The sequence below is a fragment of the Schistocerca gregaria genome, unplaced genomic scaffold (genome assembly GCF_023897955.1).
Source record: "Schistocerca gregaria isolate iqSchGreg1 unplaced genomic scaffold, iqSchGreg1.2 ptg001007l, whole genome shotgun sequence".
NCBI lineage: Eukaryota > Metazoa > Arthropoda > Insecta > Orthoptera > Acrididae > Schistocerca > Schistocerca gregaria.
In genome coordinates, this window is record NW_026062356.1 from 1 (window position 1) to 72,089 (window position 72,089).

Here is a 72,089-nt window from a genome sequence, read left to right on the forward strand (position 1 = left end):
ACACACGCGAGACAGATGGGAGCAGAAGGCAAGGGGGGAGCAGAAGGCAAGGGGGGAGCAGAAGGCAAGGGGGGAGCAGAAGGCAAGGGGGGAGCAGAAGGCAAGGGGGGAGCAGAAGGCAAGGGGGGAGCAGAAGGCAAGGGGGGAGCAGAAGGCAAGGGGGGAGGAGAAGGCAAGGGGGGAGGCAGAAGGCAAGGGGGGAGCAGAAGGCAAGGGGGGAGCAGAAGGCAAGGGGGGAGCAGAAGGCAAGGGGGGAGCAGAAGGCAAGGGGGGAGCAGAAGGCAAGGGGGGGAGCAGAAGGCAAGGGGGGGAGCAGAAGGCAAGGGGGGAGCAGAAGGCAAGGGGGGAGCAGAAGGCAAGGGGGGAGCAGAAGGCAAGGGGGGAGCAGAAGGCAAGGGGGGAGCAGAAGGCAAGGGGGGAGCAGAAGGCAAGGGGGGAGCAGAAGGCAAGGGGGGAGCAGAAGGCAAGGGGGGAGCAGAAGGCAAGGGGGGAGCAGAAGGCAAGGGGGGAGCAGAAGGCAAGGGGGGGAGCAGAAGGCAAGGGGGGAGCAGAAGGCAAGGGGGGAGCAGAAGGCAAGGGGGGAGCAGAAGGCAAGGGGGGAGCAGAAGGCAAGGGGGGGAGCAGAAGGCAAGGGGGGAGCAGAAGGCAAGGGGGGAGCAGAAGGCAAGGGGGGAGCAGAAGGCAAGGGGGGAGCAGAAGGCAAGGGGGGAGCAGAAGGCAAGGGGGGAGCAGAAGGCAAGGGGGGAGCAGAAGGCAAGGGGGGGAGCAGAAGGCAAGGGGGGAGCAGAAGGCAAGGGGGGAGCAGAAGGCAAGGGGGGAGCAGAAGGCAAGGGGGGAGCAGAAGGCAAGGGGGGAGCAGAAGGCAAGGGGGGAGCAGAAGGCAAGGGGGGAGCAGAAGGCAAGGGGGGAGCAGAAGGCAAGGGGGGAGCAGAAGGCAAGGGGGGAGCAGAAGGCAAGGGGGGAGCAGAAGGCAAGGGGGGAGCAGAAGGCAAGGGGGGAGCAGAAGGCAAGGGGGGAGCAGAAGGCAAGGGGGGGAGCAGAAGGCAAGGGGGGAGCAGAAGGCAAGGGGGGAGCAGAAGGCAAGGGGGGAGCAGAAGGCAAGGGGGGAGCAGAAGGCAAGGGGGGAGCAGAAGGCAAGGGGGGAGCAGAAGGCAAGGGGGGAGCAGAAGGCAAGGGGGGAGCAGAAGGCAAGGGGGGAGCAGAAGGCAAGGGGGGGAGCAGAAGGCAAGGGGGGGAGCAGAAGGCAAGGGGGGGAGCAGAAGGCAAGGGGGGAGCAGAAGGCAAGGGGGGAGCAGAAGGCAAGGGGGGAGCAGAAGGCAAGGGGGGAGCAGAAGGCAAGGGGGGAGCAGAAGGCAAGGGGGGGAGCAGAAGGCAAGGGGGGAGCAGAAGGCAAGGGGGGAGCAGAAGGCAAGGGGGGAGCAGAAGGCAAGGGGGGAGGCAGAAGGCAAGGGGGGAGGAGAAGGCAAGGGGGGAGGAGAAGGCAAGGGGGGAGGAGAAGGCAAGGGGGGAGGAGAAGGCAAGGGGGGAGGAGAAGGCAAGGGGGGGAGGAGAAGGCAAGGGGGAGGAGAAGGCAAGGGGGGAGGAGAAGGCAAGGGGGGAGGAGAAGGCAAGGGGGGAGGAGAAGGCAAGGGGGGAGGAGAAGGCAAGGGGGGAGGAGAAGGCAAGGGGGAGGAGAAGGCAAGGGGGGAGGAGAAGGCAAGGGGGGAGGAGAAGGCAAGGGGGGAGGAGAAGGCAAGGGGGGAGGAGAAGGCAAGGGGGGAGGAGAAGGCAAGGGGGGAGGAGAAGGCAAGGGGGGAGGAGAAGGCAAGGGGGGAGGAGAAGGCAAGGGGGGAGGAGAAGGCAAGGGGGGAGGAGAAGGCAAGGGGGGAGGAGAAGGCAAGGGGGGAGGAGAAGGCAAGGGGGGAGGAGAAGGCAAGGGGGGAGGAGAAGGCAAGGGGGGAGGAGAAGGCAAGGGGGGAGGAGAAGGCAAGGGGGGAGGAGAAGGCAAGGGGGGAGGAGAAGGCAAGGGGGGAGGAGAAGGCAAGGGGGGGAGGAGAAGGCAAGGGGGGAGGAGAAGGCAAGGGGGGAGGAGAAGGCAAGGGGGGAGGAGAAGGCAAGGGGGGGAGGAGAAGGCAAGGGGGGGAGGAGAAGGCAAGGGGGGGAGGAGAAGGCAAGGGGGGGAGGAGAAGGCAAGGGGGGGAGGAGAAGGCAAGGGGGGGAGGAGAAGGCAAGGGGGGGAGGAGAAGGCAAGGGGGGGAGGAGAAGGCAAGGGGGGGAGGAGAAGGCAAGGGGGGGAGGAGAAGGCAAGGGGGGGAGGAGAAGGCAAGGGGGGGAGGAGAAGGCAAGGGGGGGAGGAGAAGGCAAGGGGGGGAGGAGAAGGCAAGGGGGGGAGGAGAAGGCAAGGGGGGGAGGAGAAGGCAAGGGGGGGAGGAGAAGGCAAGGGGGGGAGGAGAAGGCAAGGGGGGGAGGAGAAGGCAAGGGGGGAGGAGAAGGCAAGGGGGGAGGAGAAGGCAAGGGGGGAGGAGAAGGCAAGGGGGGAGGAGAAGGCAAGGGGGGGAGGAGAAGGCAAGGGGGGGAGGAGAAGGCAAGGGGGGGAGGAGAAGGCAAGGGGGGGAGGAGAAGGCAAGGGGGGAGGAGAAGGCAAGGGGGGAGGAGAAGGCAAGGGGGGAGGAGAAGGCAAGGGGGGAGGAGAAGGCAAGGGGGGAGGAGAAGGCAAGGGGGGAGGAGAAGGCAAGGGGGGAGGAGAAGGCAAGGGGGGAGGAGAAGGCAAGGGGGGAGGAGAAGGCAAGGGGGGAGGAGAAGGCAAGGGGGGAGGAGAAGGCAAGGGGGGAGGAGAAGGCAAGGGGGGAGGAGAAGGCAAGGGGGGAGGAGAAGGCAAGGGGGGAGGAGAAGGCAAGGGGGGAGGAGAAGGCAAGGGGGGAGGAGAAGGCAAGGGGGAGGAGAAGGCAAGGGGGGAGGAGAAGGCAAGGGGGGAGGAGAAGGCATGGGGGGGAGGAGAAGGCAAGGGGGGAGGAGAAGGCAAGGGGGGGAGGAGAAGGCAAGGGGGGAGGAGAAGGCATGGGGGGAGGAGAAGGCATGGGGGGAGGAGAAGGCAAGGGGGGGAGGAGAAGGCAAGGGGGGGAGGAGAAGGCAAGGGGGGGAGGAGAAGGCAAGGGGGGAGGAGAAGGCAAGGGGGGAGGAGAAGGCAAGGGGGGAGGAGAAGGCAAGGGGGGAGGAGAAGGCAAGGGGGGAGGAGAAGGCAAGGGGGGAGGAGAAGGCAAGGGGGGTGGAGAAGGCAAGGGGGGTGGAGAAGGCAAGGGGGGTGGAGAAGGCAAGGGGGGTGGAGAAGGCAAGGGGGGTGGAGAAGGCAAGGGGGGTGGAGAAGGCAAGGGGGGTGGAGAAGGCAAGGGGGGTGGAGAAGGCAAGGGGGGTGGAGAAGGCAAGGGGGGTGGAGAAGGCAAGGGGGGTGGAGAAGGCAAGGGGGGTGGAGAAGGCAAGGGGGGTGGAGAAGGCAAGGGGGGTGGAGAAGGCAAGGGGGGTGGAGAAGGCAAGGGGGGTGGAGAAGGCAAGGGGGGTGGAGAAGGCAAGGGGGGGGGAGAAGGCAAGGGGGGGGGAGAAGGCAAGGGGGGGGGAGAAGGCAAGGGGGGGGGAGAAGGCAAGGGGGGGGGAGAAGGCAAGGGGGGGGGAGAAGGCAAGGGGGGGGAGAAGGCAAGGGGGGGGGAGAAGGCAAGGGGGGGGGAGAAGGCAAGGGGGGAGAAGGCAAGGGGGGAGAAGGCAAGGGGGGAGAAGGCAAGGGGGGAGAAGGCAAGGGGGGAGAAGGCAAGGGGGGAGAAGGCAAGGGGGGAGAAGGCAAGGGGGGAGAAGGCAAGGGGGGAGAAGGCAAGGGGGGAGAAGGCAAGGGGGGAGAAGGCAAGGGGGGAGAAGGCAAGGGGGGAGAAGGCAAGGGGGGAGAAGGCAAGGGGGGAGAAGGCAAGGGGGGAGAAGGCAAGGGGGGAGAAGGCAAGGGGGGAGAAGGCAAGGGGGGAGAAGGCAAGGGGGGAGAAGGCAAGGGGGGAGAAGGCAAGGAGAAGGCAAGGAGAAGAGTAAGTAAGACAGTGAGATGGAGAAAAAAAAAAAGGAACCAACCAAAGGAAGGAAGAGACCACAAGAAGTGAAAAACCAAAATGAATGCAAATTTAGGTCGTGAATCCGTCCGTCTCCTGACGCAAGCAAACAGGAGGAATGGTGCTTGCTGGAACTGATGCAAATGGGAGGAGGATCAAAAGGAAACTTCACTTGTGATGGACGTCCACAGTCCGAACATCCCAACATGTGGGGCTGGCATTACATCAAGGGGACATGTGCCCAAATTTCCAGAATTTAAAGTACTGCATAGGGAGAGGGACATACGGTTTAATATCACACCAGTAGACTATCACTTTGACTTTCAGGCAATGTGTCATCCTCAAAGGCCATGGCTGGTAGCAACTACATTATCCTTAAACACCTAACTAAGTGAACACCTTGTCGCTGTAGGCTGGTGTGCAACTAATCATTGGACTGCAAGAGGAGACATCTGTGGAATATTTAGGCTCGCATGGGGGATGGGGGAGACCAGTATATCACCCAGCTTGCCACAGACCACCAATGCAAGTGACTGGGTAAGGGATGCTGTTTTTATCAGGATTGACCTATTTGACATTTTGGATATTCCCACCACTTCCAAACTGATCATCTAAGTGCTCGACAAAAAGCAAAGACCTTATGACAACAAAGGATTCCCCAATCTGATTGTGCACAAACTAAGTATTGAGGAGAATATACCTCTACTTGATCTTTAGCCCTGTGTTCTTCCCATGGTGTAGCCAGGGAAGGAAACAATTGGGGGTCATATCTCTACACATTATATTGCACCATACCTCTCAGAGAATACTGGAGCTATTCAACCACCACTATAAGACACCTTCATCTGCTTCACTGCGGGTCATCCACCCTGATGTCACCCATTCCAGTCAGGAGCTCTCCCTACTGGCCCCACACAGTCACAGCAAAGGACATCTGGTGCGAGCAACATAGACGGGTGTCCTGATGCCCCAAGAAGACTGACATCTACTCCTTGATGCACATGGGGAGTTTGAAGCTCAGGTATCAACGGTGTGATCCCTGTATTGTCAGGGGAGTTATGAACAAGAAGGTACACGATTACCCCTCCATGATGGACTGGCCACTTTGGTGGATATCTGGTGCCAAAAGAGTGTGTGTGTTTGAGGTTTACGGGCGCTAAACAACGTGGTCATCAGCGCCCAAGCTCATAAAAACAGGAACACATGCAGTGAAGGGACTAAGACGAACAGCGATCAAGAATGGCCAAAAGACGCAGACCTGACGCAGTTCCAAATCCCCACATACAGAGGCAAAACAAGAGGAGAAGGAACACACTAAAAAAGGGAACACAAGGAAAAGAGAACAGAAACCTAAGGGAAACAAGGAGGTAATCGTGACTGGGGGACCTCTTACCTAAAACCTGGGTGAGCCAGTCACCCAGCAGCACATTAAAACCCTCTCCCTAAAATCCGAGGCAACAGATTGGACAGGACACAAAACTGTAAGACCTTAACCACAGTCTCTGCGTCGTCTTGCAAAATAGAGGGCAAATCCGGTGGCAAATAAACCACCGCCCTCTGGTCAGAGAATAAAGGACAGTCAAGTAAAATGTGGCGGACAGTAATCTGGACGCCACAAGCACTGCAGATTGGGGGGTCTTCCCGCCGGAGTAAAAAACCATGCGTTAAGGGACTGTACCCGATGCGGAGGCGAGTGAAGAGAACCTCATCCCACCTGTAAGACTGGTAGGATGTACGCCATGGTCGCGTTGTGGCCTTTACCAGACGCAGCTTATTGTCAGAAACTGCCAGCCACTCCTCTTCCCATTTATGCATAACACGAAAACGCAAAAGGAAGGTTACAGCATGGAGGGGGACGACACATTCAACAACGTGAGGGAGGGAACATGCATCTTTGGCAGCCACATCCGCCAGTTCATTTCCCCCAATACCCACGTGCCCCGGCACCCAGCAGAAAGAATCCGCCTTCCCCTGCCGTTGCAGGTGGAGGAGGGCATCATGGATGTTCTGGACGACCGTATCCGCTGGGTATAGGTGTTGCATGGTCTGAAGAGCACTCAGGGAGTCAGAACAGATGAGGAACTTAAGACTGGGAACATATCTCATCTGCTCCAATGCCCGCAAGATTGCAGACAATTCGGCATCAAGGATGGTAAACGCCGCAGGAAGCCGTAACTTGACGACTCGATCAGGGAAAACAACAGCACAACCACAGAGCCCCCTGTTTAGATCCATCTGTGAATACAGGTACATGGTCCGGATGCTGGTTTAAAATATCGTAAAATAAGGAGGTAAAAACAAACGCTGGAGTGCAGTTCCTCCGGTTCTCTGACAAGTCTAGAAGGATGCTGGGCCTCTGGAGCAACCAGGGAGGCAGGCGAGTAAAACCTTGTCGTTGGGGGGCCACACGCTCCACACCAAGGGACTCAAGCAAATGCTTGGCACGAATCCCAAATGGTCTCGTTGCCCTGGGACGACTGGAAAAGAGACGTTCCATAGGCAGTCGGGCAATGGTAGGGTACGCAGGGGAGGTAGGACAGGCAAGGAAATGACACACCCGTCACACCATGAGGAGTTTCCACCGGATGGCGAGCGGCGGTCCCCCTGCCTCAGCACACAGGCAGGGGATGGGACTGGTACGGAAGGCACCAGTGGCCAGCCCGATACCCTCATGGTGTACTGCGTCAAGGATCTTCAGATACGAAGGTCTTGCTGACCCATACACGGTGCAAGCATAGTCAATACGCGATCGGATGAAAGCCCTATAAAACTGCAGCAGACGCGCCCGATCTGCTCCCCAGGACCGATGGCTCAGAAACTTCAAAATATTCAGTGCCTTCAGGGCCCGCACCTTGAGGTCTTTAAGGTGAGGCAACCACGACAACTTGGAATCAAAAGTGAGGCCCAGGAACCTCACAGTGTCTCTAAAAGGAAGAACGGTGTCCCTCAGACGCAATTCAGGGGAGGTAAAAAGACGCCGAGAACGATTAAAATGAACACACACAGATTTGTCTGCAGAAAAGATAAAACCAGTCTTTGCAGTCCACGCCTCTAAGCGCTTTATCGTAAGCTGCAACTGCCGACTAACAGTGACAAGACTGGAGGAAAAACAGAAAACAGTAAAATCGTCCACAAACAAGGAGCATTGGGCAGGACTCCGGATAGTGGACGTGATACTGTTAATAGTGACGGCAAAGAGGGTGACACTTAAAACGCTGCACTGCGGAACACCATTCTCCTGCACGTACAAATCAGATAGCACATTACCAACCCGATACCGAAAGAGGCGGTGAGAAAGAAAGGACCAAATGAAGATGGGGAGACGGCCACGAAAGCCCCACTCATGGAGTTGATTGAGGATAAGGTGGTGCCAAGTAGTGTCATACGCCTTATTAATGTCAAAGAAGACCCCTAGACAATGCTGGTTACGTAGGAAGGCCTGCTGGATGGCGGCCTCAAGCAGGGTCAAGTTGTCTATAGTGGAACGACATCTCCGAAAGCCACACTGAGAGGGGCTAAGGAGCTGCCTGGTCTCGAGCAGCCTAACCAGGCGGCAGTTGACCATGCGTTCTAACGTCTTCCCAACACAGCTCGTCAAAGCAATACTCTGATAACTACTAGGATGCGTTCGCTCCTTCCCTGGTTTGAGGAGGGGAATCAAAATCGCCTACCTCCACGAGTCAGGGTACGTGCCGGATAAACATATCATATTAAAACAGTTCAGGAGAACTTCCTTGGATGGCAGCAACAAGTGCCGCAGCATGCTGTACCAGATTTGATCATGACCAGGCGCAGTATCATGAGCCACAGACAGCGCAGAATGCAGTTCCCACATTGTGAAGGGGCAGTTATAGGGTTCAGAATTGAGAGACCAGAAGTCCAAGTGACCCCTCTCGATGGCAGTGCAGTAGCGGCAGAAATCTGGATCACGGTTAATAGTGGCGGTAGAGTCCGCAAAATGCATGGCCAGTGTCTGGGCAATGTCTCTCGGAGACATCCGAGGAGACATCCCCTGATGCAACAATGCCGTGACAGGTAGCTGGCTGAGTTTTCCGGAAATCCTCCTGATGGCTTCAAATACTTTCGTAGAACTAGTGGAGCGAGAGATGGAGTTCAAGAACGATTGCCATGACCGTCGTTTGCTCTCTCTAATCACTCGCCGCACTCTGGCCCTTGCCACCCGAAAGGCCGCAAGATTGTCAGCCGAGGGACGGCACTTGAAGCGGCGCAGAGCTGCACGGCGGGCTCGGATGGCTAAGCGGCACTCAGTGGTCCACCAAGGGACAGGACGCCTCTTGGGATGACCGGATGACCGTGGGATCGACAATTCAGCAGCATGGGAGATCACGGTCTACCCATTCCTGGACGCTGGCACGGTATTCCAAAACAGCCAGTTGGCTGAAAAGTGTCCGGTCACCCTGCAGAGGTGCCACCGTGGTGGCACTGGGAATGCCACAGCCTCATCCAGGAGGCGAATCCAAAAGGGTAAGTGGTAATTAGAATTGAGGTCAGCAGCAGCCTCCCACAGAGCAGAATCCGCAAGTGCTGGAGAGCAAAGGGAAAGGTGAATAGCTGGTGACGACACAGAAGCAGTACAGAAATGAGTGGGAGCACCAGAGTTCAGGAGGCACAGTTCTTCAGACATCATGAGGCTTTCCAGAATGCGACCCCTGGGGCAAGTAGTCGGAGAGCCCCATAAGACATTATGAGCGTTGAAGTCCCCCAGAAGAAGAAATGGGCGGGGGAGTTGTCTAATAAGGTACGTGAGAGCCTCAGGGTCTATCGCATCCTGAGGGGGTAAATAAACTGAACAGACTGTGAGCCTCCAACCCACAAGAATGTCAACTGCAACTGTTTGCAAGTCGGTGACGAGAGGGAGCTCAGATGAGGGGTGCATGTCACGGACAAAAACCGCAACACCACCCTTTGCCCTTTCCCCCGTCAGATCAACTTATCGAAATACGGTATAGCCCTGTAAAGAAGGAGAATCAGTGGCCCGAAAATGTGTCTCTTGGAGACATAAGCACAAGGGGCACTCTCGTATAAGGAGTTGTAATTCGGCCGCATGCGTCCTGAACCCATTCAGGATCCACTCTAATATGGGAGCCAGCGATCAGAGTGGCTGAACTTTCACCCTGCCTCTGTGCTTTGGAGGTGAGCCCGTACTGGCCTGAGATTTATTCCTGGGGCGAGAAGATCGTCCCCGGTCGACATCAATGTCCATAAGCTCTGATGACGACCCATGGGAGATGTCAGACAGTACAATGGCCTCGTCATTGGACCAATGCTGACTAGTCTCCTGAGGTGACAAAACCTTCACCTTCTGAGGCTTTGTCTTTGGGGGCTTAGAATGCAGAGCCTTGTCAACATTTGGAGCTTCACTCGCCTGGGCAGAAGGCGCCATATGGGGAGAGGCAGGAAGTACCCCAGTGTCAGCAACCACGGCCTTGTCTGACGTAGCGGGGAGAGCCGCAGGTTGCAAAACAACTGCAGCAGCGCAAGTGCACAGGCAAGTGCAGGTATTAGTGCTAACACTAGCAACCTCCGTTTGCGTAGCAACAGTGGCCAGTTGTACCGGTTTTTTGAGAGCGGAAGCGAAATATGTTGAAAATACAGGAGGTTGCATGGCCTTAAAGAGCTTCTTGGCCTCACCATAGGGGATGCACTTAGATGTTTTAATCTCCTGTACCTTCCGTTCTTCGAGATAGATGGGGCAAGTCCAGAGCAATTCACACAATTCACAGGCGATGAACAATTGGCTCCATCATGGGCAGGCTGACCACATTTACCACAAGTGGCTATCCCATTGCACCCCAACGTAGTATGCCCAAAGCACTGACATTTAAAACAGCGCATTGGGTTGGGGAAATATGGCCGTACTGGCAAACGTAAGAACCCCGCTTTAACATGCTCTGGGAGTCTCGGGCAACTGAACGTGAGAATAAACGAGTCGGATTCGACTAGGTCCCCATCGACTCATTTCATAATATGCTGTACGTCAACAATACCTTCTTCAGCCCACTTAGATTTTAACTCATCTGTGGGAATATATCCACCAAGTCCCTACATGTCACAACACCCTTACTGTAGTTCAACGTGGAGTGGAGCTCGGTCTCGATAGCGTACTCTCCGAGACAGGTTGCTTTCTGAAGAGAAGCGACTTGACGGGAACTAGAAGTCTCAACTAACAGAGTACCATTGCGCAGTCGCTTAACAGATTTCAGTGTTCCTGCAATTCCCTCAAGACCCTTGTGGATGCAAAAGGGAAAAACCCTCTCAAAGCTACCCTCCTTCCTTTTAATAATCAAAAACACATTCTGATTATCAGCATGTGCTCCGTTACTACAGTCTGTTAAATCTCTAGCAACACCAGGCGCTGGAGGACTCTCAGCACATAGCCGCTTTTTCGATGGGGTGTGTTTTCCTACCAGTGGCCCACCCAAGCCACTGGTAGGGGGAAATGTAGAGGTCGAAGGGTCCATTGCGGTCCCACGAGCAGCTAGGGAACTAAAGGTCTGCTCAGACAGAGCCGCGAGTGGCTGAGTAAGCCTTATACAACTGGGGTTTGGCAGGTGCCCCAGAGGTTGCCCGCTTACGACTGTTCCACCCCAACAGCTATGCATCTTCTAGGCACGGAGCACACTGAAAGATCGAGGGGTTTTTATAGAGGTTGGCCTTCCTCCCAATCCAGGCGGTCAAGCCAAGATTACCATTCCCCGCAGCACACAACATTTCACCGCCGTGCCGTATGGTGGTCGCTGAAGCATGTCGGGGGGGTTACGGTGACAGGAGACTGGCAGCGCAGACCAGTCCCCAGCTCAGGACCCCAGGGTCGCGAAGCCTGTACTCAGCAAGTGAATGCTGAGCCCCTGGGGGATGGTGCCAAAAGAGCCATCATGATCATGGGTGCAGTAGATGACAGCGGACAATGGGTGTACGTGATGCCCCTGTAAGTTGTCCTTGCCCAAATAGCTGGATTACAGGTGGAATTCCAAGCCCATGACAATAATAGCTGCAGAAGATTCCACACCTGATGGGTATATGATGCACCATGTAAAGTGTCCTTCCCCAAATAGCCTGCACTTCTGTAAAATTTGGAAAGGTGGAGGCCAGATCCTGCAAGGGGACCATAAATTAGAAAGCCAAAAAATGAAAGAATAAAAATGAAAACTACATCCACAGCTTGCACTGAAATTTATTGCTCATGTAGCCAAATTGGTGCTTGTAAGCCAACAACCACATGAATACTGTGGATACAGTGGTTATTTCTATGCAAGCTGATTGCTGGTATCGTGCTGTTTAATTTTAAATTGTCCCCACCACTCCTGCAACTACATTGAAACTGGAGACATTAATACTAAAGTTCTGACTTCCTTTCACTGTGGATTTCAGGCACAGATGAAGACTTGAACGGGTTGCTGCTGATTGCACCAAAGCTGCACATTTGTACTGAACCAGTTGCTGTAACAGAGGTTAAGATGCATTTATTAAGCCTCATACTAAAATGGGAAGGGATTTGGTGAACTTCTTATAGGCATGTTAGTGGTGTCAACATCATGTACCTGTGAGAATCTCAGTAAGAGGGGCTGTTTTGTTAAGTATAGGTCATATGTCCAGCAAGAAAGTGCAAAATAATTTTGTAAGTGTAACACTTCCTGGAGTTGTTGAGGAGGTTCATTACATCAGAATATAAGTAGTTTGATAAATAATGTATAGTTTTCTTCCTTTTAAATTAGCCAGTTGTTCTGATGATGCAAATATTCTGTACCATTTCATATTTAGTAACTAGTCAGACAGTAATTAAATGTGCTATGTAGTTATATAGTGTTATGTGATTTATAGAGTGAATATTGGAAAAGAGCAGTTTCTTTTACTTCTAACTGTAAATATGTTGCTGGAAAACTGTAGTGTTAAAAACGGATTTTGTTTCATTCTTTTGTTTCCTGTTGAACAAGAAGAAATGACTGATGGTTTGTTAAGTTTGAATGTCAGTTACCTAAAATGATTGACAAGTAGAACACAGAAACATCACCTGTGTGCTTCAATCTCATTTACACAAATTTTCTATCCTGTGTGAAGTAAGACGGAACAACTTGAACAAAGTCTGAGATCAGAAAAGGTGATAAAATGTATATTCTGCTGTCGAAGTACTGTCTAAACAAGATGGAAATCAATAAGAAGAAACAACTTACTATAGCTGAAGAACATTCATGCAGGAAACTGACTACTAGTATCAGTTGCTGCAAGAAGTAAATACAGAATGTTTAAGTATAACCAACTACTAATGTGAAATTTAATGTACTTGCTTAATGAGTGGCAATGTACGACAAGATTTCCTTCAGAAATAAGAAGATATTTGAAAAAAGCAATTAAAGTCCATGAGAACCTTATGAGACTAAAATAACTTATACATGAATAAAGTGAAATTGTTTCCATCCCAGAGGGTAATTTAATGACCCTGTGATAGTTTCAAATTACAAAAATCACTGTAGTGAATTAAGTTGTTTTAACATGTAAAAGCATGTACTTCAACATTCATATAAGTATATCATAATTTGAGTTACATAAATAAGAGTAACAGTTATACATTTACTCATTAAATGATGCAAGCCTTAAATAACACTAACTCCAAGTGATATTTTTGTGATCTAATTAACATTAAAAAACCAAAGGAATTAATGGTGTTACATATTACTGGCTTCTGTCACACTTAGCAAAAAAAGTAAAATGCAGTGTTGTTCAATTTTTCAACTGAAAAATTGGAGAACATCTGTAAGGGTAGGAAAGAGTCTTGCTGTATTTACCCTCAGATTCATTATTGTTGCCTGTACATGTGAATGGAGTATCATTCAGCAAGAGTTTTTAAACCTTCTGAAATTGGAACAGAAAGAAGGGTCAATTGTTTTCAAGGAATGAAGCAGATATCTAAAAATGTACTTTCCCACAACTTTGAAAAAAGTGTACTCCTACCTATACCAACAACTATGTTATTAAACAAATACTGTGCATAATCTAAGTTATTAAATAAGGCAGAATAGACATGACTAAGAAACATACTGATAAGAATTAGCTTCTGAACATAATTCAAAGTAAAAATACCTATTCTTCATCCATCATTATATTTGTAGGCTCCTCTTCAAGGATTCAGCCATTTTATATCAATAAATTTATGCATGGAGTGGGTGGGAGATAGTGTTTCATTATAAAGTTGTACTGAAATATTTTCATGATATTAAGCTGCTCATAGATCATAGGTTCATTTGATTCTGCATGATAAATTTCATCACATTCAACACAGCTTTGATTTAGAATCTTTTCTATGGTTTATAGAAATTCACTTGTGACAACATCACTGATAGAATTTCCTTTCATGTTGGAGAAGCTGGACACACAGCTATAAATATTAACACACAAACTGTTGCAACTTCCTAGGCGTTTCTGCTCATAGGCATATGTGAAGAGTGGTATGTATCATTTACCACAAAGTCTCTTCACCATTACCATTTTCCCCAAAGAATTCCTTATCCTTACCAGAACAGTAACTATTTAGTGTACAGGGAGCAGATGGTTGAAATACTGCTCCTGCTACTCTTGAGACAGATGGAAGTGAGTGACACTTTTCTTTGTTTCTGGAAAAGAAAGACAGTTATTCTTGCCATAGGTTAAAATTTCACGAAGTGCTAAGTAGAAAAAAAAAAGAAGCAGCTTAAATCAGTTTTACCTAACATAATCTTAAATCATTTGAAAAATCTTTGGAATAAACTCAATCATCTAATGCAAAAATATTGTCACTGTGTTGACATATTAACAGAGACCAATGTCGTCCCAGGTATCAACTTCTGTTTTCATGCAGAAAGAAAACTATTGGAATAATGTATCCTATCTCTACATCCAACTGAGCAACATCTCAGTAGGCATCAGCATGTGCTAGTGGAAAGGTTACGCTGTCAGTCATTAGCACATAAACTGTTTCAAAATGTGTGCTAAAAGGAAAGTCCAGGAACTAATGTGGTGGTGATTGTTGGCAAATAATCATGTGGAATCTGAAATTCATTATGGTATTTGTGTTGCAGTGATGAGTGAACATGTCGTATCAGGTGTCACTTGCTCAAATGGAAGGGTTAACATCTAAGGCAATTAACTACATGACCAGCTATCTGTAGTCAGTGAATAATCTACTCAGAAAATTCATGGAAGTTTATGAAAATGATTTCTTTTTCCAATTTATTAAATTTGGTGGTGGGAGAGGGGAGGGGGGAGGTGGGGACAGGGATATTGCTGAAAACTAAGGTTATGTTAATTTCAGAACTACTTTCTGAGAACAAAAGATGACTAGATAATCTCTTCCTTGCACTTACATTTGTATAATAATGAAAAGGTGAGTGAGTGGGTTGGTTGGTTGTTAGGTTGGTCAGTTGGTTGGTTAATTAGTTCATGTTCCATAGATCATCTGAATGTTTCTTTTATTGAAATAATGTGGAATGAGTCAGTTTATAGGATATGTATACATGATTAGTGTTAACATTAATAAACACACAATTATGTTTAGTCCTACTCATGCAACTACACTTCCTTTTTTACATGCTACCAATTTTTAAGTAGAAATTGGTCAATGGAATAGAGGGAACTGTCTAAGAGAAATGATTTTAAATTAGATTTAAAATTTGCATTGCTCCCTGCCAGACACTTTAAGATATTAGGCAAATGATCAAAAATTTTTGTTGCTGCACGTTAATCACTTTTCTGAACCAACGGCAACTTCAACAATGGCTAGTACAGGTAATTTTTCCCTCTCTATAATTGTAGGTATGGGCATCAATTTTGTTCTCAAACTCTGAGGGATTCCTTATGAGAGATCATTAGCAATTGTATGTATTGTGATGCTGCAGTTAAAATGCATAGATCCTTAAAGAGGTTCCTACAGGACATCAGTGGGTGAACACCACATGTTTCTTATTACTCACTGCTCTGGAACCAATACTTTTTTTCTAAGTTATGAGTTACTACTGAAAATTATTCTGCAAGTCATTATTGAGTAAAAGTGTTCAAAATAAGTCTGGAAGTTCAAAATCAGCTGAAAATAATTGTTTGAGAAGCTGAGCAATATGCTGCTTCCAGTTTGAGGGTTGGCAGTATGTACACCCAAAAATTTGGAACATCCTACCTTATTTACTCACTTCTTCCCATGTGCCACATCAATTTTTGGTGTGACTATTTGTTGCAAAGAACTGATTGTAGTGAGTTTTTTAAATATTTAGGGGGAGTCTATTTTCAGAGAACCAGTTAAGAATTATTTGGAAACTATCATTTACCAACCATTCTGTTGCTGTCTGTGAAACAGTATTTATTACAAAATAGTATTTTCTACAAAGAATACCAATTTTGCTTGTTGAATGTTAAGTGGAATGTCATTCACATATAAAAGAACAGGAGTGAACCCAAAATTGAACCCAATGAGATTTTTTTTCCCCAGTCGCTAAAATGTTCTGTATTTCCAATACTGTCTGAATTATTCTGCACAACCCTCACATTCCACTTGTTAAGTAGGATTAAAACAAGCTGTGTGTAAAGCCATCAACTTCATACAACTTGAGTTTTTCTGAGAGAGCAACATGATCTACACATTCAGATGCCTTGGAAAGATCAAGCTGTAAATAATAATATGTTGTCAGTTGATATTTTTGTGAACTATTTGATAAGCAAATGTTTAAATAGCGCTCTCAGATGAGCTACACTTCTGGAATTCAAACTGATATGCTAAATAAATTTTTTCCACTGAAGTGTGCAACTACACTTGGGTACATTACTTTTATAACTAATTTGGAACAAAATGTCAAGAAAGAAATTAGATAAGTGAGTCTGTCTTGCCACCTTTCTTATGAAGTTGTTTAACAATTATTGCAGATTTTAACTTGTCTGGAAAAATTCCCTGCGCCAGTGATGCATTGCATATATCGCTAAGGAATTTACTTATTAAGTCAGTACAACTTTTCAGAATTCTGTTTGAAATTCCATCAAACCCACATTAACTTTTTTTTACAGTTCTTATAACTATATTACGAGGGTCGGTCAAAAAGTAATGCCTCCCATTTTTTTTTCTACTTAAAAAAATTAAGGTAAGTGAAAAATTTGAATTTGGTGCCATTCCTCAAACCTTCTGCAATCCACTGCAGTAGTAACTTTCTGTGTCAACAGGTGGCAGCACAGCAGAAGTTTGTAAGATGGCCGACATCGATGTTCGTTTGAGACAGCATTGTGTGATTGAATTCTTGAATGCAGAAGGTGAAACGCCCATACGCATTCATGAAAGACTGAAGAAGGTGTATGGTGTTGTGACAGTGGATGTCAGCACTGTTAGACGATGGGTTCGTCATCGTAAGGAAGCTGAAGGGCAAACACCGTTGACTGACGAAAAGCGGAGCGGCAGGCCGGTGAGTGCAGTGACTCCACACAACATTCAGCAAGTTGATGACATCATTCGTGGTGACCGTCGGGTGACTGCAGATGAAGTGTGTCGCATTATTTCTCTTAGTAAAGGCAGTGTGATCATGATTATTAAACAATTGGGGTACTCAAAAGTTTGTGCACGGTGGGTTCCAAGAATGTTAACCGATCAGAATAAAGAGGCAAGGAAAACAATAGCCTCCGTTTGGAGGGAGATGAGTTTCTGAAAAAAATTGTGACCGGGGACGAAACATGGGTGCATTTTTTTGAACCCGAATCAAAGAGGCAGTCAATGGAGTGGCGTCACACAAGCTCGCCAAGGAAGAAAAAATTCAAAACTGTGCGATCGGCAGGGAAAGTTATGGCAACAGTTTTCTGGGATACAGAGGGTGTGATTCTGGTTGATTTTTTGGAGCAGGGATGCACAATAAATTCTGTTCAATACGTCACAACCCTCAAAAAACTTAAAGCACGTCTTCAGCGAGTTCGCCCAACAAAATCAATGGCAGATGTTCTTCTTTTGCATGACAATGCAAGACCACACACCAGTCGTCACACCTCTGACGAGATTGTCAAAATTGGATGGGAAGTTTTGCCTCATCCCCCATACAGCCCTGACCTGGCACCATCAGACTTCCATCTGTTCGGGCCGCTAAAAGAAGCTCATCGTGGGATTCATTTTGAAGATGAGAAGGCCGTCAAAACATCCGTGCGTCAATGGCTTAGGAAGCAGAGCTGTGATTTTTACCGTGCTGGGATACATGCCCTTGTTCAAAGATGGACCAAAACTGTAGAGATGGGCGGAGATTACATTGAAAAATGACAAAATGATCCTCAATGTTGTGGTTTTCAACCTATGTAATTGCATTTAAATTTCCTGACAATTAAACGTAGAAAAAAAAATAGGAGGCATTACTTTTTGACTGACCCTCGTAATTTCAGTGAAGAATGTTTGTGCTACTTATAGTTGACTTTTTGAATGACTTTTTTAATATATTCCCTTGCTTCTTGAACTGGATCATTTAATCTTATGTTTGGTGCTAAGTTTAGAAAGTAATTATTAAAAATACGTGCAACTTGTGAATTATCAGTCACAACACTATCATATAGCTGAACTGTTATGGGAACCTTTACAATGACTGGCTGTCCTGTCTCCCATTTGACAATGACCCATATTTAATCTCCATTACTTAGTTCTGTCATGACATGCTAACTTTTGGACATATTACAGCATTTCTATATTAGGCTGGCAATAACACATCTTGACTTACCCTGTCCCTTACATAAGTGTCCCCTCTTCCTCTTACACATGTTTTTAATTCCCTTAATTATACACTGCTTACTTTTTTACAGATCTTGCGTATAATTTTTTAGGAAAGTAACCTTCAAATACTCTCACAAATTTACTATGGAATAGATTGAACTCAATATTAGCATCTCTTTCAACATACTGTCGCAAAAGAAGTTGAGTAGCAACATGGTGTAGTGGTTATGATACTAAACTGTTGCATGGAGGGTCATGAGTTCGAAACTCACCTGGCTGTACAATTTTAATTTCTATATTCAGTTCAAGTACATTCTATAAGTATCCACAGATGTCAAGAATCATTGTACTGGAATGTTCTTTAACTGTACATATACCATATGTGTTCTGGCTGGAGGCAGTTTGTTCCACACTCTTGTATGGGCAAGTGCTGAATAAACCACCTCCCACATGACATTACTCTGGTGGTGAAACTGGTTATTGCAACTTGTGATAGCACAAATTATCGATGACACAGTGGCTCCCATCAGGCCACAACTGAGCTGCAGCTTACATGGGGAGATACCCGAGTTCTAGCCATATTCAACAGATCTCAATCTATCGGAGACAGAAGAAGGAGAGAATATTATGATCACAGCAACTGTGTGCCACCACATGAGACATCCTTCCGGGTTCTCTGGTGGTGATGACCAAGATCCAAACAAGTGGCTAAAGGTATATGAGCATACAGCCAAATTTAACAAATCATTTTAGCCGATGCCAACTCCAGGACAATGAAGACGAACAAGAAGATGTGGGTGCAGAACGATGTAGGTCACTATCACTGCAAGGTAGCTGCTGGGGAGGATGCTCCACAACATGCTGATCAAGGTCTCCATTGCCATTTAGAAGCTCCAGCACCTAGCTGCTGCAACCTGGAAAACTAAAGGGTGTGACCTTCCTTGGAAATGAAGCTGCCGAAGAGAGAAATCCTCCGCCGTTGATCACTACAAAAATGATAGGAAACTACACTCCTGGAAGTGGAAAAAAGAACACATTGACACCGGTGTGTCAGACCCACCATACTTGCTCTGGACACTGCGAGACGGCTGTACAAGGAATGATCACACGCACGGCATAGCGGACACACCAGGAACCGCGGAGTTGGCCGTCGAATGGCGCTAGCTGCGCAGCATTTGTGCACCGCCGCCGTCAGTATCAGCCAGTTTGCCGTGGCATACAGAGCTCCATCGCAGTCTTTAACACTGGTAGCATGACGCGACAGCGTGGACGTGAACCGTATGTGCAGTTGACGGACTTTGAGCGAGGGCGTATAGTGGGCATGCGGGAGGCCGGGTGGACGTACCGCCGAATTGCTCAACACGTGGGGCATGAGGTCTCCACAGTACATCTATGTTGTCGCCAGTGGTCGGTGGAAGGTGCACGTGCCCGTGGACCTGGGACCGGACCGCAGCGACGCACGGATGCACGCCAAGACCGTAGGGTCCTACGCAGTGCCATAGGGGACCGCACCACCACTTCCCAGCAAATTAGGGACACTGTTGCTCCTGGGGTATCGGCGAGGACCATTCGCAACCATCTCCATGAAGCTGGGCTACGGTCCCGCACACCGTTAGACCATCTTCCACTCACGCCCCAACATTGTGCAGCCTGCCTCAAGTGGTGTCGCGACAGGTGTGAATGGAGGGACGAATGGAGACATGTCGTCTTCAGCGATGAGAGTCACTTCTGCCTTGGTGCCAATGATGGTCGTATACGTGTTTGGCACCGTGCAGGTGAGCACCACAATCAGGACTGCATACGACTGAGGCACACAGGGCCAACACCCGGCATCATGGTGTGGGCAGCGATCTCCTACACTGGCCGTACACCTCTGGTGATCGTCGAGGGGACACTGAATAGTGTATGGTACATCCAAACCGTCATCGAACCCATTGTTCTACCATTCCTAGACCGGCAAGGGAACTTGCTGTTCCAACAGGATAATGCACGTCCGCATGTATCCCGTGCCACCCAACGTGCTCTAGAAGGTGAAAGTCAACTAACCTGGCCAGCAAGATCTCCGGATCTGTCCCCCATTGAGCATGTTTGGGATTGGATGAAGCGTCGTCTCACGCGGTCTGCACGTCCAGCACGAACGCTGGTCCAACTGAGGCGCCAGGTGGAAATGGCATGGCAAGCCGTTCCATGCAGCATCTCTATGATCGTCTCCATGGGAGAATAGTAGCCTGCATTGCTGCGAAAGGTGGATATACACTGTACTAGTGCCGACATTGTGCATGCTCTGTTGCCTGTGTCTCTGTGCCTGTGGTTCTGTCAGTGTGATCATGTGATGTATCTGACCCCAGGAATGTGTCAATAAAGTTTCCCCTTCCTGGGACAATGAATTCACGGTGTTCTTATTTCAATTTCCAGGAGTGTATTATTAAGCTTCCTGTAATCAACACAAAAGCACCAACTGCCACCCTTCTTCCTGACGAGGATGATGGGAGATGACCATGGGCTCTGCAAAGGCTGAATAATGTCATTCTTCATCATTTTCTCTATGTTATCATGAATTATTCAACATCCCGTTGATGACACATGGTATGATATCTCGTTTATTGGCTGATGTTCTCCGGTGCTAATCTGGTGCTTCACTGTTGATTTGTCTAATTTGCCCTTCACCTGTGGATTGAAGAATTTGGAGAACTCTTGAAGAATGTCAAGTAGCTTCCTTTGTTGTTCCTTAGTGAGATCTGTTGATAGTGTTGCTAGAAGATCTTGTCTCATAGTGGTAGTGCTAATTTCGCCTACAGACTTGGCATGGGAGGTTTCTATGATGTTCAGCTGTTCTTCAACTAATGCCTCAGCATTTGCTGTACACGTGTCTTTGAAGGATCTGCAGTTCTTGGCGATAGTTAACTATCCATAATTCACTGAATCCATTGTGCTGGACGTGCAGACCGCGTGAGACGACGCTTCATCCAGTCCCAAACATGCTCAATGGGGGACAGATCCGGAGATCTTGCTGGCCAGGGTAGTTGACTTACACCTTCTAGAGCACGTTGGGTGGCACAGGATACATGCGGACGTGCATTGTCCTATTGGAACAGCAAGTTCCCTTGCCGGTCTAGGAATGGTGGAACAATGGGTTCGATGATGGTTTGGATGTACCATACACTATTCAGTGTCCCCTCAACGATCACCAGAGGTGTACAGCCAGCGTAGGAGATCGCTCCCCACACCATTATGCCAGGTGTTGGCTCTGTGTGCCTCGGTCGTATGCAGTCCTGATTGTGACGCTCACCTGCACGGCGCCAGACACGCATACGACCATCATTGGCACCAAGGCAGAAGCGACTCTCATCGCTGAAGACGACACGTCTCCATTCGTCCCTCCATTCACGCCTGTTGTGACACCACTGGAGGCGGGCTGCACGATGTTGGGGCGTGAGCAGAAGACGGCCTAACTGTGTGCGGGACTGTAGCCCAGCTTCATGGAGACGGTTGCGAATGGTCCTAGCCGATGCCACAGCAGCAACAGTGTCCCTAATTTGCTGGGAAGTGGCGGTGCGGTCCCCTATGGCACTGCGTAGGTTCCTACGGTCTTGGCGTGCATCCGTGCGTCGCAGCGGTCCGGTCCCAGGTTGACGGGCACGTGCACCTTCCGCCGACCACTGGCGACAACATCGATGTACTGTGGAGACCTCACGCCCCACGTGTTGAGCAATTCGGCGGTACGTCCACCCGGCCTCCAGCATGCCCACTATACGCCCTCGCTCAAAGTCCGTCAACTGCACATACAGTTCACGCCCACGCTGTCGCGGCATGCTACCTGTGTTAAAGACTGCGATGGAGCTCTGTATGCCACGGCAAACTGGCTGACACTGACGGCGGCGGTGCACAAATGCTGCGCAGCTAGCGCCATTCGACGGCCAACACCGCGGTTCCTGGTGTGTCCGCTGAGCCATGCGTATGATCATTGCTTGTACAGCCCTCTCGCAGTGTCCGGAGCAAGTATGGTGGGTCTGACACACCGGTGTCAATGTGTACTTTTTTCCATTTCCAGGAGTGTATAACTTACAAGGATAACTTAAAAGGACATTTACCCCCTTCCACAAATTGATGATACACTAGACTGTCTGAAGTGGGATAAGTTTTTCTCAACCTTGGACCGTATAAGGTTGGAAGACAGTTGTCTGACGTTACTTATGAAGTTGATTTCGACACCGACACAAGATGACACAAGATCAGAGATACGGTCCATGTCTTTCAAATATATCCCTATATGGACCCTGCAGCCCAGGGTAAATTCGAAGCTCCAGCGACAGGCAAAAAGTGGAAAGGTGATGAAGAGCATAGTGGCAAAAGAAATTCTAAGTAGTTCACTGCCAGGGGGAAAATCAGTCATCAAGAGTTGGAGTATGCACGACCGATGACTCGTTCCTTGACTAGGAGGACGTAACACCGAGCTGCTGTTCTCTTAAGGAGGGAACAACATTGCAGAAGAAGGTGAGTATCACCGTGATGCAGTGGTTATGATACTAAACCGTTGCATGGATGGTTGCAAGTTCAAAACTCACCTGGACTGTACAATTTTAATTTCTATATACGTTTCAAGTATGTTCTAGAAGTATCAGCGAATATCAAGAATCATTGTACGGGAATGTTCTGTAGCTGTATATATACTGTATGTGTTTTGGCCGGAGGCAGTTCACTCCCCACTCTTGTGCAAGTGCTGAATAAACTTCCTTATATGTGACATTATAGTTCATCCTATACCAGCCCTTTTACTTACTTTTAAAACATTTTAATCTGTTCTCATTAATAAGCCTCACTGCTTTTATGGGCCCACCTCAAGGTAGTAAGTTTCCATGTTGTTTATTTCCAATAATTGTGCATCATGTTCAGATACTCCATTAGCAATTGGGTACACATTAATTGTTTTAAGCCTGGACACTGTCCATTATCATTGTCTTACTACTTTGCTGCACACAATCTGGGAAACTGCCTATTGAAATGTGATTGAAAGATCCAAATAATAATTCTAGTTAATTTTTCTTGTCTGTATATTTTAATAAATCTACAATTAAATCTCAGCTAACTACTAACACTTTTTTCTTGTCTGACAAGTAGCTCAGTAGTGCATCTAGATTTCTCATAAATAACTGAAAAGTTTCCTAGAAGGGATCTGTAAATTGTTACAATTATCAAACAAGTATTCTGCAGTAACAACTCACAAGCACATGCATCAATGAAGAAAAAAAAAAGAAAAAAAAGAAAAAAAACTACTTGTTTCAATATTTTTGATTTTGTGTCCAACTTTAACTCATGTTCCAACTTCTCATTTTTCCATATTAACTTTATACAAAAATGATAGAAGTCTATAACCCCTGATATTTAACTTCTTCCCTGTTGTTAATGGTGTTCAGATAGGTGCTGAATCTATATCAATTATTTCTTGTTTTTCAACCCCCTAATATTCTAATGACACTTTAATTTATTTTTCCAATGGTGAGACAAAACATGAATGGTTAGTTGTCACAGCACACCATCAAACAAATCAAACAATGACCAAGGAATTATCTGTTGTACAGGAAACGGTACAGCTCTGTGGGATGTGAAAAAAATTGAATACATGTATTTTATGGAATATGGTAAAACTATCACTTTGAGAGTATACTGACATTAAGAAAATTCAGAAGAGTCATCAAAATAAAGTTAATTGGCTACTGACATCTGTGGGTTTTTTCCCCAACCAAAAATCCTGCTCTTTCTCTGGTAAAGAGGTAAGAAAAGTTCTGTCATTCTGAATCTTAATTTTTTAAATCCATTACCTATAGAATCCAGATTTAATTACAAATTATTATGTTCTATACCCATAAATGACTGATTACAAACATTTTGAGGCCAAATCAAATTTTAGACACCAAAATATGGCTGACTACAATCTTAGCTGGCAAAATTTTGAAAATAGTAATTTTTAAATGTGTAGTGGGGCAGGGCAGTGTTGGTCGTTTGTGTTTTGTTAACGCTATCATTCAGTCCACCTACCTTGATAGGATTCTTGCCAATGTCCCTTCACTTTGTGGTAACAGCTACTTGTTAGGCACTGTAAAGCAGCATTGATGAAACCACTACCTAATACGTACCACACAAAGGCCACGTAACTCTAGTTAAAAGTCAGTTTATGAAAGTTCATTGGGCATTTGGCATATTCAGTCCACTTCCAGAAAATCATTTAAAATTAGATTAACTCTGTTTTTTATTTATATTGAAACACATGAAATGGCTATCAAGTCTGTAGGATGTAGTCCATCATGAGACAGGCACCACACAGACACTGGGATAGATCCTCACACTGGATGATGCATGGGTCAGCCAAGTGTGGCCAATGCAAAGCCAACAGTGGATAGTAAATGGTTGTAGTCTCCTTTATGGTTTGCAATTTATTTGGAGAAATCAGGGGACACCAATCCACACTCAGAACTTCCAGCAACTGTCAGCATAGAGTTGATGAAGTCCACTTCTGGTAACCCCCCCCCCCCCCTCCCCCAATCTCCAAAGCCAGTACCCTGGTAGGCAGCTTGGCCAACCAGTTAGCATGGCTGTTCCCTGGGATGACAACACGATCAGAGGTCCTTACAAAGAGAACCAACCATGCAGCATAGTGGAGGTCACACAGGAGACCCTGGATGGTAATGATCAGGGGGTGTCAAGGGTAGCACAGGTCAATAGCCTGAAGACTACTCAGACAGTCACTGTAAACTGAAAACATTTCACTGGTGAAAAAATTAACATGACAGAGGACTCCAGCAATGGCTTTCAATGCTATAGTAAATACACTTCAACTGTTCAGCAGGAGTGTACTTAATGGCACCTAGCATACAATCATAGAGCCATCATTGTATACCACATCTGAGCCCAGAAATGCATCAAGGACATCCAAGGACAGACAGAAAAAAACCATAGGGTCTATTGATTCTGTTGGTCCAAAGGGGAGGTTGAGGCAGATCTCAGTATGGGGTGCACCCCATGTGGACACAAGTGACAAGAGGTGACAGTGGAGAAAGATGTATTTCAGTGTAGAGACTCCATATGCAAACTGCAGATTTGACTCCAAATTTTGGTCTCTGTTGTAGGAGGTGCATCTTCTTACCAGGAAGGACGACACAGTAGTTATGACATTAAGGGAAGCAGTGAACATGGGATGCACAGTTGAGCAGCAGTTTTTGGCATACAATTTGTAGGGGATGCCAGGTACTATGAGTAGGATGTTTACAGGGCTGGTACAAAAGCTATCTGTCTCACATCAGACCTTATGATGGTGCATCAGGTCCAGCACCCACAATCCTGAAGGCAATGCTGAGCCGTACATATGGCTCCCATAATCAAGGTGCAACAGAACCAGAGCTTTATAGAACCATTAAAGTCTAGAGCAGTCTGCACCCTAGTTGGTGTTACTGAGACAGCAAAGAGCGTCTAGGTGTGACCAGTACGTTCGCTTAAGGTGGTGAATATGGGGAAGCCATGTCAACTGGGCACTAAATACAAATCCCAAAAACAGATTTGCATCCACCCCATTGAACATTTTGTCATTAAGGTAGAGTTCTGGTTGGGAATGGAAAGTACACTGGAGACAGAGGCACATGACAGATGCCTTGGCAGTGGAAGACCAGAAGCAATGGGTGAGATTTCAAGACTGTGCCATTTGTATGGCAACCTGCAGCCAGCGTTCAGAAATTCCCACAGTTGAGAAGCAGTAGTAACTGCAAAAATGTCAGCAGACAGGGGAGGTGACACTGTAGCCCCACAGTTGCAGCTGGACCATTGATAGCCACTAGAAAAAGGGGCACACACAATAAAGAGCCCTGTGGGACCCAATTATCTTGTATATGAGGAGTACTGTGGGAAGCACCAACTTGAACCTGGAAAATAGCTGAGACAAGAATTTCTGGGCAAAAATCAAGAGTTGGCCGTAGACATCCCACTCATGGAGGGTAACCAGTGTGTGGTGTTATCAGCTGAATGCAAGTCGAAAAAGACAGCAATAAGATGTTGATACCAGGCACAAGCTGACTGAACAGTGGATCCTATCCAGACCAAATGGTCAACAGTAGAATGGCCTTGCCAAGTACTGCCCCAGGACAGAAAAAATAGACCCTGAGACTCAAGGTACCAACACAGCCATTAGCTCACTGTATATTTGAGCAACTTGCAGGGAACATTAGTGAGGCTAATTAGGTAATAGCTGTCCATCTCAAGGGGGTGTTTACCTGGTTTCAGTACAATGAGATGGAAACTCGCCCTTGCTCTGGATATAGTCAGAAATGGCATGGATGTGATACTGGTAATCCACTGACAAGTGTTTGAGCTAGGGACTAGAGTCTAGGGTCTAGACCACCCACTCACTGAATGCAGCATCATCAGGTTCCAGGTGACATGTAATACATAGTAAAGAAGTCATTCTACAAGCTATTTGGGGAAACGAATTGCTGGATAATGATTCCCAGATGCAGAGGCTCAAGTATAATGAAAAGCAAAATGTTCAGCAACAGCATCTGAATCATTGTAGATATCACCATTCACAGAGATAGCAGATACAGCCACAAGATACTGGTTGCCATAGAAGCTTCAGATCTTCACTCAGGCCTGTGGAGGAGGGGTAAGTAGTCCAATGGTAGCAACACACTGCTCCCAGGATCCTCCTTTCTGTCAGAAATGGTCACAGAGTCATTTGAAGGCAATGAGATGCACCATTAAAAGATGTTGCATATAGTGTTGGAGAGCCCACGTGCAATCTCTAATGGCTACAACTATTTCAGGGATACACCAAGGTACCATCTTCCAATGGGTGGATCCCATGGAGAATGGGATCACTGAGTCAGCTCCCAATAGAATATGGCTGCAGTTGTGCTCTGGATAACAGCATCAATACCTCCAAGTGGCAAGGTGCAAAGAGCAATGACAGTGGTGAAAGCACCCCTGTCAGCTTTGCAGCGAGCCATTTGGGTGGACACCTGATTGATTGATTGATGTTGAGGGGTGTGTGCCAAAACAATCAGGGCATGATCACTGTCCCACAGGTCATCATCGAGACTAGTGGATGGATGGGAGAAGACATGGGTAGCAAATGGAGAGATCAATGGCTGAGTAAGACCCATATGCCTCACTGAAGTTTGTGAGAATGCCAGTATTACAAAGGCAAAGATCAGGTTTTGTGAGGAAGGTTTTTGACAGCTTTATCATGGCCAGTGGTTGTTGTTACACCCCACACAGTTTTGCAAGCATTGAATTCACCCAGTATTAGAAAGGTTGGGGACGCTGAGGAAAAAGTGTAGGTAATGCATTCTGCACCATTCATAAATGGGAGTGAGATACACATTGCAGATAGTAAATTCCAGAGATGTCTTCACACCTAAATCCACAGCCTCCATTGGATGGCACATATTTGCTGTAGACAAAGCCCAGCACATACATGCAAATACCACCCGATGATTTTTAATAGTCAGTGTGATGCTTAAAATAGCCCTGACAGCCACAGAAGGTAGAGGTCTTCATTGCTGGGAAACAAGGTTCCTGGGGAGTGATGCAAAAAACAGGGGAAATACACAGAAGACATCATAGCTCAGCCAAGTGGTGGGAAAACCACTGTAGTTCTATTCGAGGATCATGCTATCAGTACTGTGGAGACATAAAAGGGACCAAGGAGGCATGTCACATCTCAGGTGTGAGGCAGTCTGGGGCAATAGGGACCACCAGGAATGCTCGATCAGATATGGAGGCACAACATGATCAGTCTGGTGGTGCAAGTCTCATCATAATCACCATCTTTTTGGAGGACTACTTTTTGTTCTCCTTCTCCTTAGATGATTTAAATATCTGCAAAGGGCTTGTCTGCCCCAGATGCTGGGGCAGGAGGAGGAATCTGAAGTCTTATAACAGGCAATCTTTGACTCCTTCAGCCATCAGCTGGCATCCAGTTGTAGGTCAGCAGAGTCCTGAGAAGGGAGCACCCCAAGAGACTTCTTCTTGGAAAGTGATATCAGGAGAAGGAATTGCTTCTTTGGCTGTCAGTTGAGGATTGACATCCCTGGTGGATAGGGGATTGATGCTCCCAAAATGGATGTTATGGAACAGTAGGAGGAAGACCCACAACCACCAGAAGAGCAGGTTTAGTCAAGTAGCCCTGAATGAAAGACGGAAGATACAGAGAATGATAGCGCATTGACTATAGAGGATATCATCATTATAGCAGTAACATGAGCCATCATCATACATATAGGATGTATCCAATCATATGTCTTCATTTCTTCTTGGCCTGTTGACATGTGAGGCAGTCAGGGATCTTTCTCATTTGAAAGTGATTCAGTCTGGTGAACAGGAGGAATGGTTCTCCCCACAGTTGACTCACATGGGGGATGGGTAAAAGCAGCATTTGTGTGCAACTGATGGCCACAGCTCCTACAGATGGGGCTGGCATTTCAGCACACAGACACACATCCAAACCATACACATCTGTAGCACTGCATGGGAGACGGAATATACAGCCTAACATCACAGCAATACAGTATCAGCTTGACCACCTAAGGCAATGAGTAAACTTCAAAGGCTAGGATGAAAGCTCCAGTATCCACTCTTGTGTTGTTTGGTCCCTGATGGACATGATGGACATGATGGACAAAATGCACATGTCATGAATACAAATTAGGACACACCTCGCCATCAGTTTGTAAAAGGAGATCTCAGGGGAAAATGATACCCTGTACCATATTCGTACTCTTATGGTGGGTTATAGTGACAGAAATGTCACCCAGTTTGTTGCTGGCAAGCAGTGCATGTGACTGAGTGGAGGTGACTATTTTAAACACAACAGAGCCAAGTTTTGAAACTGCTGCCACTTCCTGAAACCTGTCTTCAAACTTTTCAGTGAAGAACAACAATATCTTTGTAATTAAAAATAAATGCCAGTCCATCCTAGAACACACCAAGTATTTAGATGAGTATTTCTCACCTTGACCGAGTGCTATGTTCTTCCCATAGTATAGCCAGGAAAGGGAACATTTAGTCATATCTCTCTGCATTATAATGTCTTGTTTCAAAAGAGACTGCTGGTTCCATGCAACCAACAGTAGAAGAAAGTTTAGTTTGCCTTACGAGTGAATCTTCTGCCACGGTGCCACCCACTGCCAACGGGGCTCTCCTTATGGGTGACACCCAGCCACAGTAATGGTTATCTGGCCAGAAAACATTGTCCAGAGTCCCTGCGACCTGGTCATAATGGGCACATACTTCTTAGTTTGCACAGTAAGTTTCCAGGTGAGGTACCAACAGTGTGATGCCTGTGTGGTCAAGGAAGGGGGCTACCACCCTGCAGATACTTGACCACCCTCTCAACAATTCAACTGTACTGGATTTTGGGTGTAGTACAATTACAATAAAGGAGGCCGCAAATGCAGGAAAGGTGGTATATATGCGATGGTGGGTGACCTTTCCTGTACGATCTGCACTTCCGTAAAGTTTAGAACAAAATTAGTAAATCAAACCCATTAAGGGGACCATATAATCAATATTGAAGATCTGTATAAAGTTAGAGGGTAAGAAAACAAGTACCCAAAGCACAAACCAGATCCAAGCACAATTGGCACATTGAAGACCATCCAATGGAATAGCAGAGAGGAGAAAACAAATAGGAGAAAGATAGACTTGCAGCATGGAAAGGGAAGTAATGCTACATGGGCTAGAGTCCTGTGGTGGCTGAAAATGTACTAAAAAAATTGAGCCCCCTGAGGAACCAAAAGAAAATCTAAGATTTTCACAGCAAATAAAAATGAAGAACAGTCATAAATATCAATCCTCATCCGCATCAATTGTTCAAGTTAAATATACAAAAGCAAAATTCGTTTTGTGCCCTAAAACTTGAGACATTGCAATAATCATATTTCATTAATTAAGAATGTTGCAAATTATAATTAAAATTTTGTTTCAATATTAACAACAGGATGGTTACAGATTATAGGTATCCCTGCCATCAACTTATATGGTGGAAATGGTTGATGAACATTCAATGAAACAGTGCACAGTTCTGTATGCTGTAGACAATGTCTGAATGGTTTGAGGAAAATTCCACAGATAAATGTAAAAATGTGCCATCACTATGCAAATCCCTTCTTTCCATTGCCTGGCCACATTAATGCTGAATATATCTGGAATGCCATCCAGAGTGTTGGGTGGATCTTGGACCTACACCTAACCAATGATTGTGAATTGATGGGTCATCAATCATTATGACTGTTCAATGCTGGTGACTCATGCAGTCCATTCCACAACCTGGTGCCATCATTGGTGAAAACTGAAATGCTATCTGCTACTAGATACATGTACGTAGCTCGAATGCTTTTGAGTATATAGTTCTCTCTATATACTGTAATAGTGTTTGCAAGAGCAAGACATGAAAGCTGTACCAGTCATCTGGCAAATAACCTTATACCATACTAAAAATTAAGGACAAAGGCAATGGTGTGGAAGTAGCATTAAGCTCTGCATCTCTTTACATGCAAGAACTTTTAATTAATTAACATTGTCACTCTGACTGTACCTATTTCTAGCAGCAACCAAGCTTCTATTTGATACTACTGATATGCTAATTTTTAAAGCACAATTTCAAGAGTGTAAATGTAGTTTTTTCCACTTTAGCCTTGAGGCTTTAAGACATTGAAGATCAGATGAAAAATTTAAAACAAATACCTCAACATCTATACTACCATAAAAACAGAGACAAGTTAAGAAGTTTCATATTGTCAATGCACAATTGATGGAACACTAGGGGGCAATGTATTGTACTTGCTAGTTACCATCTTGTTCCATTCTTGTGTTTACCATTTTTTTGTGAACGTTTCCATCTCCTATACTGTTCACTTTCAAACAGTGATAGTTACAGCCCAATAGTCACAAAAATAATGTTATAAATGTGTTTTGTTTACAAACCAGATATACAACTGTTTCACTTAGCACTAACATACCTGGAAGGGTACAAAGATTTTGAGACTACATGCAAAAGTTCTATAAAGTTAAAAATACCTTTAATCTTGATGTTCCTATGATATCTTCCAGAAATTCCAGTAGTCCTGTGTCATTTTCATTTCTGCCTTTTGGTTTCATTAAGGCTATGGATTCTACTTCACCCTGTTTTGCAAAGAGACATTAGAACATAAACCATATTACGTAATATAAAATTTCCACTAAGCTGCCACCATACGAAGTTGCTGTCAAGACATGTAAGGTCTTATTAATGCAGGTTATTTTCATTACGGAAACTCTTTGCACAGAACCAATTTCCCTCATCATATGAATATCAAATAGTTATAAACACTGAAGGAGCATCAGCCTACATTATTTTAATTTGTGCTTCCAGTCACATAAAGAAATTTTCATTTTTGTATATACACATGCAATGTACACTGTATAACTGTGTAGCAATATATACAGCGTTACGGATAAGTACCTCTGATGTTTTAGGAGATGAGTTATCAACAACTACAAGACATATACAAACAATTACATGTATCAGAGGATAGAGCATCTCTCCAGGTATTAGTTTTAATATACACTGTGCCATAGTTCCAGGGCGTGCCACTAGAGGGGAAAAGCATGTCAGAACATGTAGAAACACCATCCAATCCATATTCTCACATTAAATTAGTTTACACCTGCAGATAGGTGACCCAATGAACAGGTTTTCAAAGTGGGCTGCTGTCATCGCATCTCTCCAGGTGGCGGCAGTGGAGGGTTCTTCTTCTTCTTCTTCTTCTTCTTCTTCTTCAGTTAATTGGATGCACATGTTGTTCTGTTCATATTGAAGGTAATCTTATAACAAGCAGTGCCCATATTGAGCATCTGTAACATGAGTTGAAAGTTTCGATAGATGCTCTATCCACTGATCTATGTTTTTTTTTTTCGGTATGTCTTGTTTTCATGCAGACTACTACTGAAACCCCAGTGGTTCCTATGAATAACCCTGCATTGATTTAATTTTTACCTGTGTCTCTCTCTTAAGGGCCAATGTACTTTTAATTTACAACAGTTTTTGCATTATCTGGATTACTAATGTTCTGTTATTCACTATGATCAGTTTAGGTTGTCTGTAAGATCAGTCACTAGATTTTGTATTTTATGTATCATGTGAAGTTTAACTGCTGACATGGACCAAAAGTTATGATAATGGTGTCAGAGAGAACTGAAACCATTATCATACTCAACAAGAACTCTTATGGTCCATTTAGTGGAAACACTGTTGTAAATATATTAGTTTTCTGTGCAGATGATTGATATTACAAACTAGTAAACATACCTGAAGTATGAGAAAGCTTTGCTGAGTCAAATAAATTCCATTTTTATGCAGATATTCTGAAATTTCTTTGAATTTAACTTGGTGATTGTTTAATATGTAAAATGATGTATTATTCTGAAAAGCTATTCGACCAACGCTAAACTCTGAACCTTCAATTATATCATTTTCATTACCAGTCTGAAAAAGAAAGAAAATTGTAGTAATTAACTGACAACAGTAAGTGAGTAATTGATGTTATTTAGACATGTAAATATTCAAAACCAATGGATAAGTATTCAGCTCTTGCTATGTGGACTGTGGACAGAATGCTGATGAACAGTTGTGTTGTTCCAGCAAGAACTGCACTTGCCCTTAGTTTCCTATGGATGTGCTGGAACATATTGGAGCTTAAATTTTTGGAATCTAATGGTACATCGTTTTCAGTGACAAACTGCACAATGTTTTTGCACTAGTATTCTTGGTTTCTTCAAGCACTATTTACATAGATTAAAATCACTAACTTTACTATATTTGTTTTTTTTTTTTTTGTCTTGTAAATGCCTTACATAATTTCGTAATCACCACCATTTGCTCTTAATCATATTATTTCATTGCCCTTCTGCACTTAAGATTAACTGTGTCAATACAACATTAAAAAAGATGAAAAGGAAGATTAGTGTTTAACACCTTGTCTTACCATTAGGTAAAATGAAGGGCTTGTTCATACTTAAAGTTGCTGTAGATTCCCCATCAGAAAATGAACCACTGCCATTAAAATGTGGTGTACTGAAATAAATGTGCCACAACAAATACCATTGGCAGGTGGGCCATGTGAGCAGAGTAAAATGTTGCATGTCAGAGCAAGAAGAATGCCATCACAGGATGTTGGTTTCCCCAGCCATTTTTTTATCACTATTACCCAGTCTCCTACCCAATGCCTTTGACCTAACCCAGCACTGGAAAAGTATGTCTGAAGGCTTTTGTGGCCATTGTGACTAAAGGTAAAATCTTGATTGACTATGACATGTTTCTTCTACAGAATAAATATTTCAGCCCCTCTGCTGGGATCTTGTGGTGTTCACAGACAACTGAACACTGTCAAGGCCAGTGTCACATTGTTTAATAAAGGGAAGTTTTACTGCACTTATTCTTAAGAATTATTGATTAAAATTGCTGTGTCTACAACTGCTGGGCCATCTTTATTGGATAGAGAGGAAGCTTTTTCACATTTGTGGTGAAGGAAAGTTATTGATTAAAATCTTTCCTACTACTATAAGTGACTCATTGTTATTGGATAGAAGAAAAGTGAGCAGAGCAAGAGAGGGAGATTGGTTATCAAAAATATTATTGTTTGTAGAGGAGGCTTCCGGTATAATGTTTGTATTCCTTTCCCTCATGGCAACAAGCCACAAAGCTGGAAGTCTATAGCTGTCTTCTCTATATAAGTTACATATCTCGGAATCACTCTAGATAGAACCTTGAGCTACAAAGAGAACATCACCAAGCTTTCTCATAAAGTTGCTGCAAGGAACAAAATACTACATAAGCTAAGTGGTACCACCTTGGGAACCTCTGCTGACTGTCTGCGTTTAACTGGCATCAGTCTTGTGTAATCTGCTGCCAAGTACTGTGCACCTGTCTGGTTGGAAAGTGTACACGTGAAGAAGGTAGACACAAAACTGAATGACAATGCTCTGCATTATTGGTCCCATCAAATCAATCCCATGCCACTGGTTACCTGTATTGAGTCACATCCCTCCACCTCACTTAAGGTGGAAACAAGCTCTACCACTGCACCAGAAATTCTGTCATCTGCCACAGCAATAATTGCAATCAAGAAGACCAGCAATGCAGAACAACTCATTGCAGCTGGGTTTGATCTAAATGAAAGCTGGAAGCATGACTGGTCAACAAAAATATTGGGAACAAGAGCCCATCGCCTTGGTACCACAAAGAAGCCAAAAGGTTTTGACCTACCAAGGAACCTCTGGTGTGGCCTCAACAGGTTAAGAACTGAACACGGTTGTTGTAGCTGCTTCAGGTACAAATGGGGCTGGATCAGTTCACCAATGTGTGAACGTAATCAATAAGCGCAGACAATTGAACGTCTAGTCCAACGCTGTCTGCTTCATTCATACCCTGGAATTCCCGACGACTCTCACACCCAGCTTAATTAATTGGTTGAAAAACCTGGACTCGAAGGTTTAATCTTGTCTTATATTATAAGAATATTGTATAAAATCACCATACGATTAAATAAAACACTCATATTCAGAAATTTCAATCAGTTTTCTTCCGTAGATGTTAGTTTCCATGGCCAGCACACACATGTTATTGAAATCAGTGTCTTGGCCACAGTTGTCTTCATGCTCCACTACCACAGACTTCGCATTTTGTTTTAACCTGGCGTGGGTGAGGTCTTGTATGTCATACCCGAGGTGTTTTGTAGTGCTGACTATTGAACATCATTGTTGCCACACAAATCTTGGTGTCACAGTAGCTGGAGGTAAGGGAGGGGTGGGGGGGTGGGGGGGGGGGAGGGGTGATGTACTGTTGAGTTTATTGTTGTGCCAGCGTCAAAGGGAGATACATGTGTGCAAAGGTGGCTAGGGTACATTACAGCCGACCTCATAGTTGGTGTTACAGTTTTGAACTGTCAGCAAGTTTATGAGATATACAGTTATTTATAGCATTCTTTAATTTATTTTTAGATTTCTCAAGGTGACTTACGAAGAATATAAAAGTCAGGTACAAGATCTACTAGAACAAGTTCTAGAAAACTGTTCAAATGCTAGTTCCTATGACTCAGAGCACTGAAGATATTGACAAAGCTTCTCAAAGAAGGGAAAAGTGATTCAGAGCAAGAGGGTATTTTGAATGATTTGGAAGGGCCAAAATCTGTGTTAGCAGCTCCTAGTCAGTCACCTGAGGTATGTGGGATTTTTTAAAGGTCCAAAGATGGTTGAAGGATTTTCCTACGCAAAGTGTTCATTTTCATTCAGAGAATATTATTATCAATTCTCAAGGTGTAAAAGGTGCTGCAAAACATTCTAAAACAGAAACTGAAAATTGGAGTCTTTTTATAACAAACAGTATGTTGAATACTACATTTACACATACAAATAATCAAATAAGGACTATCAGGGGAAAGTACCCAGAAAAAGAGCAGTACCACGCCAATGATAAAACTTTGGAGGATTTGAAGACATTTATGAGACTTTTGTATACAGTGGTCCAAAACCACTCAAATAGACAAAATGTGAATGATGTGTGGTGTACAGATGGTACTGGAGATGCAATCTTTCAGACTATAATGTCACTGCAGTGGTTATACTTTCTCCAAAATTGTTTGAGATTCAATGATAAGAACACCTGTGACCAAAGGAAAAAGAAGAAGAGGTATTTCTAATAATTTTGTTGAAAATATTCAAGAACACTATAAGCCATCTGAGAACACTGATGACATGGTGTAATCTTTCCAAGGGAGATGTCCTTTCCATGTATACGTGCCAGACAAATCAGCAAATATGGCATAAAAATATATGCTCTTGTAGAAGCAAAGACGTTCTATATCCTCAAACCAGAAGTTTACTTGAGAAAACAACCACCAGGACCTTACCAGTTTAGTAATGAAGCATATCATATTGTAAACCATTTAGTGGAGCCAGTAACAAAAATAAGTAGGAATTTTACATTCGATAATTGGTGTACTAGTTACCCCTCTTACGATCCATCTCTTGGGAGAACATTCATTGACTTCTGTCAGTGTGCCTGATATTTCCAAAAAGGGACAGAAGTCTATAGATCTCAAATTGGGTTCATGAATGATGTTATATTGGTGTCCTACATACCTAAAAAAAGTAAATAAATAAATAAAGTTGTGCTGGTTATATCCACTTTAAACCATGATGAAGACATGGACCAACTGACAGGTGATAAAAGAAAACCAGAAATGATTACTTATAACAATGCAACTACAGCCAGTGTCGATGTCACAGATGAACTGAGTACCACTATGATGTTGCCCGCAACAGCAGACATTTGCGTCCGACAATTTTTTATGGTATACTCAATATGGCTGCCACAAGTGCCATCACAATCTACAGAGGGAATAACAAAGGTGACAAAAAATGCATTAAGTGCTGAGATTTCATTTGTAATTTAGGTTTGAATCTGATAAATGACAGTCTTCACATTATTCTTGTTCAGAGTGTGAGAAGCCAATACAGGTGTAACAAGCAATTTTTATGTGTGGAGAATGTGCTTAGCTAATTAATCTCATAAGACCTTTTATTTTCTTTTTCTGTTTTGTAATTAGATGATAATATAACTAAGTTAACTGAGCAAAGAAACTAATTTTGTTTCAATTTTGTATGAAAAATGTTAAATGTATGAAACACTTTTTCTGAGAAAATATTCACTCTTCATTATTTCATGCAAAAGAAAAGGTTTTATATCTTAAATATAGTATTTTACTTACTCATCTTGTTTCATAGACACCATCATTAATATTCCAAGTAAAAAAATACTTACTGCACGATTCTAGTATCAAAAATTCATCAAAGTTTTGGGTATCTAATACCCATCTCATACTGTTGTAACAATTTCTCACCTTATTCACACTGGGTTAATCATATGTGGCGCTCATGTTCATTAATACATTCTTTCACAATCCATACTGTTTCACCTATATACACACTGCCATGCAGCCACACACGATTTTGTAGAATCTTGGATTGTGGAAGTAATCAGATGCGTCCATTTTGCATTGAAAAAAGGCTTGTATTTTGTTCTGACTGAAGCATGTGGTCTGTGGGGAACTGAACAAAAATACAGTCAATGGTACAATAGTGTGTTCTTGGGTTTGATGTGGGAGGAGACTGACTGGAATTGTAACACACGAGATATTAGTTCACTTTATTATAATATAGATACAAAGTTTACTTAACTTGTGACAATCCACTTCCATAGGAATGTTCTGAGTATTTACAACCTATCATGCATACTAAATAACACTTATACAGATAAATTTACAAGACTCTTCACCTGAAATATAACTGCCCTATGAGGTGTGGCTACATCAGCATTTCTCATTCATCAGTGCAGCATGCTGCAACTCATTTTCTGTAATTTTGTTGCAAGGTGCTAACCTTGCTTTGGCATCCTGTTCTTTGGACACCACCACATCTGTATGCCATTTTTCTGTAGAAAATTTTACTGAAACAGAGGATGACAGACTAAAGGTCGAAATATTAAATGTCTTTTTCCAAAGCTGTTTCACAGAGGAAGACTGCACTGTAGTTCCTTGTCTACATTGTTGCACAGATGACAAAATGGTAGATATCGAAAGACATGATGGATGGATAGAAAAACAATTAAAAATGCTCAAAAGAGGAAAGGCCACTGGACCTGATGGGATACCAGTTCAATTTAACACAGAGTACACGAAGGAACTTGCCCCCCTTCTTGCAGCGGTGTACCGTAGGTCTCTAGAAGAGCATAGCATTCCAGAAGATTGGAAAAGGGCACAGGTCATCACCATTTTCAAGAAAGGAAGTCAAAAAGATGTGCATAAATATAGGCCTATATCTCTAACATTGAGCAATTGTAGAATTTTGGAACATGTATTATGTTCGAGTATAATGATTGTTCTGGAGACTACAAATTTACTCTGTAGGAATCAGTATGGGTTTCAAAAAAGACAATTGTGTGAAACCCAGCACACACTATTCGTCCACAAGACTCAGAGGGCCACAGACAAGAGTTCCCAGATAGATGCCATGTTTCTGGACTTCCGCAAAGCATTTGATACATTTCCCCAAAGTCGTTTAATGAACAAAGTAAGAGCATATGGACTATCAGACCTATTGTGTGATTCAATTGAAGAGTTCCTACATAACAGAATGCACCATGTCATTCTCAATGGAGAGAAGTCTTCCGAAGTAAGAGCGATTTCATGTGTGCCGCAGGGGAGTGTCATAGGACCATTGCTATTCACAATATATATATAAATGACTTTATGGATAACATCAGAAGTTCACTGAGGCTTTTTGCAGATGATGCTGTAGTATATGAAGAGGTTGTATCAATGGAAAATTGTACTGAAATGCAAGAGGATCTGTAACGAATTGATGCATGGTGCAGGGCGTGGGAATTGAATATCAATGTAGACAAGTGTAATGTGCTGCAAATACACTGAAAAATCCTTTATCATTTAGCTACAATATAGCAGGTCAGCAACTGGAAGCAGTTAATTCCATAAACTATCTGGTAGTAGGCATTAGGAGCGATTTAAAATGAAATGACCATATAAAATTAATTGTCAATAAAGCAGATTCATTAGAAGAGTCCTAAGGAAATGCAGTTCAAAAACAAAGGAAGTAGGTTACAGTACACTTGTTCGCCCACTGCTTGAATACTGCTCACGGGTGTGGGACCCGTACCAGATAGCGTTGATAGACGAGACAGAGAAGATCCAATGGAGAGCAGCATGCTTCATTACAGAATCATTTAGTAATCGCGAAAGCATTACGGAGGTGATAGATAAACTCCAGTGGAAGACTCTGCAGGAGAGACGCTCAGTAGCTCGGTATGGGCTTTTGTTGAAGTTTCGAGAACATACCTTCACCGAAGAGTCAAGCAGTATATTGCTCCCTCCTACGTATATCTCGCGAAGAGACCATGAGGATAAAATCAGAGAGATTAGAGCCCACACAGAGCCATACTGACAATCTTTCTTTCTACAAACAGTGCGAGACTGGAATAGAAGGGAGAACTGATAGGTACTCAAGGTACCCTCTGCTACACACCCTCAGGTGGCTTGCGGAGTATGGATGTGGATGTAGATGTAGATGTGATCAGTGAAACCTGAAATGAATGGCAACCTAACATTGTTAGTAGGCAGTTCTACATCGTACCTGTTAGCATAACTAACACTTCATTTAAAAGCACTTTCTATTGACAAACAATCATGCCGATGTTCTCCATTTTATTCTTTAAGAAATCCAACTCAGATTCCAAGTGGCTACTGTAACTGACATCCACTGCTTGTGGTGTCATGGTAGTGTTCTCACTTCCTGAGCATGGGAGTCTTGGGTTCGATTCGGGATTTTCACCTACCCCGCGATGACTGGGAGAAGTTGTGTCGTCGTCGTCGTCGTCGTCGTCCATCCCCATTACTGTTGGAGGAAGGCAACAGCAAACCACCTTCATTAGGACCTTGCCTAGTACAGCAGTGCGGGTCTCACGCATTGTTCCCCTACGCTCTGTCAAGAAGCATGGGACTTCATTTCAACTGCCTTTGATACAGAATGTATCTGAAGATAGTGTGTCCAGCAAAAATCGTTTCTGGGCTGGGTCATAGTGCAAAGTGACATTCAGATATACTTCTGTTCACAAGCTTTCTATACAGTCTTCGTCCTAGAGTGTTGTCAGATATTCTACACACCAACACACCTAGGAATGAGAGACTAACATCACACTTTACCTTTAAGGGCATAGTTTCTCTTGTAATGAATCTTATTTCAGAAATTGTGGAATCTGTGAAGCCCTTCTTTGCTTTGGGGACATATACCAAATGTATCGTTCACATAGCAGAGACAACAAGAAGACTTAAGTGGCACAGAAATTAATGTCTGTTGTACAGAATGCTCCATAAAAATGTCAACTGCTGGTGACAAGGGTGAGCCCATGGCAACAGCATCAGATTGCTCATAAAATTCTCTGTTATATTTAAAATACCTCATTGGCCATGGTAAGTATGAGAACACTTGCCTGTACAAGCAACATATCGTCTGGCACCCCCTGCATTTTTACACATAAGCAATTTATCATTTGGCACACAAACCCCTTCCCTCCCTGCCTCAGACGGAACTTGCTATTCTTTGGACTATTCACAAGACCTTTAAAAAGAAATCTGGTGAGCTTGGAAATAGTTTTTCTTTTTTTCTACTGAGTATGATAGACTGTGTAGAAATTTTTTCTAGGGGTGAATCTGGGACCCCTCTCCACAGGGCACCTTAAGTGACCGTTTATATCACTTGGGCCTTAAACCAGCCAGGTAGATGGCCCACTGATTAGTAGCAGGAAGAATTTTAACGAATAACTCTTCTTCAGCATAAGCCTGAATAAATTTCCTCTCTATCCAGTGATGATGGCCCACCAATGATAGCCTCAGGAATTTTGCCCAATAACCCCATTTCTTTAGTATAAGTGCACAGAAACTTCCTTTTAAAAGAGAATGTGGCACTGGTCTTGACAGTGTTTCGCTAACTGTCACTACTGGAAGATCATGAATTAGATCCCAGAAGAGGGGTCAAAAGAGCTATTGTGTAGATAAAACACAAAGCAGTTAAACAATCTAGAAGATTATACCTTCACTGAAGAAATGGGTCACAGTTTTTATAATCTGCCTTTGAACATCTTCCTCAGTTACAGACACCCTCATTGTTCTGAATGTTGGAGGTACCCAGACATCAACAGTTTACTACTTCCTTCAATCTATTTTGTATGAGGCAATGAACTACAAATGTGACCTGTGGATCACTTTGAGTTTGTACGAATTCATATTATGAGATGTGTTCAAAAAATGTGCTGAATAATTCTAGTAAAAACACAGTAATAAACTTACCTAGAATTTGATTTAATCTCCTTCAAAGTACCATGTCTTTAGCTAATGATGCAGTTACCCCAATGTTGAATTCATGACTGGAAGCATCTCTAGAAGGATTCTTTTGGAAGGGCATTCAGGTGGCCTCCTTAGTGTTAGGGATGACATCAAAATGTCCTCCTTCAAGCACAATTTAAGTTTTGGAAAGAGCTAGACATTTTATGATGCTAAATCTGGTGTGTAATGTGGATGGGGACAGACAGGAACTCTTTCTCCAGCAAAGAAAACTCACAAATCAAAACTGAGGTGTGTAATGGCATATTATGATGAAGAAGGGACCCATTGGCCCATTTATTTTGGTGTCTCCATTTCTACATAATTTTGCAGTCACTGCAGTACGTCCTCATAAAATTTGGCATTTTGGGGTTTTCCTCTTGTAACAAACTCTGATTGCACTTTGCCCTCAATACTGGAGGGGGGGAAACGAGGGGAAACGAGGGGAAACGAGGGGAAACGAGGGGAAACGAGGGGAAACGAGGGGAAACGAGGGGAAACGAGGGGAAACGAGGGGAAACGAGGGGAAACGAGGGGAAACGAGGGGAAACGAGGGGAAACGAGGGGAAACGAGGGGAAACGAGGGGAAACGAGGGGAAACGAGGGGAAACGAGGGGAAACGAGGGGAAACGAGGGGAAACGAGGGGAAACGAGGGGAAACGAGGGGAAACGAGGGGAAACGAGGGGAAACGAGGGGAAACGAGGGGAAACGAGGGGAAACGAGGGGAAACGAGGGGAAACGAGGGGAAACGAGGGGAAACGAGGGGAAACGAGGGGAAACGAGGGGAAACGAGGGGAAACGAGGGGAAACGAGGGGAAACGAGGGGAAACGAGGGGAAACGAGGGGAAACGAGGGGAAACGAGGGGAAACGAGGGGAAACGAGGGGAAACGAGGGGAAACGAGGGGAAACGAGGGGAAACGAGGGGAAACGAGGGGAAACGAGGGGAAACGAGGGGAAACGAGGGGAAACGAGGGGAAACGAGGGGAAACGAGGGGAAACGAGGGGAAACGAGGGGAAACGAGGGGAAACGAGGGGAAACGAGGGGAAACGAGGGGAAACGAGGGGAAACGAGGGGAAACGAGGGGAAACGAGGGGAAACGAGGGGAAACGAGGGGAAACGAGGGGAAACGAGGGGAAACGAGGGGAAACGAGGGGAAACGAGGGGAAACGAGGGGAAACGAGGGGAAACGAGGGGAAACGAGGGGAAACGAGGGGAAACGAGGGGAAACGAGGGGAAACGAGGGGAAACGAGGGGAAACGAGGGGAAACGAGGGGAAACGAGGGGAAACGAGGGGAAACGAGGGGAAACGAGGGAGAGAGAATGAATGTGACTTTGATCTTTGATTTTGACTGATGTGTCTTTTTGTATGGCAATGAGTTTCTCTGGTTTTCCATTAAGAACTCTAATATTTTGTCTCAAGGTCATACCCATAGACCCATGTTCCATCTCCAGTTACAATTTTAGACGTGAAGTCCCGATCTGAATGAAAATGCTTGAACTCTACACAAAACAGCCCATCATTTTTTCCATTTAGTAGTTAACAGTATGTAAGCAAGTTTTGCGATCACTCGCCTCATTTGCAAAATATTGGTTAAAACACTTTTTCACAGACCCATTGAGAAGATCAGTTCTTTTGTAAGCTCTCTAATGATTATTTGTCCCTTTGAACAAATTATTTTTACCACCTTTTGCACTTCTGTTTTTCAGGTTAATGGCTGTCCTAAACATTCCTCATACCACTTGTCAACAGTCTTCAGAGTTACAGCATTATCACCAAACAGCACACATCATTTAGCCAAATAACTTCGATAGCAGGGGTTCTCCAGTGATACATCTACTTAACACTTGGTATCCAGTTGATGCTGCTCACCATGAGACTTCATCAGTAACCAAGGGGTCACAGGGTCTTATGCATTGTGTGTCAGGTGTATGTTTTCTAGTAGGCCTATCCATACCTTTGGTGTATAGCAATTTCTGTGTTGTCTTTTGGAGGCAGTATTTTTAAGTTGTGTACAGGAGCCACCTGCTTCAGGGGGGTAGGGGAAGTAAATTTTTAAAAAATTATTGAGCATTCTCATTTGTTTGCTATGAGCAGAGATTGTGTACCAACTCCTCATAGCCTATCACAGTTTCAGCACGCACTGCAGACCTGTTACCATTCAAATGGCAGGGATTACTGAACGAGGGACACATTAAATGGGCTTTATTCACAATCCCTGGCCAATGTGGATATAAGAGGATTACACGATGCTCGGAATTCAGGCAAATACAGGATGGCGGACAGTTGCTTCGTGCTCTTGTATGCTGGCACCTGACCAGCTAACATATCTTCCTCCTTCCACTCTTCCATGACACTGTTGGGTCTTTGACTGTAGTGGCCACCTTTCCCAGCAGTTGGTTGCTTCCCTCGGTGGCTCAGAAGTACACCCCTTTTCAAGAAGGGACCCTCCAGGGTTTTTTCCTGGAATTTGTCATTCTATCATTTCAATTAACCACTGTGATCCAGACGTCTACAACAAAACCCAATCCTGCCATCCTGTACAATCTGGTGTAACATGTGGGATACTTTCTCATCCTTTGATACAGTACAGTGTTTTTTTGCCACTGGTTTTCATGATTACCCAATGTTAGCATGACCACACAAACACCACTGAACAACTGGACCATTCCAGGGCATAGATGGACTCCTGGATGTTTGCTACCAAAGGATGGCAGCAGTAGCAATGGTCGATAGCTTATAAGCTGCTCAGGGAGTCAGAACAGAGAAGAAACGACTCACCAGAACAGGAACGGATGGTCTGAGGTGCATGAGACATGGACACAAGCTCTGCAGTGAATACACTGCAGCAGGCGGGCAAAGAATGCTGTTCAATATGGCCTCTGTGTACATAGGCAAAGCCAAGAGTACCATCAGCCATTGAGCCATCAGTGTAAAGAACTTCAGAGCCCAGGAATATGTCAAGAATTGAGAGGAAGTGTCAGCAGAGAGCTGCAGGGTTAATGAAGTCCTTAGTGCCATGCAAAAGGTTCAGACTAAGCTTTGGCTGAAGTGTGTCTGAATGGAACTCAAGTAGAGGTGGTAAAGGCAAGGACTCCAGTTCGTAGAGAAGGCATCGCATGCGAACCGCAATCTTAAGCCCTAACCTGGGCCGCTGATGTGAGAGATTAACTGCCGCGGGTGGGAAAAGGAGATGATAATTCAGATGCTTAGTAGAACTACGAATGTGTGCAACATAACTGGTGAGCAGTTGTGCACGTCAGATCCGCACTGGATGGACTTTGGCCTCCACCAGGACATTGGTCACCGGACTCTTTCTAGAAACTCCTGTCACTAGGCGAACACCACAGTGGTGCACTGAGTAGAGTAAATGCAACATTGAGGGTGCCGCCTAGCTGTAAACGAGCCTCAAATAGTCAAGGCGGGATTAAACAAGGGCTCTGTAGAGCTGCAACAGCATATTGCAATCTGCACCCCAGTTGGTGTGCATTGCGGTGCTGCCAGCACTTCTGCTTAAGCTGACAAAGGTGAGATAACCAAGTAAATTGGTATGTCTACACTGCAGTGAGTGGATCGTCATTAAGATCAAGTTCTGGTTCCAGATGAATGGCATGATGCTGACAAGTGGATGACACACAACTTTGCAGCTGAAAACTGGGAGCTGTGCGCTAGAGTCCATGACTGTGCCTTGTGAATGGCTCCCTGTAGGCACTGCTCAACACCACCAGTTGGTTGGTTAGTTTGTTGGTTTAAAAGAGGGGGGAGGGTGGGGGAAGGGTTAGTTTGTTGGTTTAAAGGAGGGGAGGAAGGGACCAAACTGTGAGGTCATTCGTCCCTTGTTCCTAGCAAGATAATTACACAAGGGAAAGAAGGAAAGAAAGGAGACATTCAGCACAATAACAGGAGAATGGAAGAAACAGAAGAATGACAGGAGGACAACCAACACTACTATGGACAAAACAGGAGAGAAGCAAGAAACAGGTAGAAGGGATAAAAACAAGAGAGCAGATGACCGTGGCTGGCCAACAATGATAATAAAAAGGAAAATCCAGCTACTCTGCGACACATCAAAACATCCAGCCTAAAAGCGTTAGAGTGGAGATCACAAAGGGACAAAGGACATGCACAAAAAGCTATATAGAATGATAAAACCCACCATCATGTATAAAATGTACAATTAAATTAGCCGATGAGGTGTTGTGAGCTAAAACTAATGGCAACAAGTCTGGTAACTGAAGAGTCAGTCCAAGGGCAACCAAAAAAGGACAACTCACCAAGATATGTGCCACTGTTAGCTGGGTGCCACACTGACACTGAGGTTGGTCATCATGGCACATGAGGGAGCTGCGTGTCACCTAAGAGTGGCCAATGAGGAGCCGACAGAGTCCCTGCGAGAGGCCCGCATGGAGGTGTTCCACACATTTGTAGTCTCCTTAATGGTATGTAGTTTGTCGTGCATGTTGAGGTTATGCCATTCCATCTCAAAAAGCTGCAAAACCTTGTGGCGTAGTAATGAACACATGTCAGTTGCAGAGAATCTCATCCCCGTAAGCGGTTTCCACGTAGCCTGTTTGGCCAACCTGTCGGCAAGTTCATTGCCTGGGATTCCAATGTGACCTGGAGTCCAGACAAACACCACTGAATGGCTAAACTGTTCCAGGGCACAGATGGACTCCTGAATAGTCGCTAGCAAAGGATGATGAGGGTAGAACTGGTCGATAGCATGTGCTCAAGGAGTCAGTACACAGAAGAAACAACTCCCCAAGGCATGAACAGATGTGCTCAAGAGCATGAGGGATAGCCACCAGTTCGGTAGTGAAAACACTGCAGCCATTGGGCTAGGAATGTTGTTCAATATGTCGTCCATTGACATACACAATGCTGATGTGACCATCAGCCATCAAGACGCCAGTGTAAACCACTTCATGGTCTTGGTACATGTCAAGAATTTAGAGCAAGTGGCAGCATAGAGCCGTTGGGTTAACTGAGTCCTTAGGGCCATTTGAAAGGTCCCAGCAAAGCTGTGGCCTACGTGTACACCATGGATGTGTACGTGAATGGACTTCGAGTACAGGTGATAATGGCAAGGACTCCAGTTCAGAAAGAAGGGATCGGCCACAAACTGTAATTGGAAGCCTGACCTGGGCTACTGATGCATTAGATGAACCTCCATGGGACGGAAGAGGAGACTAATTCGGATGTGCAGGAGAACTACGAATGTGTGCTATGTAACTGGCCAGAAGTTTTACACGCCTACCCTGCAAACAATGGACTCCGGCCTCCACCAGAATGCTGGTCCCTGGACTAATGCTAAAAGCTCCTGTCACTATGTGAACACCACATTTGTGCAGTGGGTCAAGTAAACACAATGCTGAGGGCACCGCAGAACCATAAACAACACGCCCATAGTCAAGGCGGGATTGAACAAGGGCTTTGTACAGCTGCAGCAGAGTAGAGCTATCTGCAAAACAGTTGGTGTTTCTCCGGCAGCGAATGGCCAAATTGAGGTGGTGCCAGCACTTCTGCTTAAGCTGACAAAGTTGAGGTAGCCGTGTCCATTGGGGATGGAAAACCAGTCATAAGAATCGATATATTTCCATTACAGTGAGTGGATCATCATTAAGGTAAAATTCCCGTTCCAGATGTTTGGTACAACGCCGACAGAAGTGCGTAACACATGACTTTCGGGCCAAAAACAGTGAGCTACAGCCAATGATGCACCTTGTGGATGGCTCCCTGTAAGTGGTGCTCAGCAACAACAGTACTTGTGGAGCAGTACGGAATGCGGAAGTTGTCTGCATACAGAGAAGGTGAGACGGATGGCCCAACAGCTGCTGCTAGACCATTAATGTCGACTATAAATAGAGATACACTCAATACAGAGCCCTGGGGGAGCCCATTCTCCTGGATATGGGGGAACTATGGGCTGCACCATTTTGGGCACAGAAAGTATGAGGCGACAGGGAATTTAGGATAAAGATCGGGAGGGGGCCTCCGAAATCCCACTCACATAATATGGCAAGGATATGAAGTCGCCAGGTGGTGACATATGCTTTTCATAAATAAAAAAGAGATGGCAACCAGGTATTGGCACCTGGAAAAGGCTGTTTGGATGGCAGACTCGAGAGACACTTGGTTATCAGTGATAGAGCGACCCTGGCAGAAGTCATGTGACTCCAGGACTCAACCCAATCATCGACGTACCATATGCTCTAGCAGCTCACAAAGAACATTGATGAGGGTGATTTGCCAATAGCTATCCACGTTAAGTGGGTTTTTGCCTGGTTTGACACTAGTATTATGATGCTCTCCCACCAGTGCAATGGAAAGGTGCCATCGCACCATATCCGGTTGAAGTTGACGAGGACATGTCGCTTCTAGTCAGATGAGAGAGATTTAATCGTCTGACTGAATCTGATTTGACCCAGGAATTGTGTTGGGGAAATGTGCTAAGGCACTGAGGAGCTCGCACACTGTAAATGAGGTGTTGTAGGATTCACTGTGGCGTGTAGTGAATGAGAGGGCTTTCCCTTCCATCCACCGTTTTAGTGTGGGATTGGCTGGGGGGGGGGGGGGGGGGGGGGGGGTTGTAAATAACACGCCTTTATATTAACACTGAGAACACCTGTTGGGGGCTCATACCAAAAAACACGTTTATCTCTCCCAAAGCTCAGGCTTCCATCGTTTGATAAGTTGCCGAACATGGGAACGGAGCTGTTTAAAGGCTATATGGTGCTCCAGGGAAGGGTTCTGGTTATGCCACTGTAGAGCTCGCCGACCATCCTTAATTGCTTTAGCGACTTCCGGCGACCACCAAGGGACTGCCTTTCGCCGGGGCATGCTTAAGAGTGAGGGATCACGTTTTCTGCTGCAGAAAGTATTGTTGTACTCACCTGCTCAACCATCACTTTGATGTTCCCATGTGTGTGTGTGTGAGTGTGTGTGTGTGTGTGTGTGTGTGTGTGTGTGTGGGGGGGGGGGGGGGGGGGGGGGGGGTTTCAAAGGTAACAGCAGAGGTAAAAATTCCTGAGGCCATCTTGTTTAAAGCCCATCTGTTTAGGTGCCATGTGCCTGACACTGGGGAGGTGACAGGGTGATGGGGAAGTGGTCACTACCATAAAGGTCATCATGTGCTCTCCAGTAGATAGATCGGCAAAGTCCTGGGCTGCAAATTGATAAATCAATGGCTGAGTAACTACCGTGAGCCACACTGAAATGTTTGGTGGCACCAATATTTAGGAAGCAGAGGTCAAACCAAGACAGTAATGTTTCGACATCTCTGCCTCAAGCAGTAAACATGGTGGCCCTCCCCAGTTTTCTTTCTCCTGATAATGACGTCCTCTTGAGTATTCCCCGTCCGGAGATCCGAATGGGGTTTATTTTACCTCCGGAATCTTTTACCCAAGAGGACGCCATTGTCATTTAACCATACAGTAAAGCTGCGTGCCCTCTGGAAAAATTACGGCTGTAGTTTCCCCTTTCTTTCAGCCATTCACAGTACCAGCACAGCAAAGCCGTTTTGGTTAGTGTTAAAAGGCCAGATCAGTCAATCATCCAGACTGATGCCCCTGCAACTACTGAAAAGGCTGCTGCCCCTCTTCAGGACCCACACGTTTTTCTGGCCTCTCAACAGATACCCCTCCATTGTGGTTGCACCTATGGTATGGCCATCTGTATCGCTGAGGCACACGCAAGCCTCACCACCAACGACAAGGGGAGGAGTCCAATACTAATAAAAGCTAATTGCATTGGTACACACAAACTACACAACAGTCCAATACTAATAAAAGCTAACGAGATTACATTTATGTAAGGAAATTTTCTAAGTGAGTGAAAATCAGATTTGAAGTTGTTGCAAACAGTCAGTGATCATATTCGCAAAGGTGTGGTGGTTAATCTGTGGACTACATTACGTATCATTAAGGGAACAACAGGTATTATGGGCCATTTAAGGAGAAGTGTAAATTACAAAATATATTTGTTGCTTAACTCAGTTAAGAAGTACACCAATATCATAATGTTTAGAATTTGAAAACATTGTTTTGAATAAAATGTTTTATTGTTTAATACTATACACAATGTATAGCACGTTATAGCTCATTTACCCTATGATTTATTTAGCTTACAGGGATCACAAAAGTAAAAAAGTAGGTCATCGATGTCCGCACAGAGTTCTTGTGCCCAGCCTTCACACTTGTTACACTGAATCCAATTTTCCTCATAGCTTTCTCCACACACAATACATTTTACATTTACAATGTCTTGAGAAGTGCTTGGTGTTGGACTGTCATTATGAAAAATTTTGATTTATTCATGTTTCTTCTTCTTATTGATCATCATTCGTTCTTGTTTTGGAACTTTCATTTGTCTCTCTTTCTGTTGTGCTTTTTCATTTTGCTCTTCTGGATCTATCTTGTCTGTCAGCATATTTTTTATTGGAGCTGGTGTCAATATTTCAATTCTCTCTGCCTTTCTTTTCCAACATGTCAACCTCTTTTCGCTCCTGGAGGGCAAATGCAACACCTCTTTGAAACACTTACAAAATCAGAATGTCCACACTTGAGTGTAGTGCATTGGAGAAAGTGGTGGTGTCTCCAAAAGTGATTGTAGAGTTTGCCTGGGAAGAAAGCTGTGGTGGGGGAGGGGGAGGTTATCACAGCTGTTGGTGAGATCAATGTGGGTGTCCTAGATGTAGCAACAGCAGTCCCATCAGACATCATACGTCATACGTCATCTCAGGGAAAGGCTCCTGTACAATTTTGGTAACATCACTGCCCATAAAGTCCATATCAGTTAATTTCTCTGAATTTGTTGGGTAAATGCCAGTGCATTTAAATGCATTTTCAGCAGTATCTAGTACACACACTTGCTTGTAGGCATCAGCTACCAATTTTGCAACATCAATGTCATTAATGCTTGACCCTGGATTAGCCCTCATCCACAAACTGCAAACAGTGTTGTAGCAGGTTTTGAAAGGTTTCATGAACGTCTTATCTAGAGGCTGCAACTTACGAGAAGTGTGTTGGGGAAAATTTAACATATGGATATGGTTTTCCTGAGCAAACATGATGATGTCCAAGTCTTTGTGACTGGCATGCCCATCTACTATCAGTAAAACAGGATCTCCTGCTGAGGGCTTTGGGAAGGAAACAAAGTGTTTAAGCCACTTAAGGAAAGCCTCAGCTGCCATCCTGCCACTAGAAATGCACGAACTAATGCTTTCAGTTGGATCTCCAATCATGAGCTGGTCATTCATTAACTTTCTTGGACAAATAAAAAGTGGAGGAATAAATTGTCAAGTTGCACACATGCAAAATAGAAGTGTAACATTACACCCCCTCTGTCCAAAAGTAATTTTCCCCACTTAACATTTGCCTTTCACTGTAATAACCTTGTCATTTTAATGCACACATCATACACCAGTCTCATCTCCATTAAAAATTTGGGATGGATGAAAAGTATGTTTTTTTAAGGGAGTTTCAAACTGATTGAAGAAAATTTAGACCTGTGGTTTATTAAACTCTACACACCACATCAGACTAGCTGATTGTGGTTTTTTGTAGGTCATATTTGGGTGCTGCTTCATAAAACTGACAAAAATCTTTTGCTGCTATTTTGTCCTTTTATTGAATCTGTGACTCAAATTTAATTTTTCTGGAAGGTCATAGGCCCGTTTCTAAAACCCTGTTTTGGACAGGGACATCAGTCTCGAATCTAAAAATCAATCAAATGAGCTACTAACAGTTTTTCACATCTTTCATCAAATATTGCTTTAAAAGACCCCATTTGTGGTTTCATATCAGCTGAGTCATTCAGCTATAGCATTTAACTTCCTTTGGAGAGTGCATCTCGGTACATAATATAAGTCAGATGTGGCTCTTTCAGAAAGTTTATTTTCAAGTATGTTTCCAACAGCATTTTTCATATCATTCTCTGACCATTCTCCCCAACCTTTACCTGGTTTTTTCTTAGATGCTGGCATAGTATCTTAGAAAAGTTCTGTAGCCCATACCTTGCGAATGTCACATGGCCATACTACTCGACTCACAGTGAGATGAAAATATGGTAGTAAGCAACATTGTTAGAGCAAATGAAATGCAATTGTTAGTGTATTATATTAATAGAGCAATCTAAAAAACAGCTCCAGTTTTGTAAGTATATTCTTACCTGCAATGATTCAGTGTGAAGTTAAAAAGTATTTGAGGCAACAACTTGTAGGAGCACAAACAAACAATAATCACTCTCAGATGGTACGACACAGGGAATCAAACTCTCTACGGATGGAAAAATGACACTGGCAGCAAAGATTACACTGTGTACCATGCTGCTATGTAGTAGTGAATAGCTGATATACCAACTGGCGCATACTACCCACCGTTACCCTATTTATGTAGCAACGTTAAACTACACAGAAAGAAATAAAATTATTGCTTCAGTTATCTCTATTTTGGTATAAACATTGTCCAAATACGAGTTTAATATGAATTGGTCTTTGCACTCACTTCATACCTGAGATGAATGTTAAAAGCTGAAGTCATTGCTTGGGAGTGCAACTGCAAGGTAGACTTACAATTTAGCTTGACATAATATAAATGGGTATCATATTGGAATAATTTAGGTGTCTTGCTTTGAACAATAGGGAGATAATGCGTGTTGTTGCTGTATTCTGTTAGTCTCATCATTGCTGATAGATAGCGATTGTCAGTGTGATTTGGATATTTCTGTGTATCTATTTGTAGTGTAGTAACATTGCTGTACGGCCTCAGATTTTGTGTGTAGTGAAAACACTGTTTGTTATTATCAAGCATTGTAGTCTGCTGTCCCACCAGTGTTTATTATCATTGCAGTTGCTGATCACCAAAGGGTTGATCTGTCCTCAATTTGTTGTCTAAGAGTGCAACTACTGTAAAATGTAAACTTTCACGGCCGGAACTGTCATGATTAATAAAATTCTTTTCCGGGCTATTGTGCCGTGGTCTGATGGATTTCGCATTGTAACCCAACGTTTCGTCCCCCATCTGCAGAGGACATCTTCAAGGGGGTTCGTAGCTTCTGTTAACTTCCGAAACACACACTGTCTCACTACTGACTGCAGCAAATTTTTGTTTTCGCGTGCTCCCGCGCATAGGCGTGACGTCACATGTTTTGAATACGCGAGCGCAATTGGCCGTTGTCGGTTGCCGCCGTCCGCTGTTGCTATCATCCCATGGCGGAAGACTGGTACACATCTTCTTCAGCACCGGCATCCAGATGTCATTCAATTTCACGCCCTCCTCCTTCCTATTAAAATTCCTGGGGTGTTTCATAATCTCTATAGCCTCTCTGTAAAGCCTTTCATGATATCCGCTTGTGGCTGCCAGTACTTGAGTTCTATCAAAATAAATGTGGTGGTCTCCTGACTGCAAAGCGTGTTCCGCAATAGCTGATCTATCAATCTCTCCCCTTCTACAATTGCCCTTGTGCTCTTCTAGTCGTTTTTTGACCGTTCTTTTTGTGGTACCCACATATACCTCCCCACAACTACACGGGATCCTGTAAATTCCTGCTTTTTCCAGCGGTTTACGAGCATCCTTAGCCAATCTCAGGTGTTCTTGTATCTTCCGGGTAGGTTTGTAAACCAACGCGATATTTCGTTTTTTCAAGATTTTCCCTATGCGGTCAGTGACGTCCTTAATAAAAGGCAGGAAAACTTTCGATTTTGCAAGCACTTGTGCATTGCTATGATTTTCACGCGGCGGTCTTAACGCTCTTTTTATCTCAGCAGCTGAGTAACCATTCCTGAGTAATGCATCAGTGAGGTGTTCCAGTTCCGTATCCAGTAGCCCAGGTTCACAGATGTTCCTCGTTCTATCCGCCAACGTTTTTATTATGCCTCACTTTTGTTGTGGGTGGTGGTTCGAATCCCGGTGTAGATAACGATCCGTGTGCGTGGGTTTCCGGTAAACTGTATGGCCTAAGCTACCATCCTGTTTCTTGTAAACTAGCACAACCAGAAAATTTAGTCTCCCTTCTGCCTCCTCATCCATGGTAAACTGAATCTTCGGATTAATACCGTTTAGATGTTTGTGAAAATGGCCTAGTTCCTCTCTGCCATGCCTCCAAAACACAAATGTATCATCTACGTAGCGGAACCAGATGTTCGGTTTTTTTGTTGGCAGTTTCTAGAGCCTGCGCCTCGAATTTTTCCATGAAAAAGTTAGCTATAACCAGGCTTAAAGGGGTCCCCATTGCCACGCCATCAGTCTGTTCGTAGAACTCATCGTTCCATTTGAAATATGTGGTCGTAAGGCAATATTTAAATAGTTCTGCAATGTCGGGAGGAAAAATTCTATTCAGCTGTTGCAACACCTCATTGAGAGGAACCATAGTAAATAGCGATGCCACATCGAAACTTACTAACATGTCCTCCGGCTGGACCACTATGCCGCTTAATTTACTGATGAAATGTGCGGCGGCAACCGACAACGGCCAATTGCGATCGCGTATTCAAAACATGTGACGTCATGCCTATGCGCGGGAGCACGCGAAAACAAAAATTTGCTGCAGTCAGTAGTAAGACAGTGTGTGTTTCGGAAGTTAACAGAAGCCACGAACCCCCTTGAAGATGTCCTCCGCAGATGGGGACGAAACGTTGGGTTACAATGCGAAATCCATCAGACCACGGCATAATAGCCCGGAAAAGAATTTTATTAATCATGAGTGCAACTACTGTACAAGCTAGGCTTCAAGTGTTTGCCAGGCACTCGGCTACTACTGGAATCTTCTGTGAATGGATAGTGATCCACAGTGATAATATCAACTGTCAATACAAAAACTGTACCTAATTCTTGCTGTAACGGTCCATTCGCTTTATCAAGCAATTTTGCACAGCAGGAAGCCATACATCAGGAGCATCACAATGGTGGTACAGTATGATCCTTGTTGTTTTGAGTTAGATCTTGAGTTCCGCCAGTCGGCACATTACACCTCCAAGAGCAGGATATGCCTCATAGAATGAGTAGGGGGACTGTGACAGACATCCTAGACTAAGTGGGAGGAGGGGGGAGGGGAGGGGAGGACTGGAAATGGCCTCAAAGAGCAAGGAGGGCTGTGAGGAGACAATGAGTGTGTGTGGGAATGAGAAGAGGTCAGAGAGAGGATGAGAGTACAGACATCAATGAAAAAATATGTTGGTGTGGCATCACATGGATAGGGCCAATAATCTAAACTCTTTAAAAGCGAACTATGTGAAAGAAGTGAGTTTTGGGCAAAAAAAATGGAATTCTTGTGAAGAGGCCAAAATGCCTGATACCTTTGTACAGTACTGTAGGTTTTATGAGAAGTACACTAATCCAATTTTATAAATGCTGAATATAAGAAAAAACTTTCATATGAAGTCATTTAATTTTTGCTTTGCTGATGATTCAAGACATGCACTTACAAAGCTGGAAGGGATCCTGCATTGAAATTTTTCATTGTCTACTACAGAGAGGCAGACAGGCAATGGAAAAAATGGCACTTTGTTGCTTTCCCACACAGAGAGATGAAAACAGCTACTACTTCTGCTTGTGTATCCAAGATGACAAAATTTCTGTAATAATTAGTGTCAAATAACATGAAATATCATGACAAGTTATTAGTGGATATATGGTATACTGTGGATGATGTATTTAGCAGATAGTGTATGAGTCACAAGTACACTGTAATTCAAGACATTTCTTTCAGAAATGTAACTTAAAGTACCTTAATACAGGCTTAAATGTTCCATAGCAAATATTTTTAGGTATACAAATACCGAAGGTTTTACAAACATACATACTGCAATCACTTTGGCAAAATGGACCAACACAGAGCAGCTGTCTATATTTTCATCAGCCCTCGATTTGTGGATGAGAAATGAGACATTTTTTGATCTTATTTTTGTTGCTCGATACCCAAAGACAAAGAGCAGTGAATCAATCACATTGCTTTTTCCACTTCCATTTGGACCTATTATGGAGTTAAAGCCCTGAAAAATTTAATAAAACAATTATTAGATATATTCTCTGTAAAACAAAATCTAAAGTGCCAAAAATCAATACTGATTAGTGAATTTATCTGCTATGCAAATTGTCAAAATCATAATTTGATTAATATACTTTGAAATACTGATTGGGTTCATTGCAGGCCAGCATTTCTGATCCATATCATGAACTAACTTAAAACCTGTGTCTAGTTCTGTGATGGCAACTGTTTCAACATTCATGTTTAAACAATTTCACACACATTATAAATTCGTGAACAGTGATGTTCATTTAGACTTTCACTGTCTGTAACATCGCCAACACCTATTCTTCCACTTCTGTACAGACAATATTTGCAAGTCAGAATTTTTTGTAGGGTCTTCTCTTTCTCAAGAAATATGTCACAAGATATTAGTGGGCCCTAGTCTTCAGGCTGTTTACCAATCAGAGCTAGGAAGCTCAGTGCTCAAGAAATGTCGCAGATGCCCACCTGACAGATGATGGCATAATTTATTCTATCTTGTTAGCACATAATTACTCTCTATTGTCATTTACAATTAGATTTGATTAATTATCCGTTCCACAGACCCACAAAAGAGGGGATCCTCCTGGGTGTGAACATGTCAGATAAACACATTACTAAAACGTAATTAGAAAAACTCGAGTTACATTAATTTTAACAAGCCTCAGCCAATAAACTTTAAAATTATGTACATGAATTAAAATTAAACTTCTAATATCTACAGGTTTAAAACTTACATCTGCTTTCATTAAATCCATCATTCATACAGTAGCTAGTGACTTGGCTGTTGCAACCAAGTATTGCCAAAAAATTAAAGTATAATAAATTTTCATTAAAATGGTCTACTGCACTTGTTGAGAAATTCATGGATCGAAAAGAAGGGGTTGGCCACCAAAAATTCTTTTAAATTATGTCTAAATTGTGCCTAAATTGTGCCTTGTATGAAACTTAACTCTTAATGGTTGCTGTTAACTTACTGAAAATATGCGTTCCTGAATACTGGACTCTTTTCTGGGCAAGAGTAAGTGATTTTAAATCTTCATGTATAGTGTTCTTATGCCTAGTATTGATTATGTGTACTAAGCAGTTAGTTGGAAAAAGAGATGTATTATTTACAACAATTTTAATTAAGGAATAAATATACTGAGAAGCTGTGGTTAGTATGCCCAATTCTTTGAATGGGATCCAACATGATGTTCTTGGATTTACACTACACACTACTCTTATTATATGCTTCTGTACTCTAAACATTTGTTCTCAGTTTGTGGAGCTACCCCATAATATGATACCATATGACATAATGGAGTGAAAAATAAGCAAAATATGCCAGTTTTTTTATATTTACATCTCCTATGTCTGACATCATTCACATTGCAAACAGAATTATTTAGGCTTCGTTAGTATGTCCCTCCCAAGTGAATTTATTATCAAGTTGTAATCCCAAGAATTTCACACTCTCAACTTCTCCTATTTCCATGTCACCATATTTTATACACACACTAGAAGGAAATTTCTTGGAAGTTCTGAACTGCATCTTTTCGAAGTTTAATGACAGTAAATTGGCTATGAACCACTTATAATGTCAGTAAAAATTTGATTAGCTGCCCTTTTTAAATTTATATTTGATTTTCTATTTATTGCAATGTTTGTATCATCTGCAGATAAGACAAACTTGGCATCTGGTAATGTAACAGATGACAGGTCATTAACACTTAGCGTGTGGATGACATAATATTACATCTTCAGAAGGAAATAGAATTGTGTGGCCAACATAATATTATGTCTCAGCAGTTACAATGTTTCTCTGTAGTGTCAAATGTATATTTATGTCTTCTGTGAAGTCCTAGTGGTCTGCAGGCTTCATAGTTTCAGCCGAGAGCACTAAATGGCAGCAGCGAGCTCAGTGGAATACTTTGTGCGATCTGAAGTTTTCTCGGCGTATCTCCAATTTGAACAGTTCTCGGGTATCCAACCTGGTAGCATCATAATATCTCCACAATATTTCATCAGACATACACACTGCCATCTTCAGGTGGTTCCTGATGAATGCTGTGCCATTCCTCTCGGCACCCTGTATATACTAGCCGTTACCCCCCTCCACTGTTCCTCTCCTAGTGCTGAAGAAATACGTCGTGAAATGTGCCTTGCAGTCACCGGGCCACACCACTGAAACTGAACATTTCTAAGGAGGAGAGAGTGACCATCCGCAACTTAAGCAGCGATCCTGAGGTGGTGGTCTTGCCAGCTGACAAAGGCAATGCTACATTACTGCTCCTGCAATCAGAATATAAGAGAAAAATATACGAACTTCTCGATGATTCAGTGTACAGAAGGATAGAAGGAGACCCAACAAGTCACCTTCAAAGAAGAACCGTTTAACTTCTTCACAGTAGCTTTGATGGAAAAACTGTCAAAAAAACTTCAACCACGGGTGGCTGCACCGCCACAACTGTATGGGCTACCAAAGGTCCACAAGGATGGGACACCTATGCGTCCACTAGTCAGCAACATAGGAGCAGCACCCTACAAACTGGCCCAACACCTGACAGGTCTCCTTAGTCCATTTGTGGGAAAATGGGAACACCACATTTGCAATGCCATCCACTTTGTGCAATGTTTACAAGAACTTCGGCTCCAGGATAACGACTGGTTAGTGAGCTTCCCCTACCACCTCCAGTAGCTGCCGTGCCGACTGCACCAAAGACACCAGGAGAGGAATGGTGGAGGGGGTAATGGCTAGTATATATAGGGCGCCGAGAGGAACGGCACAGCATTCGTCAGGTACCACCTGAAGATGGCAGCGTGAATGTCTGCCAAAATATTGTGGAGAAATTACGACACAACCCGGTCGGATACCCGAGAACTGTTCAAATTGGAATACTTTGTGTTTGTGAAAGACTTTTTTTATTGTAGCATACTTGATAGACATTGTCTGGCGTTGGTATCCTCTCAGTTTCATTCGTTTTGAGTGTTTTTGTGTTGATTTTCTTTTTGATATGTGCAGTGAACCGAATAAATGTTTGAAGCAAATGATTTATGAAGTCCTTGATGAGTTTTCAGATGGTGAAATAGAGCTGTCTGATGACGATTCAGATTATGTGTAATCCGAAAATAGTGGTAAGTCAAGATTTGTTTCAGATTTAATCACTGAAAATGGTTTTTTTTTTGCTAGCTTCCCAGAATTTTATATTATGATTTATTTCCTGAAGTACCTATAGGAGCATAATTCAAATCATGTGTCCCCTTCTACATCTATGAATACTCAAAGTAGAAAAAGAAGTAGCAGTGACTTTGATGGTGACTGGACAGATGTTGATGGAATTCCTGACATAGCTGTATACACAGGACCTCACGGATTGGTACAGAATGTGTCTATTCATGAATCAAGTGATCCTTCAGATATATTCTTCTATTTCTTCGACAATACTCTCATAACAACAATGAAACAACAGACAAATTGTTATGCCAGGCAAAAACTTGCTAAGCTGCAGTCTGAAAACAATCTTCTGCCTAATTCTAGGTTCAAACAGTGGAAAACTGTAACAATTGCAGATATTAAAAAATTCCTTGCTGTTTTGCCACATATGGCAATAAGTGAGAGGCCAAACATGAAGAGCCACTGGGGTACTGATCCTGTTGTCAGCTGTAATTTTTGTCCCAGTGTTTTGTCAAGAGAGATTTTATAAACATTTTATCTATATTTGACCTCAATGATAACACAAAGACAAAAAAGAAAGGTGAACCAGGTTTTGATGCACTTTATGAAGTTAGACTTCTCCTCAATTCATGGAGAGAGAGAGATTCCAAAATTATTATTATCCAGAGGAAACAGTAACAGTCAGTCAATGAAGGAATTTGTTCCTAGAAAGGAAAAGTAGGCTTTGAGGTTTATAGGGCCAATAAACCAAACAAATATGTTTGGAAGCTGCACATTTTCATATATCTGAAATTTTGAGGTATACATGGAAGAAATAAGACAGTAGACAACAATGTTTCTAGTGTCATGAAGCATTATACCAATAAGCTTCTTGGTAAATGACACACTGTTTATGTTGATCATTTCTACACAAGTGGTCAATTTGCTGAAGAATTAGCTGATGATAATACTGGTCTTCTTGATGAAAAACAGAAAGGACTTACAAAACCGCTAAAATATGCAAAGCTGAAAAAAGGAGAACAGATCTCCTATTGCAAAGGGAATGTGCTTGCCTTGCACTGGAAAGATAGACATATCTGGATGATCAGTGCAAGGCACACAGCTACAACGCAGAGTGTCAGAACAACAAGAGCAACAGAGAAACTGAAACCTACAGCAGTTGTTGACTATAATAAAAACAAAGCTGGGGTGGACCTATTAGACCAACGACTATCGTATGGGGCTCTGGATTGCAAGACTATGAAGTGGTGGAGGACACTAGCTGTCCATTACATACTAATGGCAGTATCAAATGCCTGCATACTGCATAACATAATCAAAAAGAAAAAACTTGCCATCTCTCAGTTTATTCAAGAAGTATGTGCAGGATTGGTATTGTCTGCTGGGGATTCGACAGAGAGCTTTCCACGTGGATCATCTAAATTGGCATGACTCTCAGAAAAATACTTCTCTAATCATGGAAACATTCCAGAAGGGAAGAAAAAAGGACAAAGGAAGTGTGTGTTTTGTAGCTAAAAGGAAAAATGTTCAACAGGGAAGGCTGGAAGAAAGGACACCTCATGTGAGTGCACCGAAAGAAATGTTGGGTTTGGTTATCTCCCCCTGCTTCAAAGTTTATCCCACAGGGTTCGGTCATAGGTCCTTTACTGTTCTTGATATACATTAATGACTTACCATTCCACATTGATGAAGATGCAAAGTTAGTTCTTTTTGCTGATGATACAAGTATAGTAATAACATCCAAAAACCAAGAACTAAGTGATGTAATTGTAAATGATGTTTTTCACAAAATTATTAAGTGGTTCTCAGCAAACGGACTCTCTTTAAATTTTGATAAAACACAGTATATACAGTTCCGTACAGTAAATGGCGCAACTCCAGTAATAAATATAGAATTTGAACAGAAGTCTGTAGCTAAGGTAGAATTTTCAAAATTTTTAGGTGTGTCCATTGATGAGAGGTTAAACTGGAAGCAACACATTGATGGTCTGCTGAAACGTCTGAGTTCAGCTACGTATGCTATTAGGGTTATTGCAAATTTTGGTGATAAGAATCTCAGTAAATTAGCTTACTATGCCTACTTTCATTCACTGCTTTCGTATGGCATCATATTCTGGGGTAATTCATCGTTGAGTAGAAAAGTATTCATTGCACAAAAACGTGTAATCAGAATAATTGCTGGAGCCCACCCACGGTCATCCTGCAGACATCTATTTAAGGATCTAGGGATCCTCACAGTAACCTCACAGTATATATATTCCCTTATGAAATTTGTTGATAATAATCCAACCCAATTCAAAAGTAATAGCAGTGTGCATACCTATAACACCAGGAGAAAGGATGATCTTCACTATGCAGGGTTAAATCTGACTTTGGCGCAGAAAGGGGTAAATTATGCTGCCACAAAAGTCTTTGGGCACCTACCAAACAGCATCAAAAGCCTGACAGATAGCCAACTAACATTTAAAAATAAATTAAAAGAATTTCTAGATGACAACTCCTTCTACTCATTGGCTGAATTTTTAGATATAAAGTAAGTATAAAAAAAAAAACTTAATCATTAGTGTCATGCAATATTTTGTGTAATGTAATTTCTTGTACAGACATCTTTCATTAACCTGACACGTTCCACATCATTACGAAGTGTCGTATTCATGATCTATGGAACAAGTATTAATCTAATCTAATCTAATCTAATCTCTAATCTATGTACAAAATTATGTACTGAACTTACACTTATTGTTATTTTTCTTTATTTCAAGTGTTTTGTAAATATTTTTAGAGGATAATAACATGTTTCATTGTATATAACAGAACTGTAATTCTTTTTCAATTTGTTTTTCTGGCAACAAATATCACTGACTAAAAATTTCATTGGTGCCTTCAAATTTTAAATTATCATAAATTACCAGCCACAGAATTTGAGTACTTAATGTTAAAAGTCCAGTAAACATAAAAACGTTTTGGAATTCCCATAACAGTGAGCTTCACAGCAGTAACAAATTACAGCTGATTTTACCCACTCCGCAGGTGACGACAACTACATGAGCACTGTACGTGTTAATATACACAAGAAGAAGTAGTGGACCTAGCCTGGAACCTTAGGGAACACCACATGTAATTTCTTCCCAGTCAGATTATGTCTGTCTGCCTACTGCTGAAGTATTACATAATGACACCTTTTGTTTTCTATTAGTGAGAGATGACAAACCACTTTGCAGCACTACTAGTGATCCCATAATATTTTAATTTACTTAAAAGAATGCTGTGATTCACAGAGTTGAAAGCCTCTGACAGGTCACAGAATATGCCTCTAATTTGTTTTCTAATTGTACAGAAGCAACCTACTCACACCATATAGAATTCATATGCTTTCCATTGTGTGGGAGCCAAGTCTGCTCTAACTAGCTATGACATCACAAATGTTGCACAATAACTTAAAAGTAAAGTAAATGACCTGAAAAGTTAATAGCATGTCAGGAGTGATGCTAAAATAATAATGTGTTAAGTCTCAGTCCAATAACTTTAACAGTTTTTGAAATTTGGGTTTTTTAAGCAAAAATCATTGGCGCAACAGGAAGGAATTTCAAAATTTATATTCAGATTCTTTGTCATTGTAATTTAATGAAAACATCATGCTGGATCTCACAAAGCAATATTTTGGGTGAAATTCATGATTTTTCTGTTTTTGTGTCTTAAAAGTACGGAGGCAAGATAGATTAAGTAAGTGATTAGATAAAGCTAGGATGTTTAGATTTAGGTGCATTGGAGATGCTATAATAACAAAGATGTGAGAAGTTTCCAAAAGATAGCTATGAAACTATAGATATAGCGTGTCTCCAAAGGGCAAGTTCAGAACTCATCTATTGCGTGCAGTGCAATTAAAATAATTCTCTCACCAAAAGTATTTAACCTTGCCACATCAAAATTTTACTACAGATACATACCTGTGTGCTGAAGCACAATTAAATTGAGAGCTTCATTGGCCTTCAGTGAAAGAAGCAATTAATTATTTAGTAACTTGAAGTGGTGTTCTGCTAGCCCAAGTGGCTATTCAGTAAGGCACTTGTTATAGAATTGGAAGGAAAATCAGCATTGGCCACATTTTGTAGTTTTATTGTCCACAAAATCGATTTTCAGACACTTAGTGACCATCCTCAGTGCTGTAATATACAATTAAAATTGGTAGGCACTGGTATCAAGCTATAACCAAAATGTTAGAGCAATCACTCTAAGCTACTACCCTTCTTGCAGATGGGTGTGATCTGTGCTTTCTTCCAACTACTGGGCATTGTCTTCTGCTTGAAGAATCTATGACAGATTATAATTAATTAACAGAGGGACTAAATCTGCCACAAATTCAGTACAGAACCTGATAGGGATTCCTCAACACCAATGACACTAACATTTATTTCACTTCATATTTTCAGTGGTACAAGAAGTAAATTGGGGCCATTTCTCCTGGGTTTTCCTTTGTAAAGGAACATTTGAAAACACAGTTAAGCATTTCATCTTTTGCTCTACCTACCTTCAATTTCAGAGCCTGTCTCACTGGACACTAACTTTGGTGCCTCTAACAGCCTTTACACATGACTAGAATTTCTTTGGATTTTGTGAAACCATCATTTGACAATATTCTGCTATGGTAGTCACTGAAGGCTTCACACATTGCTTACTTGACAGCCAAAAGAGTTTCATTCAGTATCTCTCTATCGATAATCCTGTGCTTCATTTTACACTTATTATGCAGTAGTCTGTTTCTTTAGACGTTTCTTTACAGTGGCTATATACAATGGAGGGCTCCTTGGTTGGTTGGTTTGTTTAAAGATTAAAGGGACCAAACTGCAGAGGGCTCCTTCCACTATTAACTGTTCAACTGGGCACATACCTATCCCGTACATAGTCAACTATGCTTTTAAACTTGAGTCATAGTTCCTCTACATGCTCCTGCTCTGTACTGAAAGTTTCAACTTCCTCTTTGAGATAAGACATTACTAGCATTTCATCTAGTTTACTGAATACACATATCTTTCTAATTGGTTTAGCTCTCATTTTTTTCTTTAGTTGTTATTGTTGCCATGAACTACATAGCTGCCATTGATAAACATAGCTGATAACCAGCCTACAGTGCAGCAGAACTGAAAAACATTATTACTTGCATTAAAAGTGTAAAACAAATGAACATGATGTAGTACACAAAATAAATGTGTACATGATAACAAGGACATGAAAACAAAAAATAGTGAGAACACAAACAAGAATAGGGTAAAAACTGCAAATGGGGAAAGAAATAGGTGAATGAAGGCTGTGCCATGTAAAAGGCAGGAGATTAATAATAAAATAGACATGCTTGTATAATCAGAAGGTAGATGTAATATACAGTATGTTTCATGATGTATTAAGAAGATGAGTTTTTTGCAATAAATAATAGTTAATATTTTTGCAGCCATATGGCACAACATCCTCTAAGGTGTTTCAAATTTGATGTATCTTCTGCATATGTGCAAAGTTTTTAATCATTCTGACTGATTACAGAACCATAGTGAACCATCCAAATGGCATCTCTGGAAGACACTCTTTAGAAACAACATGCTGTAACTGAATTCTCATTTGTGGAAAAGAAAGCAATTATGAACATCCATAAACATTTGTGTGCAGAGTATGGTAATGACACAGTTGATAGGAGTACTGTTTGGTAATGACTGCTGGGAGAAAGCATCACTAATTGCAGGAACTGAGCATCATGATCAGCTACATTCAGAACATCCTGTCACAACCACTGCTCTTGACATGATGAATCAAGATGTGTTTGACAAATGCTCACAACAAACCCCAAGTTTCAAGGAAGAGCTATTCTCTTTCTGAATTGTTTTAGCAGTTTGAGGCCAATTGAGAGGCTTTTCTGTCACAGTTCATTACAAGTCTTGAAAACTGTTTGGTTTACTTTGAGCTGGAAATGAAAATGCTGTAACTGGAGTGGCATTACCATCAATCACCAAAAAAGAAGAAATTCAAGGCTTGTGCCTCTGTTGGCCGTAATTGACCATGTGGCCACAAATATGAACAGGGAAAAATGTGATGTAGCTATAAAAGATCTCTGACTATCAGACCATCTCTGTCAAATAACAACAGTAAAATCAGGCATCCAATGATTCCCTAAACTACAAGCCTACAAATGGCATCTATTTCTATCAGAAATCAAAAGATTTTTCAAAAGAACTATAAAAACAAAGCTCAGATGAAGTGTATAAGGATACCAATGTGAATATGAAATTCTCTAAATTCTACACATTGTTTAAATTGAACTTTGATAAGGCATTTCAAAAAGTATGCATGTCTGTATCAACATTTCACAGAAACAGATGGATAACAGCAGGTATTAAGAAGTCCTTCCAAACACTTAAATACTTCAGTTCCATGCAAAACATTCACAATGATCCAGAATTCTTAAATATCTATCATAGATAGAAAAAGATCTATAGGAAGGTGCTGATTGCTGCAAAAAGAGTCATTGAATGACAAAATAATATATAATGCTGAGGATAAAAGAAAAGCAGTCTGGGGTGTTTTAAAAAAGGAACTGGGGAGAGGCAAACAAACACATAATAACATACTGCTATGGGAGGGGGATAAGGTAATAAATGATCCACAACACTCAGCAAACAATGTAAAAGAGCATGTTTCAAGTATTGCAAGAAGTTACAGCACAAATTCCCCAAAACAAATATAACACCTGTAAATAATGTTTCACTAAATACAGTGATGTTACTTCCAATCACAGAGAACGAAGTCAATAAAACTGTTAAAAGCTACAAAATAAAAAGTCAGGCTTAGATGAAGTACCAATGCGTATACTGAAACAATGCATGGGGATTATTCAAGGCCACATAAATATAATAAATGAATCTTTCACATCAGGGACATTTCCAGAGCAGTTAAGACAGGCAAGAATTGTACCTTTGCTGAAGAAAGGTAATGCAGGAGTCATAGAAAGTTACCAGTCCTTTTCCCTGCTGTCAGCATTCTCAAAAATAATAGAAGCAATTATGAAAGACAGATTAATGAATTACCTGAATAAATACAATCTTTTAAACGAATCACAGTTTGATTTCCAAAGTGGCAAAAAATATGAAGTCAGCCATAGTAAAATTCACAGAAGTTGTACTTGAGGCTCTTGACAAAGATGAATATGTCACAGGCATATTCTTGGATCTTTCTAAGGTGTCTGATACAGTCAACCACAAGATTCTATTAAATGAATTAGAAACATTAGGAATAAGAGGGGTAGCTAATGACTGGTTTCGATCATACCTAGCAGATAGGTTACAAGGAGTAGAGATAACACATACCTCAAACAGATCAAAAAATTTAGTAAAACACTTATCAGAACCAAAATACATTAATATAGGGGTTAGACAAGGAAGCACATTAGGACCAGTATTATTCCCAACATACATCAATGACTTTCCCAGTAGTTTTACTCATGGTAAAAAAATTCTCTTCGCTGATGACAGTAATAACACTGAGAAAATGAGAGAACTCCTTGCCAAGAAAGCAAATGTACTCTCAAGGAGGTTTATGATTGGTCAATAAACAATAAAGCGACATTGAACATACAGAAAACTATTGCCATCAATTTCAGTTTGAAGAGGAGAACTGACAATTTTAAATTAAATGTAGATGGCACCTCTATAGACTGGGAAACAAATGCTAAATTTCTAGGAATAAATATTGATTCTCAGTTGCAATGGTGTGAATACACAAAGGTACTTGCAAACAGACTGACATCAGCATGTTATGCCCTAAGAATCCTATCATCAGTGTGTAACATGCAGTGTCTTTTAGTTACATACTATTCATATGTACACTCAGCTCTTAGATATGGCATTCCTTTTTGGGGAACAAACGCACAAAATTTGAACACAATTTTCAAACTCCAGAAAAGAGCCGTAAGAATAATAAACCAAAATACTAGTCAAGCTCATTGTAAAGATCTGTTCAAAACACTGAGGATTTTAATTGCTCCATTCGAATACATAGACCAGTCAATTGTACACATCAAAAATAACATTGGTAATTACTGCACAAAGTGCTCTCTCCATGACCATGCAACAAGAGAGAGACTCAACTTACAGTTATCAAGCAAAAATAAAAATAAAACTCAAAACAGCATTTTCTACCAAGGAATAAAACTGTACAATAAATTAACAAAAGAGATTAAATAAATTGCAAAAATACACTTATTTAAAAAGGCAGCTAAAAAGTACCTGTTATGCAGTACAATTTATACTTTGATGGATTACTTAGATAAAACTGAGTAGGTATTTGATAAAAAGAGTTATACAAATAAATAAATAAATGAAAAATAATAATAATAATAATAATAATAATAATAATAATAATAATAATACCCGTGGAGGCCCAGGAAAAGAATAGGCATCCGGTATGTTTGGCCAGTCATAAAAGGCAATGAAAAGAACAAGCCACTAATAGTGGTAACCCCCCTTTTAGTGTGAATAGTTGGTTCAGGACAGAACTAATGAAGCCTCGGAGAAGTGCTGTCATGGTCGGGGACGACACTTGAACCCTATGCCCGTCCACAATGCTAACGACACTGCTAGCCACATGGAAAATGATTTGAATCCAAATAGAGGTGTTTTGCAGGATATGCTTCCTGCAACCACTCTAGAAGGAAAACAAAGACAGAGGATGAGATGGTCAGATGAAGTTAACCAACACCTCATGTTCTGTTATTACCAAGCAACAAACATAGGAGCGAACACAACTGGATACAGATCACAAGTATACACAACATTTATTACCAGATACCCAGAATTGAAATTTTTAACAGAATAATGACTAGCTGATCAGATCTATGTAATAATCAAAAATAACAGGATACCCCAGTCAGTATTAGAAAACATCAAACAACAAGTACAACAAATACTGGAACAAAATAATTCGTAATCTGAAGAAGAAGAAGAAGAAGATACAATAATGGACTCAAACATCCCAGAGCAAACAAACAAAAAACACCACACATCAATTAAACAATCAGAGAAAAACAAGAACTGAAGACAGCCACCAGAACAAGCACAAATACAACATGAAGTGACACACATGAAAATTCAACTATGGAAGAGTTACAACTACTGGTTTATATAGGAGCACTCACTACACTAAATATACACACTAGGCAGAGATCTGAACAAACGAACACACAGAATAAACCCACAAAACCAGCATGGCAACACAGGCTACAGATCAGAATAGAAAAACTGAGTAAAGACATCAGGCCACTAACACAATTTATAAGAAATGAAATATCAGACAAGAAACGAAAAAGGTTAGGTAAAATCTCACAACAAGAAACGATAGAGCAGTTAGATGAAAAGAAGCATAAATTACAAGCATTGGCCAAACGACTTAGAAGATACAAAAAAAAAAAGTGAAAATAGAAGGAAACAAAACCAAACATTGAACACAAACCAAAAGAAATTTTATCAGACAATAGATAATGCACACATTAAAATAGGCAACCCACCAAACATAAGACATGGAACACTTCTGGAGCAACGTATGGTCAACCCCGTACAACGTAACAGGCATGCACGGTGGATACAAGCAGAAACAGACACATACAAGATGATACCACAAATGCCTGAAGTGATAATTTTGTTACATGAAGTCACCCGAGCAATTAATTCTACGCACAATTGGAAAGCCCCTGGAAAAGATAAAATAGTAAATTTCTGGCTAAAGAAGTTCACCTCAACACATTCACATCTAACTAAATTATTTAACAGTTACATTGCAGACCCATACACAGTCCCTGATACACTTACACAAGGAATAACTTATCTGAAACCTAAAGATCAAGCAGACACAGCAAACCCAGCAAAATATCACCCCATAACATGCATACCAACAATATACAAAATATTAACTTCAGTCATTGCACAGAAATTAATGACACATACAACACAGAACAAAATTATGAATGAAGAACAAAAAGGCTGCTGGAAAGGAGCATGAGGATGTAAAAAGCAACTGATAATAGATGCAGAGGTGACATATCAAGCTAAAACTAAATGATGTTCACTACACTACGCATACATTGACTACCAAAAAGCTTTTGATAGTGTACCCCACTCATTGTTACTACAAATATTGGAAATATACAAAGTAGATCCTAAATTGATAGAGTTCCTAAACATAGTAATGAAAAACTGGAAAACCACACTTAATATCCAAACAAATTCAAATAATATCACATCACAGCCAATACAGATTGAGTGTGGAATATACCAAGGAGACCCACTAAGTCCTCTCTGTTTCTGCCTTGCTTTGAACCCACTACTATCCAACATGCTAAACAATACAAATTATGGATATAATATTACTGGAACATACCAACACAAAATCATACATTTGCTATACATGGATGATCTAAAACTACTGGCAGCAACAAATCAACAACTCAACCAATTACGAAAGATAACAGAAGTATTCAGCAGTGATATAAATATGGCTTTTGGAACAGACAAATGTAAGACAAATAGTATAGTCAAGGGAAAACACACTAAACAAGAAGATTACATATTGGATAACCACAGTGACTGCATAGAAGGGATGGAAAAAACAGATGCCTATAAATATCTTGGATACAGACAAAAAATAGGAATAGATGATACAAATATTAAAGAAGAACTAAAAGAAAAATTTTGACAAAGACTAACAAAAATACTGAAAACAGAACTGACAGAAAGAAACAAAACAAAATCTATAAATACTTATGCTATACCAATATTGACCTACTCATTTGGAGTAGTGAAATGGAGTGACACAGACCTAGAAGCACTCAATACACTTACATGATCACAATGCCACAAATATGGAATTCATCACATACATTCAGCAACAGAAAGATTCACATTAAGCAGAAAGGAAAGAGGAAGGGGATTAAACAATAAACACCAGATATTGCAGCAAGCGTATTATTAAAGATCCCAATACCACAACAGATAAGCAGACTTTGCAAACAACAAATAGAAATGGTAGATCACATCACAAGAGGATGTACAATACTAGCAAATACAGAATACCCCAGAAGACATGACAATGTAGCAAAAATAATACATCAACTACTTGCCATACAACAAACTAATAAATCAACACATTCCCACATACAAGTATGCACCACAAAATGTACTGTAGAATGATGAATACAAATTATACTGGAACAGAACTATTACAACACCACATAACAAACCTGACATCATACCCACCAATAAAAAGAAGAAATTAACACAACTAATCGAAATATCCATACCCAATACAACAAATATACAGAAGATAACAGGAGAAAAAACTGAAAAATACATCCAACTGGCTGAGGAAGTCAAGGACATGTGGCATCAGGATAAAGTTAACATTATACCCATTATACTATCAACTACAGGAGTCATACCACACAATATCCACCAGTACATCAATGCAATACAGCTACATCCAAATGTATATATACAACTACAGAAATCTGTAATTATTGATACATGTTCAATTGCCCGAAGGTTCCTAAATGCAATGTAACATATACCGTACAGTTAAAAGGAAGTCACACTTGATCAAGGTCCGCGTCACTTTCCATTTTTAACCAGACATAATGTCTGAGAAAGGAAAGATGATGAGGATGAGGATGAGGACGATGATGATGATGATAATAATAAAACATCCAATATTCCATGTAACACCTTCACTTGTCCACCCCCAGTAGCTGAGCCGTCAGCGCAACACACTGTCAATCCTAAGGGCTCGGGTTTGATTCCCAGCTGGGTCAGAGATTTTCTCCACTCAGGGACTGGGTGTTGTGTTGCCCTAATGATAATCATTTCATCCTCATCGATGTGCAATTTGCTGAAGTGCCATCAAATCTAAAGACTTGCACCCGGCGAATGGTCTACCTGACAGGAGGCCCTAGTCACATGACATCATGTCACAGCTTCACTTTATGCTCTTTTTTCTTTCTAGAAATACCTACCCCCAAGCTATGCATGAGCATCTATGCCCACACACAAGCCCCAGAACCTACAAAGACATTCCAATACTAAGTTGTATTGTAACGGCAAAGAAATTAATGATCCTAAAGAAATAGCAGATGTGTTTGATACTTATTTTAGCAATATAAGTGAGCAATTAATTGCTGAAACCAAACCTTCCAATACAAACTGCCCAGTATCACCTGTAAATACCAACATAGGTCCTACTTCACTGTTTCTCTTTCGAACAATCCAGAAAGTAGCCCTGTCAGTTATCAGAACTTTAAAAGTCAATCATTCCACTGGAACAGATGGCACCCCAAAGAGCATTATTAAAAATGTGGAACTCTTATTACTGAACCATTAGTTCACCTTTATAATAGTTCCTTTCAAACCAGAATTTTCCCATCACGCCTAAAAACAGCTAAGCTCAAAACACTATTCAAAAAAGATAAAAATGATGAAGTGGCTAACTGTAGGCCCACTGCTCTACTATACGCATTATCAAAAAAAATTTTCAAAGGAGAGTAATAGATTTTCTGAAAGAGAACAGAATACCATCCACAGCATAACATGACTTCAGGATTGGATGATCAACTGATACAGCAATATTTGAACTATTAAGTGAAGTACTTCAGAAACTAGATAATGGTGAAAATGTCATTGGAGTGTGTCTAGATCTCTCCAAGGCTTTTGATATCATACATTACATAAAACTATAGCCTAAGCTTGACAATATGGGGACTAGAGGCACATCTACCAACTGGATACAGTCATACCTAAGCGGTCGAAAACAAGTGGTTGAAGTGCAACATCAAAATTTTAGCAAACTCATTCAGCACTATTCCAACCACAAAACCATTAAATATGGAGTTCCACAAGGTTCAGTTCTGAGACCTCTTCTATTCCTGTTATATGTGAATGACGTTAAGAAATGCGTCATACAGTTTTCTGATGATACAACTGTGCTATTGAGTGGGACAGAAATGGAAATGCTTCAGAAGTCTGCAACAAAGATACTAAACAACACTGAAAACTGCTTCAGTCACAAAAAATTGGTAATAAATGCAAGTAAGACAGTGGTAATACATTTCTATAATGTGAAATAGATGATCAAACTGTTCAGATTCAATTATATGACAAAGACTTTCAGTATATAGACAACATTAAGTTCTTGGGAGTATGGCTCCAAGATAATCTTAAATGAGCACACATGTTGAAATGTATATGAGAAATTAAGCACTCCGTGCTATTTAATGAGAATATTAGAGGAATATTGCAACAAAGATTCAGTGAAAACTGTGTATTATGCCTAACATACTCACAACTGAAATACGGAATTATTTTCTGGGGTTGGAATTATTTTCTGGGGTACCGGGTGTGAGTCGTGCTTTGGTAGCTCAGATGGTAGAGCACTTGCCAGCAAAAGGCAAAGGTCCCGAGTTCGAGTCTCGGTCGGGCACACAGTTTTACTCTGCCAAGAAGTTTCACCTTCTGTACTTGTTTGGGTTACATTCCAACAGCTGTCCCTTTACAGCCAATTTTATTCAAATTAGTCTGTAGTACCACCTACTAAAATGTTTACTACTACTCCTCATATACCCTGTATAATGGAAAAGAAACTTCTACTAACTACATTATTTAAGTCACTAAAGGACAAAGAATGCATTTGTCTACTGTCATTGGGTATCTCATGTGAAGGTTAAGTCACTGATCATCATGTCGACACTATGCCCAAAATGTAGTCCTCTTCACTGTATTTTGACAATTATCATATGTAGTCGGTCAAGACTGAGGAATAAGCTATTTCTGGAGCTCAGACCTACTTCAGTCATGTTGTAGGAATCATGGGTACCACCAGCACCAGCTTATTTGAAGGGGCGGGGGGGGGGGGGGGGGGGGGGGGGGAGGGAGATGACTTAACATATAGCATATAGATCCCAAAGGGGTCTTAATGGGCAGTCTCCTTGAAAAAAAGTTGAAAACATTACTACCTAAAACTGTATTTTGGGGCATCACATTCCAATGTCACTTAAATCTCCTGAAGCTTGCCAACTTAAGCCTGGACTAGAACGAATTTTGTGATAAGTGAGTATATTAAAGTTATAACATATTAACATTTAAAGTTATCTAAATGGTGTGTACGA

At 42.6% G+C, this 72,089-nt stretch overlaps 1 protein-coding gene across 1 annotated transcript; it reads right to left on the reverse strand.

Moving 5' to 3' along the window:
• Positions 1-11,381: 11,381 nt before the first annotated feature.
• LOC126326972 (structural maintenance of chromosomes protein 4-like) lies at positions 11,382-54,730 on the reverse strand (the record flags this gene model as incomplete). The annotated part of the gene is made up of 4 exons (XM_049995815.1): positions 11,382-11,522; positions 30,832-30,936; positions 32,102-32,278; positions 54,542-54,730. Coding segments are annotated over 4 exons (612 nt in total), but the record flags the coding sequence as incomplete, so codon positions are not given.
• Positions 54,731-72,089: the final 17,359 nt, after the last annotated feature.